Source organism: Prunus mume, linkage group LG2 (genome assembly GCF_029339155.1).
Source record: "Prunus mume cultivar Tortuosa linkage group LG2, ASM2933915v1, whole genome shotgun sequence".
NCBI lineage: Eukaryota > Viridiplantae > Streptophyta > Magnoliopsida > Rosales > Rosaceae > Prunus > Prunus mume.
Genome location: NC_142699.1, coordinates 39,912,979 through 39,985,067, shown reverse-complemented (window position 1 = coordinate 39,985,067; position 72,089 = coordinate 39,912,979). Strand labels below are relative to the sequence as shown.

General features: G+C 35.1%; 2 protein-coding genes, 1 long non-coding RNA gene and 2 pseudogenes across 3 annotated transcripts; 2 read left to right on the top strand and 3 right to left on the bottom strand.

Moving 5' to 3' along the window:
- The first annotated feature begins 32,352 nt into the window (after positions 1–32,352).
- Positions 32,353–33,083, top strand: LOC148920331 (uncharacterized; annotated as a pseudogene).
- A 4,330-nt stretch (positions 33,084–37,413) lies between these two features.
- On the top strand, positions 37,414–39,110 carry LOC148920330 (protein PUTATIVE RECOMBINATION INITIATION DEFECT 1-like; annotated as a pseudogene).
- An 881-nt stretch (positions 39,111–39,991) lies between these two features.
- LOC148920329 (uncharacterized) lies at positions 39,992–41,370 on the bottom strand. Its single transcript, XM_089046787.1, has one exon. The coding sequence runs from the start codon at positions 40,915–40,917 to the stop codon at positions 40,231–40,233; it is 687 nt and encodes a 228-aa protein (XP_088902913.1). The 5' UTR covers positions 40,918–41,370; the 3' UTR covers positions 39,992–40,230.
- Positions 41,371–53,158: 11,788 nt separating this feature from the next.
- LOC148920328 (uncharacterized) lies at positions 53,159–54,407 on the bottom strand. The gene is made up of 3 exons (XR_016123614.1): positions 54,293–54,407; positions 53,905–53,960; positions 53,159–53,462 (listed from the first exon to the last, which is right to left on the bottom strand). It is a non-coding gene; the product is annotated as an uncharacterized LOC148920328 (long non-coding RNA).
- Positions 54,408–54,455: 48 nt separating this feature from the next.
- LOC148920327 (uncharacterized) lies at positions 54,456–55,973 on the bottom strand. The gene is made up of 4 exons (XM_089047611.1): positions 55,782–55,973; positions 55,142–55,400; positions 54,989–55,056; positions 54,456–54,642 (listed from the first exon to the last, which is right to left on the bottom strand). Exons 1-4 carry the CDS (start codon positions 55,886–55,888, stop codon positions 54,456–54,458), a joined length of 621 nt encoding a protein of 206 aa, XP_088903737.1. The 5' UTR covers positions 55,889–55,973.
- Between the last annotated feature and the right edge of the window lie 16,116 nt (positions 55,974–72,089).

The following is a 72,089-nucleotide window of genomic DNA, read 5'->3' as shown; positions in this document are numbered from 1 at the left end:
TAATTTATTTGGAAAACTTTGTAACTTTATTAACGACAAAAAATATTTTAGTAGAAATAAGATGATTATTTCGAGGCTACTCATTCCGTCAGAATTGTTTGATTATTTCGAGAGCTTCTCATTTAAATCGGAATTGTTTGACTATTTTGGGGGGCTTCTCATTTCCATTGGATTTGTCTATGAACAAAATTGAGTTTTTAGTATTTCTTTGTATTTTATAATTCAAAATTTCTAGCTTTAAGGTGAAGAGAATGTCACAAGGAGTTCCTAAGAATTTTTGTGTATTTTTCTGATTTTTAATTTATTTATTATGAATTATAGAAGTTAAATCTAAAAGAAATAATATGAAATAGAATGGATTGACACAAGTCATTCTCTTAAAGGCACTCCATCGGTGTTTTTGACAAGAGGCCTATAATATGTCGACACTTGTCATTTCTTTACACTACAAAAAAAAGGGTCATTACCGACCAATTTTTTCCGAGGGCCTCGAAATTCCCTCGGTAAAAGTGTTTTTTCCGACCAAAAAATGTTGTCTGTCAAAAATACATCATGGGGCTGAAATTTATTTCCGACAAAAGAATTACCCTCGGAAAAAGTCTCTATGATCGTCAGAAATGTAATTTATTTGGCGGGAAAACTTTGCGCCAACTTTATTAACGACAAAAAATATTTTCGTAGGAAATAAGATGATTATTTCCGAGGGGCTACTCATTCCGTCGGAATTGTTTGATTATTTCCGAGGAGCTTCTCATTTCGTCGGAATTGTTTGACTATTTTTGGGGGGCTTCTCATTTCCATTGGATTTTGTCTATGAACAAAATTGAGTTTTTAGTATTTCTTTGTATTTTATAATTCAAAATTTCTAGCTTTAAGGTGAAGAGAATGTCACAAGGAGTTCCTAAGAATTTTTGTGTATTTTTCTGATTTTTAATTTATTTATTATGAATTATAGAAGTTAAATCTAAAAGAAATAATATGAAATAGAATGGATTGACACAAGTCATTCTCTTAAAGGCACTCCATCGGTGTTTTTGACAAGAGGCCTATAATATGTCGACACTTGTCATTTCTTTACTATTTATTGATTTTATCTTAAACAATTCATTAAAATTAAATAAAAGGCATAAAGATGCACCGAAAATTGCTACAAACTCTTTATAAATTAGCCTTTGATTATGAAGATCTAAACTCATGATTCCACATGTTTGAGTTAATGAGAATCATTGGATCTAATAAATAAAAGTGTTATGAGATAGAATGTTTTGATTTGTATATGAACAAAGTTGAGTTTTCGTGCTCCATTATTGTTTGTGGTTGGTCAAACTCAAATACAACATTAATATATTAGAACATCATTAAATCAATGGTACCAAGCCCAGAATCTTCCCCAATCTCCATGCAATCTAAGGTATTACCTCACCTTTATTTCTCAAGTTTTTGATCTTTATTCATTGGTTGTTTGTTTGCTAATTAATTGGCTCCAATTTTTAGTTCTACTGATTTGTGTTTTTTTTTTTTTTGGGGTTTGGTTGTACTTATTCGTGTTAGTGTTTGGAAAAAGAATTTCTAAATTTAACTAAGAGTGTTAAACGAGTGTTTGAGTTAAAAAGAATGTCTGGTTCCTCCATTGATTCCATATGTTTAAGTTAATCAAAATCATTGGATCTAATTAACAAGAGTGTTATATGATAGAATGTTTTGATTTGTCTATAAACAAAGTTGTGTTTTGTTATTACTTCGTATTTTTATAATTCAAAAATTAGATTTTTAGAGTTTTAAGGTGAAGAGGATGTCACAAGGAGATTTTTCAGTATATTTTTCTTATTTTAAAATTTATTTGTTATGAGGTTTGTTCGAGGAACACTAAATATCCTCGGTATTAAATTTTGTGCCTCTTTCCCCCAAATTTTTTTCGCGTACCGCCCAATTTTTCGCTTCAATCAAATATTGCGCCTAACACTGCAAAAAAAAAAAAAACTAAACTAAACTAAACACAAAACAAAACTCTAACTCGCTCTATCTCATCCTTTATCACCCAAACCTTCCCTTCTTCCCCATCTACAAACTCTCCAGTTCTCACCAATCTCACTTTGAGTTGAACCCACACCCACCATCGCTCCATTTTTGCCGTCGTTGCTCCAATCGAAGAAGCCATACGCTGTCGTCATCGTCGTCTCCTCTCAACATCTAGTTGCCGGCGCCTCTATCTCAATTTTAGGTAAGTTCCATCCCGTCTCATCTCATCTCAATTTGATACCCAGCCTCTGCCTCTAACTATCTCTCATCTCCATCCTCTTTCATCTCTCAATTGGTGTCACTGATTAAATCTCAGAGGCAAAGCAGTTCACTCTCTCTCTGGTAAGCGTCTCTTCCTTAGGATTTTTAGGCTTTCAGTTTTGAAATGAAATTGTGGGGTTTGAAGTGAATTGGTAAGCGTCCACTTTGTTGCTCTGAATTGAAATTAGGGCTTATAACTTACATTACAGTAAGTGCATACTTATAACAATTGCTGCTTCAATTTCTCACTTTCATAAATGCCAATGCAGACATCTATAGAGTAATATGGTTTGTTTATTTATTTATTTATTTATCATAATCAATCTCAATATTGTTGGAGCACAACATGCAGCACTTAACAGAGCAAGCTAAAAAATTTGCAGGCTATGTGATTACCATGTTATTTCTTCTTTGGTTCTTCCCTGTGTACTCGTTTATCATTATTTAATTAGTTATGTTTGGCAGGAGTTTTTGGCCAGAGTTAGAGAGCTTTAGCGATAAAGGATTAGAGCTTTAGCGATATTGGTGAGAATTTTAATTTTTATTCTTTATCAAACATATAATTATTTTTTTTTCTTATATCAATAGAGTCATTTGGTTTTTGGGGCCATATCTCTAGATTATCAAAACAACCCTTTTGCTGGCATTAGCTGGGAAGTTGGACCCAAGCTTGAAGGTCAGTCCTCAGCTTCACCGTGTGCTTTGAACCAATTTAATTATCATTAGCTTGACCTGTTATACTATAATATAAAAATATTTTCAAACAATTTTTCAATCTGGGTCTTTAATTAGACATGAGATCTGTTGAACAAGGTAGAGGAGAAATCACTTATAATGGATATATGCTGAATGAATTTGTGCCACAGAAGGCATCTGCATATATTATCCAAAATGATGTTCATATGGGAGAATTGACAGTCAAAGAAACTCTAGACTTTTCGGCAAGGTACCAAGGGGTTGGGGACGTGATATGTTTAGTAACTGCAGCCAAACCAAAACAAATCATATCATAATCCATTATCAAAGTAACTCTCTTCATTTTAATGTAACTTTGGAAATGAATTTGGTAGCATTTTAACAAAAGTTATGCATGTGCCATAGAACTTTGTGGGCTTGCTAGAAGAGAAAAGGAGGCTGGGATATTTTCAGAGCAGTAGACATTTTCATGAAGGTATATGTTAATGTATGGTTTTTACTATTTTCTTTTGGTTTCCCTTGACAACTTTGTAATAGGATGTGTAATGTAATTTATCAAGCTCAAGTCTAGATTAGGGAAAACTTTTATTGGTGCTCTTCTCTAATCTTTGCTCTATGGAAGCTCATGCAAGTTAACAAAGGTATTGTGCATTGCATATCATTACATTAAACAGTCTTCATAAAATGATGACTTGTCATCCGTTCTCATATGACTAGTCATCCTTGCTTCCAAATGGATAACAAACTGCTTTGTCCTATTCCTCTTTCTCTCTCTATCTGCCATCTGTGGTTTTCGACTAACGAATTTTTTTTGTAAAGTCACGTTTTGGTCATTTCAATTTGTCTCTTTGCGTGGAATTTTGGAAAGATTGTTTTGCTTTCTTTCTCTTCTTCCTCAAGAGAGAACCATATACTTTTCATCTATGAGTTTTCCAATTGATTTCTTTTTGAAAAACTGCTTTTGAAAACCCGAATCTGCATCTAGCTATTCAAATCATCTCTCATTTATATCTAGGTCGATTCAAGGATTTCTTCAAAGTATGGTTTCTTGAAGAAATTGGTCATTCTCCTTTGAATCCAAATATTGTTCTTGGTTCGTGTTGGAACTTGCAAGCTTGTGCCATGGGATGAGCAATGGAGAAGGAGCTGCCATTGCCATGAAGAACTGAGCTTCAAGTTTTGCTAAGTTGGAGAAGGAGATTGCACAAAGGAGGTATTGCTCATATTCCTAAATTGACCTAGGTGAATCTTGAGCTTGGTTGTATTTCCTTTGTAAGAATCTTTTCTACTTAGTGGATTGCCTGGTCGGTTGATGACTCAGTTTTCCCAATGGTGGGTTTCAGGTGAACAAAATCTGTTTTGCATATCTGTAATTTTAAGGTTTGTGTTCTTGATGGTTGACTAGTCATCTTTATCGCTTGATGTTTGCATGATTTTGATGATTTCACACACTTTCACATAGTTGTTGCTATACAGGGATGCCTAGATTGATGGGTCCTTCGAGTGCGTAGGTTGTCACTAGTAATCTTCTAGGTGCAGTACATTGTGGCATGATCTGTGTTCTCTTGATTGTGATTGTTCATGACTAGCAGTTGACTAGTCATACGTGTATTTGGTCAAGGTTTAAAGTGTGTGAAGATTGCTGAGTTGTTTTGTTTTGGTTGTGTAATTAAATCTACCATTTGTCACCTAAGTACCAATTTCAGTATATATTTATGCGATTTCACTAAACCCCGCCTCAATGCATTGATTTTTTAAGCTTATATATCTGAATTTCTGGTTTTTTTTTTTTTTTTTTTTTTTTCAGGCTACTTCAATGGGAGGAGTTGAGAGTAGTCTCATTACTGACTATACTCTCAGAGTAAGTAAATCCATCTCAAAATGAAATCACTCTTCTTTCTAATTTGTCACCAACTTTACTCACTGCTGGTTAGCCTCTTTGATTTCCTTGCACTTTGACCTGTGACAACCATTTTGTCTTTGAAAGTCTTTTTATTCTTAGAAACCACTGAAATGCTTTAGTTTTTAAATGTGAGAAATGAAGAACCTTCCTATTAGTTTGTTGATGTAATGTCTTTACAAGTTTACTTGAGACCTGACATTGGAGTTCTTATGTTTATAATCTTAGTTTAATCTCAGTGGAGTTTTTAGTTTTGTCTAAGCTGGAGTTTGCATGTTCTCAATGTGTTTCTGTTGGAATTCCCCAGAGGGCAGGATCTTCATGAATATCAAAGTTATTGATAAAATTAAATGCTATTGGGGCATTCAGGAAGACTGCAAGTTGAGAGACTTAGTGGTGAAAGATGGTATGGGGTAATCAGTAATGTAAGAATATGTTTCATTCAATATGAATCTAATATTTACTCTCGGGTTTTAGTCGCTTGAGTTTGTATCTATTTTTTTGTTATTTCATTACTCTATCATGTATTGTTTTCTTTCTTGATATATTTGATTTAACACATTGACTAAAAGTTTGTTTTGGTAACAAAACTAGCTCTATTCTTGTTTTTGTAGGATTAACAATGTTATTGTTAATGGGAAGCAAGCAGCCCATCATTAGTGATGATTCCAATGAAGCTATGAAGCATGCTTTCGAACTCTTTAATGTTTGATTGGAAGTAGGCTTTGGGACTAGTGATATAGGACATAGCTTAGGATTGTAATGAATATTTGTAATTTATTACATTTGTCTTTTGTTAATGATAATATATACTATTTTTCGAACAACAATTTCTCAATTGAAATGTTATTCATAGTTTTGGACCAAATTTGTGTACGTTTAATGCAAATAAATGTAGTTGGAAAAACATTTTCGACAAACTTCCATGTCGAGAAACCACAATTCCAACGAATTATATTTATCACAAATAGTAATTGAGGGTCGGAAATACTATTTTCAACAAATAGTCATTGGTCGAAAAAATAGCATGGCAAAAACAAAAGATCTCGATCAAAAATTATTTCCGACAGGTGTGCAAGTATTTGCGACCGCATTTATGGTTGGAAGTGAATTTGTATGATGGTTTAGAAAATTTATTTCCGATAGAAATATAAGCAATATCAACGAAATAATACATTATTTCCGACGGAATGGTCGAAAAAGAAGTATTTGCAACCAGCGTTTTAGCGACGACTTTCGATGAAGTTTTGCCGTTGAACAAAGGTATTTCCGACGGCAAAAGGCTTTTTGCTATGAAAAAATGCCCTCGCTAAAAGCATTCTGTTTTGTAGTGTTAACTTGGGTTTGACTTACAAAATTAACTCTAATTTTTTTTCATCTCCAAATTTAGCACTAGGCTGGAGCCTAGTCTAGCTCATACATAGATCCGTCCTTGACACCTTGCATCTCCCATCCAAAACTTTGACTAAAAAAAATTGACCAAGTACGCTAGAGTTACAAGTAGGGTTTGTATGGGAGTACTTCTGAGAGGGCTAAAAGCGTTTTCTAACAACCAAAAACACTTATAACTGTGTTTGATAGAACAATTTAAAAGCACAAATGGACCATAAAATAATTTTATAGAGAAGCATCTGGTAGGCGTATTTTCAGGAAGCATTTGGATTTTTAGCTAAAATTTTGATGATCTTCTAATAAAAGAGCGTATGAGAATAAGTTATCTATGTAGAAGCACTCCCAAATCGGTACTCAGAAAATAAAACCTAACTTGTTGTTTTCATGTTAAGTAACACTAGTCTTACTCTTTTTATATTAAAAAAAATTATTTCTAAATACTAGTAATAGTCTAAATTATTAATCTGCTTGTAATGACCTGGTCCTAAATAAATGGGTAAGTATTAATTTATTCAGATAAAAGATCATTTTACCAATATAATATTTTATTAGGTTTAAAGTTGACTTTTTGACTGGGAAGGAATTTTGGAATTTTGACTGTGTCGTTGCGTAGAGCACGACAAGATGAGTCCGTAGACACGTAATGGGCTCGAATCGGAATTGAAACGAAGAAGTTACTGAGCAAAACATCACCAATGGCACAACCGTAATTAGTTTGAAAACGAGTTGGATAAAAATCTGATTTTCCTTCTCTCTCTCATTCTCTCTCTCCTCGACTGGTTCGCTCGACACCCCGATATTGTTCACCGACGGCCATTTTTGGTCACGCCGCCGACACGAGCACCACCGCCACTGACCGTCGGGTTTGAACCGCCACCACCCAAGACCTTTCCCGACCATCCCGCGTCGACCACGCGAATCCGCCGAAAAGTAGTGAGAAGTCGTCGATTTTGATTGTTTTTCATCGGCTTCGTTCTCCGTCATCCGGCCACCGTTTTGAAGCAGTGAGGTATGCTTTCTACCTATTTTTCACGATCTAGCTGATGGTTGGGTAGGATTACATCAATTTTGAGCGTAGATAGCTTGATTTTCGAATTGGATTTTGGCCAATTTTGGGATCGTAATTACGTCCACTTCCGGTCAATTTTTGGGGTAGGTCCAAGAACAAAAGTGGTTCCAAATAGGGTGTTTTACCTAGGGTAGGAAGCTGGGTTTCCAGTTTTAAAGATTTCCGGTTGTCGAAATTTGATCAAGCCACCCACGCTCTGCCGGCACGTGTGGCGGCTCGTGGGCCACTTGCTGGCAGGTCTTTGAGTCCTAAAATTATCCTCATGTAGTCACGAGCACGACGGTATGCTCGGATATGAATTCAGATATCATGTGATTGCCGATCGGATATCGCATATTATGCGTTATCCGGGTTTGATAGGTTTGAACCGTTGGATCATCGTGAAGTTGATATATGATAATCTAGACATACTTAGGATCATGTAGGATTCGATGGATCATAAAACGGAGTCCCGGATACTCCGAAAATGCCAACTCTAGGGCTAGGTTTACAGTAACCGTACGATCGTGAGCGATTGGATGACCAAACTTGCAGGACGTGTATTCTAAACCTTGTAGAGCCTATAGGAACTTTCGGATCTGAATTTAGACGTTGTGGGCCCCTTGGGCCCGTTTGACCAAGTTTGGGTAGTTTGACCCTTGGTTGACCGTGAGTCTTCCGAGGTAGTTTTACCTTCCTAGGAGGATTATGATGACCCTAGTGACATGTCTTGAGCATTGTTGAGTTATGTTGATTATGTGGGACTAGGATATTAATTTATTGTTTTAAATTAGGGGATTATCGGATGCTATATTGTGGTTAAGGTTTATGCTATTTTGAAAATTATTATATATATATATATATTATAAAAATATAAAGATGTTTGATTACACTGTAAGTACCATCCTGTGACTGTGAGGTTTCACGTGGCGTAGGATTTTCCGACATTGAGACATACCCCATACATGGTGTTGGATGTTCCGGAGTATGGGGAGATTATGTAATATGAGATGATAGGTCACACGTGGCGTAGGATTTTCCAGCGTATTGAAATACCTCACACGTGGCGTTGGATGTTTCGGCGTATGGGGAGATTATGTGATTGTTAGATCCCACGTGGCGTAGGATTTTCCAGCGTGACGCAGACCCCATACGTGGCGTTGGATGTACCGGCGTATGGAGAGATTATGTGATTATTAGGTCTCGCACATGTCATGGGATTCTTTCGGCGTGTGATATATGCCCCATATGTGGTGTTGGATTTTCCGGCATATGGGGAGATTATGTGATTAACAGAGAGACGAATAAAGGTATTGTATGTGGTTGGAATCGGGATTTAGAAGAAGAACTGTGTGTGGCTTGATCCCTCAATAAGGGTACGTAGGCAGCCTAGGGTAGTGCCTAAGTGCAGCCGCGTACTAAATTTTACTTATGTGTTGTGATTGTGGTCCAGTTGGGTTTGAAAGCCATTTTGGATTGTTGTACGCTTCGGGCTGAGGCCTTAAACTAATTGTGTTGGTGTTAGAATGTTAGACGTCCCATGTTGGAAATTTGGGAAGTTAATTTATGTTATTTGTCGTGGGCATCCGTAAATGAGTTTGAGTTTATTTTATCTACATTGTTTAATGTGTTATTTTGAGTTAAGAACATTGTTGAAGGTTCTGTTTCCATTTATGTGAAGGCCGGAGGCCGTTATGTGAATTGCATGTTATTACATTGTGCATGCTGCCAATTGTGGATATTAAATTGTGCAACCTTGGCTAGCAGATTTGGGTGCCAGTGCCCATGTTACCCTTGATTTGGGCTAGCTTACCAATCATCGTGATTATCACGGAGGAGAACATGTTAACGGCGTTCTTGGAGGAACAGGTTTGGAAATAGCCAAAGTGGGCACTTCTTTTGTTCGTACACCTGATTTTACCTCTACCTTACCTAACACTCTTTTTTATCCTCATGCCTCTTCTAATATTTTGTCTATTAATCAGTTTTGTGTTTATCATAATTGTTATTTCACTTTTTATCCCAAATGGTTTCGTGTGCAGGATTTAGACACCGGGAAGATTCTTTTTCAGGGGCCGAGAAGAATGGCCTCTATTTGTTCCCCATTAGTTCATCAACCCACAACTCTAGTGCTCTAGTTGTCTTTCTTGGTGTTCGTGTTTAATAGTGCTCTTTGGCAACACAACTTGGTCATCCCTCATTGTTTATTCAACATTTGGTGTCACAAAATAAATTGCCACTCACTAACAAAGTTAATTCTTCGTTGTGTCATTCGTGTCCTTCAAGAAAAAGTCATAAATTTCCATTTAAATTGTCTTCTTCAGAGACTTCTGGTTCTTTAGACCTTGTACACTCACTACTACATTTTACACTTTGCGCGACGAAGAGAATTTCGTCGCAAAATACATTGTAATCGCACAAATTTTAGCGCGACGAAACTTCGTCGTTGATTCCATCGCGCAAAGATCGTGAAGAAAGACTTTCTGCGACGAACTTTTTCATTCGTTCGCTAAGAGACTTTGTGCGACGAAAAAATATTTGTCGCGCAAAGTTTTGCGCAACAAAAAAAATTAAAAAAAATATTTTGCTTTTTGACTTTTTGTTTTATTATTTTGGTTTTATATTAATGTAATTATATTAATTATTTCGAATTTTTGTGTAACAAAATATTAATTTAATTATATTAATTATTTGCCCGACGAAATACTTTGGTTTTTGACTTTTTGTTTTATTATTTCTTTAATATTAATTTAATTATATTAATTATTTCAAATTTTTACTTTTTCAATTTAATTTAATTGTATGATTTTTTTCAGTACTTTAATTTAAATTGATATTTATTTAATTATATTAATTTATTCAAATTTTTGCTTTTTAAATTTAATTTAATTACTTTAATTTAAATTGACATATTCAAAATAAAATTACATATGAAAAATAGTGATCAAATTATCCAATAAATATATATATATATATATATAATATTCAAAATGTACACATAAATTAACAAAGTACAATAAATAAATAAAAAGGGATAATCTCCCCTAAAATTGTTATACAACAAATCCAACCCAAACTCCAATCCCTCCCCTTTACTCAACCCCAAACCCCACACAAACTCAAACTAACTCCAATAACACATATTAATGAAAAAAAATTTAAAATTTGGAGAGAATCTACCTTTTGGCAAGATTGAGAGTGAGTGAGAATGAGAGAGAGAATTGAGTGTGAGATTGAGTGTGAGAGAATTAGAGAAGATAGTGATAGAGAGATGAGAAAGTGAGTGAGAGTGAGAGATAGTGAAAAGAGAGATGAGAGAGTGAGTGAGAGTGAGAGATAGTGAAGAGAGAGATGATGAGAGATTAAGTAAGAGGAGTGAGTGTGAGAGAAATAGTGGGATTTGGGGAGAGGGAAAGAGAGATGAGAGGTAAGAGTAGAGAAAGACATTGAGAAAATAGTGGAGTTATTTTCATTTTAAAAACGGTATCACTTTGCCCGACGAACGATGTTGTTGGTTGCGCAAAATTTTGCGTGAAAAAATTAGAGTATTGGTCACGAAAGTTTTGCGCGACGAAAAAATTGGTCGCACAAAGTTTTCCGCGACGAATACTAGAATATTGGTCGCAAAGTCAAAAAAAAAAATCCGCGTCCCATTTTGGTACCCAAATTTTAAGAGTTTTTTGCGACCAATTGTTGGTCGCTGAAACTTTTGAAGACGAAAAATTGGTTAAGTAATACGATATTTATAAAAATAATTGTTATGAATAATAAAAAATAAATTTTTTTTACGATTTAAAATATAAATAAGGTTAAAGCAACTTAATAAATGTATATACCAATTTCTTAAGTATTATACGTACAAAATAAATAAATTTAAAGCTACTTCAACGATCCAACCGTCAGACTTGTTTCTATATACTTTAAGATCGTATACCCAAAAATACAAAAAACAAACATTCGGAGACCCGAGTAACGGGACAAAAAATTTCAACGGTTTTAAATAAAAAATCATGATTTAACGGTTATTTTAACTCCGATTTTAATGATTTTTTTACAGCTACACTCCTTGACCTTATATGAATACAATGAACTAATTCGATCATCAATTTAAAATATTTACGCTAGTAGATATCACAAAATCTTATGTTATATTTAACAAAAGTATAAATAAACTCTTAATTGTTAGTGAATATATTGTTTTGATGGCATACGCATTCTATGAAACTAGTTTGAACGATCCAACCGTCAAACTTGTTTGTTTATACTTTCAGATCATATACACCAAAAATCGAAAAAAATAAACATTCAGATATCAAGTAACGGGACAAAACTTTTCGACGGTTATAAATGAAAATTCATGATTTTACGGTTAATTTAACTCCGATTTTGATGATTTTTTACCGCTACACTCCTTTACCCTATATGAATACAATGACTGAATTTGATCTTCAATTTAGAATATTTACACTTGAGATAAGGCAAAAAGCCAAAGCAAAAGGAAAGGGGAGAAGATAGAGCTCCCGAAGCCCACAAAAGCGTAGGGGGAGAGTGAGACTAATACTACAAAATCTTATGTTATATTTAACAAAAGTATAAATAAACTCTTAATTATTAGTGAATATATTGTTTTGATGACATACGCATTCTACGAAACTAGTTTGAACGATCTAACCGTCAAACTTGTTTGTTTATATTTTCAGATCATATACGCCAAAAATCGGAAAAAATAAACATTCAAAGATCAAGTAACGGGACAAAACTTTTCGACGGTTATAAATGAAAAATCATGATTTTACGTTTATTTTAACTCCGATTTTGATGATTTTTTACCGCTACACTCCTTTACCTTATATGAATACAATGACTGAATTTGATCTTCAATTTAGAATATTTACATTAGTGGATACCACAAAATCTTATGTTATATTTAACAAAAGTATAAATAAACTCTTAATTGAATATATTGTTTTGATGGCATACACATTCTACAAAACTAGTTTGAACGATCCAACCGTCAACTTGCTTGTTTATACTTCGAGATCATATATGCCAAAAATCGAAAAAAATAAACATTCAGAATCAAGTAATGGGACATAACTTTTCGACGGTTATAAATGAAAAATCACGATTTAACGGTTATTTTAACTCCCATTTTGATGATTTTTTATAGCTACACTCTTTGACCCTGTATGAATACAATGAACTAATTTGATCGTCAATTTAAAAAATATATTTTCTAACAAAAACCCAATCCAAACAACAATAATATATTTTTCTAACAAAGATTTTTAAATTTTTTTTTATAAGGACTTTGCGCGACGAAGTTTTGTTGTTTCGTTGCTCAAAGTAGCTTTGCGCTACAAAAAAATTTGTCGCGCAAAGTAGCTTGAGTGACTAATTGTTTTAAATCGTCATAAAGGCGCTTTTGCGCGATAATTTTTCGTCACACAAAGTCGCTGGCGATGAATTTTTTCACGTAAAGTTGGTCGCAAGCAAAGTCACTTTGAGCGACTTAATTATTTTCGTCGCGCAAAGTTAGTCAGCGCGAAGGTTTTTAGCGACGAAGTTTGAGTTTCGTCGCGCAAAGTGACTTTAAGCGACAAAGAATTTTCGTCGCGCAAAATTTGGTTGCGCAAGGGTTATTTTGTAGTAGTGACTCTGATGTTTGGATGTCGCCACTTTTATCTATTTTTGGTTTTCGTTATTTTGTGGATGATTTTTATTTTTCCTCTTAAATTGAAATCCAATGTCTTTTCTATTTTTGTTCAGTTTAAGCAACTTGTTGAGAATATGTTCACTACTAAGATCATTTCAAACTGATGGTGGGGGTGACTATATTAATAAGCAATTTCAAACCTTTTTTTGTCTCAACATGACATTTTTCATCATTTTTTGTGCCCTCATCATTCTAAACAAAATGGGCTTGCCAAACGCAAACATCGACGCATTGTTGAAATTGGGCTCACTATGTTAGCCCATGCTTCCATGCCTCTTTCTTATTAGGTTAAGGCTTTTGACATTGCTGTCTATCTCATTAATAGGTTGTCTTCTCGTATTTTGGGCTTGGTTTCTCCTTATTAGCATTTATTTCATCGTGCACCTGATTATGAATTTTTAAAAACATTTGGTTGTGTCTGTTTTCCTTATATTCAACCATACAAACAAAATAAACTTCAACTTAGGTCCACTAAGTGTGTTTTCCTTGGATATGCTTTGAATCAACATGGCTATTGGTGTTTAGATTTGTTCACTAGTTGTATGTTTTTATCCAGGCATGCTGTGTTTGATGAACTCTCCTTCCCCTTTAAAGATGTCTCTATGGATGTTACCTTTATTGAGATGAAATGTTCTTCTCTGATACACCCGAGCATGTCCTTCAGGGGGAGACTAGTAGTGAAGGACATAACTGGCTAGATTTACAAGGAGGAGTAGTATTGGATAGTTTGATACAAAGGGAAGAACCAACCGAACCTCTGCTGCTACACAGCTTACACTTGCTAGTTGAACTGCTATTTTATCTGATGTCACTCACTTGTCACTAAACTGATTGCCACCCATGAAGCTTCTCTAATAGTTCCCAATCAAGCTCCTGGATATTCCTGAGGTAAGTGCTTCAATTCATACTTTTGATAATTCTTATATTTTACCGCCTAGATGGAACCGTGGGGTTCAACCTGATCATTACTCACCAAAAGGCAAAGCGAGATATGCTATTGCCCATTATGTGTCTAATCACAGGTTATTTCCTGAGTGCAAAGCGTTTGTGACCAGAATGGATAATATTAAAATTCCAACCCATGTTGAGGAGGCATTTAATGATCCAAAGTAGGCTGAAGCCATGAATATTGAAATGGAGGCGTTGCAAAAAAATAATACATGAGACATTGTTAATCTACCAAAAGGAACGAAGCCCGTAGGATACAGATGGGTGTTTTCAGTTAAATATAATGCAAATGGTATTATGGAGAGGTACAAGGCAAGATTAGTAGCTAAAGGGTTCACTCGGACATATGGAGTTGATTATCATGATACTTTTGCACATGTGGCTAAGATGAATACTGTCAGAGTTTTGTTGTCCTTAGCAGTAAACTTGGATTGGACCCTGAGGCAATTTGATATAAAAAAATGCACTCTTACATGGTGAACTAGAAGAAGAAGTGGTTGAGGTGGTTACTTGCTGAAATTAGGTTTAGACTGAATGCTGCTACAAAGCTCCACTGTGATAATCAGTCTACATTTGAAATTGCTAACAATCCGATGCAACGTGATCGAACTAAGCATGTAGAAGTTGATCGGCATTTCATTAAGGAGAAGCTGGAGCATAAGTTAATTTCTATACCTTTTGTGCCTTCTTCAGAGCAGCTTGCAGATATGTTGACCCATGCCGATTTGAAGACTCACTTGACAAGTTAGGAATTACGGAAATCTATGCACCAACGTGAGGGGGAGTGTTGGCGTGAGTCAATGTTTCTATTAGGAATAGAATTTATATTTTATTATAATTATCTAATTTGAGTAGAATTAGGAGATTTTGTACATATTTCCTATTTGTAACCACTCTATATGTAGTATATATATTCCTCCTTGAGAGAAGAATAAATATATCAGTTTTAAACCATAATTATTTTGAGTGTCTATTCGTCAGCTGGATGTTCAAAATGGTTTTCTACATGGTTCTTTGACAAAGGAGGTGTATATGCGTCAGCCATCTGGTTTTATTGATCCTTATAAACCTGATTATGTTTGTCGCCTTAACAAATCCTTTTATGGCACTACTACAAAAAGTGAAAAAGACGACCAGAAAAACACGACGGTCTAAGTGAAAACCGTCGTTGTTTTTTAAAAGACGACGGTTTTATAAAACCGCCGTGTAATAACACATTAGACAACTAAAAAATGGAGTTTCAAATGGCTGTTCATAAAACACGACGTACTTAATTTAAAAACCGACGTCTTATTGAAATAGGTTTTTCAAGAGGTAAAATCGAAGCCAACAAATAACGGCGGAAGTTATGAACCGACGACGTAGAAAGTAAAGACGACGGTTTCAAAAAAAATCGTTTTTACCCGAAATTAACACGACCAAGTTTTCGTATAAGGCGCCGTATAATTACAAATAAATCCACGCGGTAAAATACAAAACACCGCCGTATTAAATTAATGTACAACTACGCAAAGGTAAATATAATCGACGTCTTTCTCGTATTTCTACGCGACATCTTTAATTCTTACCAAGTTGGGGTTTTCATATAACGACGTATTATAGAATTTAACGTCGTATTTGTCCACTTTATACGTCATACATTATATTTAAACCGTCGTCTGAATAAGAATTGTTTTTAACAATTTATTTCTTGGATTTTGTTATCCTCGTCGGTAGATCTACTTAACGACAAGAATTGAAATAACCACGACGGTTTATATAGAAAACCGCCGACATAATCGATTATTCGAGATCGCAAGGTTAGGAAATCTTACAAGATGGAACTCATTGCTCATCATAATCTTACGAAGACAATATTTTAGAGGTTAATGATGTATGTGTATTTGTGTCTTTGAGATACACAAACGCACATACACATTAACATCCAAAATTGCATCTGAAATTTGGACGACCTCAGATTTGCAATCAGAGAGACAATTTTGGAAGTGATCATGCGTGTGCGTTTGTGTATCTACACAACGCACACACACATTCACATCCAAACAATTGCCTCCTAAAACTTCACGACGGCAGCCACATGATTTAATCAGTGAGACAATTTATTGAAAATTGGTGATTTGCAATCGATTTCCAATCAGCCACAGATAACAAAACACGAAAAACAATTGCCTCCCAAGAGATGAGGTGGAGACAGAGAAAGGGGCAAGAAGAAGTTGAAACCCTAATCGAATACTAAAACTGAAAGAACCCGTGGAAAAAAACCCTATTTATAATTAAAAAACCAAATCCACGTCGGTTATATTACACATAACGACGTTTAACAAAAATAATCCTCGTCGGTAACAAATACATTACGCTCGTTTTCTTCTTACTTAAGATTTACAAGAAACAACGACGGTATAACAAAAACAGTCGTTGTTTTATATTTTTATTTGATTTAAATCAGTCACCTAGAAAAGAAACTTTATAAATTCTAGAACATTAATTTCCTCGGAAAAAACTATATGTATAAGGCATGTTTTTGAAAAATAAACTATAAGAAAAAGGAGAAAAAAATTATATTTATAATAAAAAAATAAAATCCACGTCGGTTATATTACACATAACGACGTGTAAAAACGAATCCACGTCGCGAAAAAAATAATACGTCGTTTTAGTTTAGTGTTATCCACGTCGGTATATTACAATAAAACGACGTATATTATAAACATATACGTCGTAAATTTAAAACAACCGTCGTGTTAAATATTTCTACCATGACGCGAGATATTGAGTTATCGACTTTTATTTAGGAGTTTACTACGGCGGTACCTACAACACTACTGTCATTATTATGTACCACGTCATAAGTTCAAATTAACGTCGTAGTTTGTCTATTAATACGTCGTCGTTATATGTAAACCGCCGTCTTATTACTATGAAACGGTTTGTATACATATACAACTTTTCGTCTACCGACTTATACATGCCTGTTTCAAACCCGAGAAAAATTTCTATCTCCCGGGAGAAAACTTTTCTTTTTTCCTTGTCGAGCACCGCTGAGTATCCTATCGTCTTCCTCTTGTCTTCGTCATCGCCTCTGAACTTAAACACCAAAATCCGAGAGAAAGCTTTCATTGCACGCATAAAGGTAAGCTTTCATTTCTCACTATTTTTGTTGCTATTTTGCATGCTCATACTGTTTTTGTTTTGAAAATCTTTTTACCTTTTTTCCGGTGAAAATCATTTTTATTCTTTCAAGTTTGATAAAATACACAGAAAGAGAGGGAAAGTTTCAACTTTGAACACAACTAATTCAACTAAATAAGACGACGGTAGCTTTGTATTTACGTGGTTAAATATGTAGACCACGACGGTTCGTCAGTCGTCCTAGCGTCGTCTTAAAATTGATCTAAGTTGTTTTTAAAATGATGGTCAAATTTTTATTTGCTTGTTTAGTTGCAGGTTTGATTTCTCTGAACCATGGTTTTCGTTTTTCCTAATTTGATAAAATACAGAGAGAAAGAAAGTAGGGTTTGGTATCTTATATAGACGACGGTATCTTATTATTGACGCCGTGTGAATGTTCATACCACGACGTTGTTTTAAGATACCGTCGTCTATAAAAAGATGCCAAAGCTTTTTTTCTTTGTATTTTATCAAATTAGGAAAAACAAAAACCATGTTTCAGAGAAATTAAACCTGCAATCAAACATGCAGAGAAAGAAAAATGTTTTTGGTTTCTTATAAATACGACGGTAGCTTATTATTCACATCGTGTGAATATCCATAACACGACGGTATATTAATATTTACGTCGTGTTAATATGAATATCACGACGTCGTGTAAATATCGCCGTAATAAGTTCTTATTACGTCTTATTTAATATTGTTTCACGTTGTTTAAACATTTATATTGTTTCTTCTTTAAACATTTATTACGTCTGATGTTATGTTATTACGTCGTGTAACATCTTATCATACGTCGTAGTTTATAAATAACCGTCGTTTGTGTTCTAATTTTTTCCGAAATATTTTCACTTGCAGTGTTTGTTTATTCTCAGAACCATGGTTTCTCAAGACCAAAGTAAGTACTCTGGCTCCAAAAAAAATGGAGGTAAGGAGCTTGGAATGGTAACTCCTCAAGACAAGCCCTTGAAGAAGATGAAGTTTGTTTCATCTGCTGAGACAGAACCAAGCAGCCCGACAACAATTTCTGAGGATTCAAAGTCAGGTCGAGGTATGAGCACAATGCCTCGTGTTGTGAAGAGAAAATTGCAGAAAATCAAGCCAGTTGTTGAGTACAATAAAAGGGGGAAAGGATGTGGCCCTGCACATACTGAGATGCAGTCCTACATTGGTGTGTTGGCACGCTCCAGAGTCCCACTTGTGGACAAGAAATGGGCTGAAATCCCCAATGATATAAAGGAGCAGATTTGGGAAGCCGTTGACATGGCTTTTGTGGTAGGTCAAGGGGGCAAGACCTCGGTGTTATCTTCTGCTGCCAAGAAATGGAAGGATTTCAAGTCTACACTGACGAGGCATTATATCCTTCCATACATCAAGGAGAGGGAGAAATTAAGCCAACTCAAGTATATAAATTCATAGAAAGCAGAATGGGATGCCTTTGTAGCTTCAAGGTTATCCAAAGAATTTGAGTCCGTGCATTCTCAACATTCACAGATTAGGAGAAACTTGAGTACAATCATCGATTGTCTCGAAAAGGATATGCTGGTTTGGAGGATCAATTGGAGGAAACCATGCAGGGTAGAAATTGATCGATCTACCTTATGGAAGAAAGCTAGACAGGACAAACATGGTAACATCCCAGATCCAAAGGTGGCAGAGAAAGCAAAATTAATTGTAAGCCTACACACTCTGTTTTAAAATTTTATTAAACTGTGTATATATAATTCTTATTACGTCTTATGTTATATTTTTTCGTCGTGTCAATGATTTTACTACGTCGAAATATTTTAAAAACCGTCGTGAAAGATCTAAAACTGGAATCACAACTTTGTTTTCTGTAATTATAGATAAGACGTCGGTGGTTAATTTTTTCGTCGTTTTAATGTTATTACTACGTCGAAATGTTTTCAAAAACGTCGTGAAAGATCTAAAACTGGAATCACAACTCTGTTTTCGTAATTAAAGCAAAAGACGTCGGTGGTTTATTTATTGCGTCGTTTTAAACATCTAACCACGTCGGTTTTAATTAACGTCGTTATAAATATATTATAACGTCGATTTCTATTTTGGTGCGTCGTGTGAAATTATATACTGCGTCGTTTGTTTATAAATAACCGTCGTGTGTTTTCTTGTGCTGACTTTTTTGTATGTCTTTGTTTTAGGATGAATTGCAAAAACAAGTGGCTGAAGGCAGTCCCGAGTGTAATGGCAAGAATGATGTCTTGACCTTGGCTTTGGGTCCCGAGCATCCAGGGAGAGTAAGAGGGGTAGGTGCTGGGATTTCCCCTAGGCAATTCTTCAATTTACCTAGACCACAGAGGGTAAAGTTTGCTGATCAATTGAAGGAAAGTGTAAGACTTGTCCTTCAAGAGGAGACTAAGAAGATGGAAGCTAGAACCAAACAATTAGTAGAGGCTGAGAGGGAACATTTACTAAGTCAGCTTTCCCACCTCATCCCCAATTTTGATCCAAGCATGCTTAAACCGAAAACTAGCCCCTCTCAAAACCAAGGTCTACAGCAAAGTCCCATAAATCCAATGTCTGATAAAGCAAGTTGTTCTGGGGCTGAAGGGAGATCCCAACATTTAGAGGATGATACTGCCAAAATGGGGAACAGTAGGAAGAAACGGTAACATAACTGAACTTTGAATTCTCTGTTTTTATTACATTAGACGTCTTATGAATAAACCGTCGTGCTTTAAAAACATACCACGACGATTTTATAAATAACCGTCGTGTTTATTTAAATATCACATTGTATTTAGTTTACTTGTTTTACACGCCACTAGACGTCGTACTTTGTGGTTTTTAGACGACGGTTTTAGTCCTTAACGACGTAATATACAATTACCACGACGTTTATTATTTACCATCGTTTAATAATTTTAAGACGTCCATAATTCTTACATACCGTCTTAGGTTATGCCTTACCACGACGTTTTGGTTTAATTTTTTTACTCTCTGTACAATCTGTCTTATATATATATATTTCTTTATTATTTAAAACAGAAATCTGGGGCTTTAGATAATCAAGATGAAGAGAAGAAAGGAGAAAACAAAGATGAAGGGAAGAAGGAAGAAAAAAAAGAGAAAAAAGATGAAGGCCAAAAGGAAGACACAAATGATGAAGAGAAGAAAGAAGAAAAACAAGAAGAAGAAAAGCATGACGAGGAGGTATATTCTCATAACTTTGCCTTTTTAATTTGTTTTTCACATTTCAGACGTCGATATTTTTCTTTAAACCGTCGTTTGTTTTCACATTAGATGTCGGAATTTATTTTCTACGACGTCGATAGTTATCTAAAACGACGGTATTTAATTATCGTCGTTTAAATTATAATAAGACGACGTTTTTTAATTTAAACCGTCGTTTTTAATGAATTACCACGTCATTTTATTTTGCTTTATTTCTTTAAACAGGGTAAGTCAAGTAGTTGATTATTCGAATGTGGAGGTGCCATCTTCCTTAGATCCCTTTGTCGTTATGTGGAAACGACACTAAAGCCTCAGGAGAAGATCATGACCTTCAACATTGAGAAGGAGGTGTTTGGTGCAGATCGAAGTACCTTCGTCTTGCATGAAGATATTACACAGTTTGCATGGAAGAAATTGGGGCTACTGTGGTTGCAGTATATATGAGGTTTGTCCTAATCAAATATCAAACATTATATCATAAGACGCCGGTTGTTTAATTATTACGTCGCTTTAAACCACTAACCACGCCGTTTTTTTACCGCCGTGATAAATTAGTTATCACGTCTGTTTCTATTTCATTTCGCCGTGTGAAATTGTATAATACGCCGCTTGTGTATAAATAACCGCTGTTTGTTTTATATATTTAGGTGCTTATATGATGTTTTGAGAGAAGCAAATATGTGCAGCATGGTTGGCTTTATCGACCTCGCTCAAGTTAGTGCCAACCGGGTCACTAAGCCGATGATCAATTGTAGCCATCGACTTCAAAACAGATGGTGAACAGATTTTCATGATGCCTTACAATCCAGGGTTAGTCTCCTTAAAAGGATTTTGTTTGTATGATTTTCACTAATTGACCACTTATAAAACGCTTAACTAATTCGTGTCGCTTGAAACATCTAACCACGTCGGTTATTTATTTATTGAGTCGCTTGAAACAACTAACCACGCCGGTAGTTAATTATCGTCGTGATAAATTTATAATGACGCTCGATGATTAAGTTATTACGTCGTGTGAAACTATATAATACGCCGGTTTTTATAAATAAACGCCGCTTTCTCCGTGCTGACTTTTATATTAACCGCCGCTTTTTATTTTATTTTTGTGCAGCCGTCATTGGGTCTTTTGATTGTGAGGGCAAAGAGGGAAACCGTCTATTTTCTGGATCCTGCCTGGAAATCGTGGTTGATGAGGAGGCAAAAACATCATGAGCAGTGCTTTAAAATTTATAATTCCCACATAGGCGCACTCAGGCCGTAAAGCACCAACTGAAAACTCGCCAGCACACCAAAGCAACCCAGTTGTCGAATGCGGGTATTATGTGATGCGCTTCATGAGGGACATCATCATGGATCCTTCCTTGGAGTTTGAGAAGAAGGTAAGAATAAAATTTTCAGAAACATTTTTTGTGGTTTTTTGTATTATCAACGACGGTCATTTAAAATTACCGTCGTTGAATCGATATACTACGTCGGTTATGAAAAAACGTCGTCTGTGTCTGAATTTCTTTTTATTTTGTAAAGCTTAATAATCATTGTTTATGGATTGCAGTTTGCCAAGGGAAAAGATCAAGCGCCATACCCCCAAGCAGCCATTGATGAAGTCAGGAAAGAATGGGCAGAGTTTGTTTGCCTTCATATGGATTAGAGGATTTTTGGAACACTTGATATTTTTATATGTACTAATTTTGTCTATAATATATAATGTCCAAATTTTGTCTATAATATACATCCTTTTTTTCCCTGAAAATTTGTTGAGGTTTTCATAATATAAAAGAAAAAACAAATTGCGTAACCGACGTGTAATAACTTTCCAACGACATAATTATGTAAAAAACCGACGTAAAATGATATTTAGACGTGATGGGACGTACATAAGACGTCGTTTTGATGACAATTTCGCCATGGTTTCGCTTTTAAACGACGTGCTTTTGAACAAGTAAGTCGTTTATTAGGGTTTAGGTTAATACCTTATAACGACGGTGATTAGGTCGTTGAATATGTATTTTACGTCTGATGGTGAAACATCCGCCATGGTTTCTCTTTTAAACGACGTCCTTTTTACATGTGAGTCGTTTATTATTATTTACAACGTCGTGGTTTGTTGTTGATATAAGAATATTTTATTATTTTTAATTCAAAATTTTAAAAATAAATTTAAAATAAATTCAAAAAATTCAACTTCAACTCCTATGAAGTCATTGATATATTTTCTTCCCCCTAAAACCCAAAAAAATGCAGTTTGTGTAATAAAAGATTAAAATGTCCAACCTAAATAAAATTGTTTTGATGAGTCATAGCATCACTTACATAGTTTGATGATTTAGGTCTAGGGTTTGGGGATTAGGTTGTTATTTATTAGGTTTATGGTTAAAGTATAATTTTGGGGTTTAGGGTTTATGTTTGTTATTTTAGGATGTAAAACCATAAACAATTTTATAAAATTAAATTTTACAAATATATAATTTAGGGTTTTAAAGTTTAGGGTATTACTTTTAACGACGGTGATTGAGTCGTGGAATATGGAGTTTACGTCGTATGGTGAAAAATCCGACGTCGTTTCTCTTTTAAACGACGTTTTGTTTACACGTGAGTCGTTTATTATTGTTTACAACGTCGGTAGTTAATTAACCCCGCCGTGGTTTGTTGTTGACATAAGAATTTTTATTATTTTTAATTCAAAATTTTAAAAATAAATTTAAAATAAATTCAAAAAATTCAACTTCAACTCCTATGAAGTCATTGATATATTTTCTTCCCCCTAAAACCCAAAAAAATGCAGTTTGTGTAATAAAAGATTAAAATGTCCAACCTAAATAAAATTGTTTTGATGAGTCATAGCATCACTTACATAGTTTGATGGTTTAGGGTCTAGGGTTTGGGGATTAGGTTGTTGTTTATTAGGTTTATGGTTAAAGTATAATTTTTGGGGTTTAGGGTTTATGTTTGTTATTTATTAGGATGTAAAACCATAAACAATTTTATAAAATTAAATTTTACAAATATATAATTTAGGGTTTTAAAGTTTAGGGTATTACTTTTAACGACGGTGATTGAGTCGTGGAATATGGAGTTTACGTCGTATGGTGAAAAATCCGACGTCGTTTCTCTTTTAAACGACGTTTTGTTTACACGTGAGTCGTTTATTATTGTTTACTACGTCGGTAGTTAATTAACCCCGCCGTGGTTTTTCATAGTTTTAACGCCTTTTTTGATTTTGCGTGGTACATAGTTTTACCACGACGTCCTTAATGTAATAAGCGTCATGTTTAATGTTAAATTTTAACGACGCGTGTTTTTTCGGTCGATGTTTTAAAAAGCGCGCTTTCTTAAAATATTCGCGGGACCTAAAATTTTCAGATTTGGCTCTTATTTTTATACTTCTAACCCGAACCCTAAAATTGTCAGATTTCGCGCAACATAACATTTCGCTCTCTCACTTCATCTCTAATTCAAAGTTGGGCCAGGCTGTGTCAAATCCAATTTGGTCATAATCTGTGAGCTCTGCCAACCTGTAAGTACAAACCCTCTCTTCCCCTTGTAAATTCATTGAATGATATATTACGTTGTTTTGTTAAAGGGTTTTAGGTATTTGTTTTGCGATCTGTTAATAATGTTGTTGGAGGTATGGGTTCATGGATTTTCTGTTTAATGTTTTCTTGATCACTCTCTGTTATGTTGAATTGGGAATGGATTTCATTTTGTCGGATCTTTTAATCACTCTGTTATGTTGAATTGGGAATGAATTTATTGTTTTCATGCTTAGTATATGTTGGTTTCTTGCTTGGTTTCATGTCTATGTTGTGTTCTTAATAGGGTTTTGGGATCTTGAAAATAAACCTGATATCGACGTGTTTTAGATACGACGCACGGTTTTACTTTAAACCGCGTTTTATATTTATACACGACGGTGTTATGTACCTCGTCAGAGTTATAATTAGACACGTAAAATCCGCCGCCTATATAATAGGTATAGTGTCGGAGATGGATAAGTCATGGATGCACTCGGATAGAAGATCAAGGCATATGAGTTAGGGTGGAAGCATTTTTGAACTTTTCTGTAGAAAATCTTCTAACTACCACACATATCCGCTGTCCATGTGTTAAATGTGTTAATTTGAAATTGTTTGGGGTTGGAATTATAAGGGATCACTTATACTTTAATGGAGTTGACCAAAGCTATAAGAATTGGACATTTCACTGAGAACCTTAAAGCAAATTTACTAATGCTAGTAGAAATGTTGAAGAAGATGATGACCATAGTAGGTACAGTTTTGTGTCCAAGAAATAGAGATGGATGATAATGATTTTGGTGATTTTGGATCTGATCCTTATGAGTTTGCCAATGTGATTGGGGATGGAGATCAACCATTGTACCCTGTTGTAGAAAGTACACGGTTATCGGCATTAGTGAAGTTGTATAATTTGAAGGCAAAATATGGGATGAGTGATGGCTGTTTTGCTGAATTATTGATACTTCAAGGCGATTTGCTTCAGAAGGAAATACAATACCGCCTCTATGTATGAGGCAAAAAGACTTTGTGTGCATTGAGGCTGAGTTATGAGAAAATGCACGCATGCCCCAATGATTGCATCTTGTATAGGAAGGAGTATGAGGATTTAACTCATTGTCCTAATTGTGGTATCTCAAGGTGGAAGGAAGGCAAAGATTCAATCTTGAAAGAGGGTGTGCCAGCGAAGGTGGTGTGGTATTTTCCTCCAATTCCAAGGTTTAAAAGGATGTTTCGATCACATGAGACCGCTAAGAGTTTGACTTGGCATGCTGCTAGAAAATCAATTGACGGTTATATGTCTCATCCAGCGGATTCCCCGTCTTGGAAACTTCTTGATGATAAATGGCCCGAGTTTGGTAATGAGCCGAGAAACTTGAGATTGGCTCTGTCATCTGATGGATTCAATCCCCACAGTTCTCTAAGTAGCGTATATAGTTGCTGGCCAGTTATCTTAGTTACATATAATCTCCCTCCATGGCTGTGCATGAAACGAAAGTTCATGATGTTGACCTTATTGATTTCCGGTCCTAAACAACCCGGAAATGATATAGACGTCTACTTGGAGCCTTTGATTGATGATTTAAAATCTTTGTGGGATGGGATTGGAGGAGTGTATGATGCACATAATGGAGAATACTTTACACTCAGAGCTGCATTAATGTGGACAATTAATGATTTCCCGCCTATGGAAACTTATCTGGTTGTGTTGTTAAAGGATATAAAGCTTGTCCAATATGCGGCGATGATACACCTAGTCACAGGTTGAAAAATGGCCACAAAATTTGTTACATTGGGCATAGAAAATGGTTACCGATCAATCATCCATATAGGAGGCAACGTGCAGCTTTTAATGGGAAACCTGAATATGGCACGCCCCGAGCCATTAACCGGAGAAGAAGTGCTGCATATGGTTGAAGATGGTGACAGAGTTTGTTGGAAGAAGAAATCAATATTCTTTGATCTCGAGTATTGGAAATACCTTCCTGTGAGGCATGTCCTAGATGTTATGCACATTGAGAAGAATGTTTGCGATAGTATCATTGGTACATTGCTGGAGATCCCTGGAAAAAATAAAGATGGGATTGTCGCTCGATTAGATTTATTGAACATGGGGTCAAAACTGATTTGCAACCCGAGTATGGAGAAAGACGTACTCGTTTGCCTCCCGGGCCTTGGAATTTGTCAAGAGCAGAGAAGAGAGAGGTTTGCAATTCTTTCTATGGTATGAAGGTCCCTGAAGGTTATTCTTCAAATATAAAAAATCTTGTATCTTTACAAGATTCAAGACTTCTTGGCCTTAAATCACATGATTGTCATACCTTAATGCAACAATTGCTCCCTGTGGCAATTCGTTCTGTTTTGGAGAAGCCTACAAGGTATGCAATAACTCGCTTGTGCTTCTTCTTCAATGCTATATGTGCAAAGACTGCTGATGTTTCCAAGCTAGATAAGTTGGAAGAAGATGTAGTAGTTACTTTGTGTTTGCTTGAGAAGTACTTTCCCCTTCATTCTTTGATATCATGGTTCATCTAGTAGTACATCTTGTGAGAGAAGTTGTCTGTGGGCCAGTATATTTTAGATGGATGTATCCGTTTGAAAGATATATGAAAGTGCTAAAGGGGTATGTTCGAATCGCATTTCGAAGGTTGCATTGTCGAGCCAGTATATAGTCAAGAAGTCGTAGAGTTTTGTACCGAGCATTTATCGATGTTAGTACAGTTGGAGTGCCTTCAAGCCAAAAGATGGGAGTTTCAAAGCCATTATCAGGTTGCACAAAGGAGCGTAGTTGATCGGGACTGCTGAACTAAGCACATCTATATGTCTTGGAGAATACGGAGGAAGTCCTACCTTATATCGAGTACGCATGAGTTTTATTCTTTAAGTTTCCATTTTAAATTATTTCTTATGTTTATCTTATATGTTTGGGACCGTAATACTTGAATTTTGTGTGTCATGTAGGCAACATATGATCCACATCCAGACCACTTATCCAAAATTTAGAAAGAGAACAAAGTGGCTGCAGGATAAGCACAATAGCACTTTCATTCAATGGCTACGCTTCAAGGTATATGTTATTGAATAACATATTGGACTTTTAATTTTCTTCTTTCTATGTTAGATTGAATTAAGTTATATGATTAATTTGCAGGTTCAAAGTGAACTTAATGAGGAAGACAATCATGGCGTATCAGAAAATTTAAAGTGGCTAGTACTGGTCCAAACATGGCAGTGCCATTATATAGGAGCTATCTCATTAAAGGTATTAAATTCAACATCAAGGCACAAGATGATGCGGACAACTCAAAATAGTGGAGTTTATTTACTTGCACATACTATGCAAGTTGTTAGTGTTATGATAAAAACCCAATTCTCTCAAATATGGGTTTCTATGGTGTCATTCAAGAAATTTGGGACCTTGACTACCAAAAGTTTACAATCCCAGCTTTAGGTGTGATTGGATTGATAATACTTCTGGTCTTGTAGTGATTTAACTTGGATTTACCCTTGTAGATTTGAGTAAAATTGGACATAGGAATGACCAATTTGTTTTGGCTTCTCAAGTCAAACAAGTATTTTTGTTGACGACCCGATGCATCGTGGTTGGTCGTAGTGTTATCAATGCCTAATAGAGAATATAATGATGTTATTGGTGATGATGTCTTAGGTGATGTGAGAATTGAGTGTGAGCCATTTACTAGGGGATGCCAAATGTTGACACATTTGATGAAGTGGTGGTTGAGTTAGGAGTCAAAATATTCGAGATGGGTGTGAAGATATACTGGGTTGAATGATGCTTTTAAGCAGTGTATGACATTAATTTTGTAATATATTGTAATGTGATTTCTTCACTTTCATTATACAGTTTTGGCCACAAAACAATCGTGAACAAAATTACTGTTCTGATTACAAAACACGACGGTTTTGATAAAAATGAAAAACAAACGCTCTGTTCTAATAAATAACGACGTTTTGGAGCATTCAACGACCGCAATATATTTACCGACGTCTTAAAGCAAAGTAACAATGAAGAACCACGACGCTATTGTGAAACAAGTAATCCAGATAACACGTCGGACAAGCATAAAGAACCGCCATGTAATTCAAAATAACACGACTCAATCCCATAATACCGACGCCTAAAAGATGAGAATTTTAACCGAACGCGTTACAAAGACGACGTCGTCATGAATTTACCACGTCGTAAGTTCTTTAATAAACGAAGTGGAAAAGGATGAATTCACGACGGTATTTGAAGTTCATTAAATTCACGACGTTAAGATGAATTAGACGACGTTAATTTTTTAATGAAGACGTATAAATTATAAACACGACGGTCTTTTTCATGGTACCGACGTTGTATATAGACGACAACGTTGTCCTTATAAATCTGTGTCGTAATTAATGACCCCATCATTTTTTCCACGTCGTTTATTTTCAAAATATGACGTATAAATTCTGTAATACGGCTCTCATTTATTTGGAACCGATTGTTTATTCATTTCAACGTCGTCTAAGTAAATACATACGTCGTAATTAATGACGACATCTATTTCCACGTCATAATTCATAAAAAATCGAAGTGGAAAATTTATTTTACGACGGTTGTGGGAAATGTTGTGACGTAGTAGGTGTCAATAACGTCGTCTATTATGATTGTAAAGACGTCGTATTTATATTTGTCATCTGTTTCCTTTTTAACGACGTTTTTTTTGTTGGAGTTGGTCGTCTATTCTCATCCTCGACTGTTTTTTATGTCTTTTTGCAGCACAAAGATGTCGGTTTTATTTTTGATGACGTTTTTTGTTTTAACAACGACGGTTATTCACCGTCGTGGTTTGGTTATTATAAAGATGTCGATGGATTCCACGACGATTTGAAAAGAATACACGACGGTGAATTCCCGTCGTGGTTTTCCTTTTGTAGTAGTGTGGCCTTAAACAGGCTCCTCATACATGGTTTCAATGTTTTTCTTCTCATTTGCTGACATTGGGTTTTGTTGCCTCCAAAGCGTATTCTTCTCTCTTTATATTTATTGATGCCTCAATTGTCATTTATCTGTTGATTTATGTTGATGACACTCTGGTTACTGGTAATAATGCTATTACAGGAAAGTTACTAATTATAGGGTTCTTGATTATGTAATTACTTGTAATTGATTGTAAAGTTATACACTTACCTTATGTATCCAACAACTAGGATAAATCCACTGCTCCTTGTAAAGTATATATATTTTGGATTTACTCAAGAAGAATAATATGATTGATTGCAAGCCTGTGTCTACACCTGCTCTCTTTGGTCAACGTCTTAGCCTTTTGGATGATGAACCTTTCTCGGATGTCTTAAGTACCATAGTGTTGTTGGGGCCCTTCAGTACCTCACCTTAACATGCCCAAGTATTGCTTTTGTTGTTAACCAGGTCTATCAGTTTATGCATAGTCCTACCACTCTTCATTGCATTGCTATCAAACGGATCCTCCATTGTTTAAAGTTCACTTAAGCCGATGGCCTTGTCTATCACCTGAGTCCTATGGCTTTGACCTCTTCTAATGCTGATTATGCTGGTGATCCTGGTGATCGTAAATCCATTTGTGGGTAGTGCATTTATTTGGGTTCCAATTTGGTTTATGGGAGCTCTAAGAAACATGCATGGTGTTTCTCGCTCAAGTAGGAGGTCGAATACCATCAACTTGCCTACACAGCTGGTGCTTTATCCTAATTTAGTTCTTTGTTTGTTGACTTTCGTCAACCTTTGTCTCCTCCTTAGCTTTGGAGTGATAATATTAGCTCCATTTCTCTTGCTTCTAATCCCTTTTTCCATGCTCGGAATCGTCATGTTGATGTGGACTATCATTATGTTCGTGAACAGGTTGTTGCTCAAGCCTTACATGTTGGTTTTGTGGCTTCTCTGGATCAAATTGCTGATGTCTTCACTAAGGAGTTGTCATTGCCTCGTTTCTCGTCCTCGATCTCCAAGCTTCACTTTATTCCTCGCTCGCTTTGCTTGCGGAGGGGAGGGGCAGGGCGGTGATAAGCCAAAGAAGCCACTGACTCTAATACAGGAAAGTGACTAATTATAGGGATCTTGATTATGCAATTACTTGTAATTGATTGTAGAGTTATATACTTACCTTACATATCCAGCAGGTAGGGTAAATCCACTGCTTCTTGTGAACAATATATATTACAATATAAATTTGCAAATATGTGTGTTGCAGCAACCTTTCATCCCTTGCTTTAGATTTCTTTCAAGACCAAGGGATGAAAATAGGGTGATGCATTTGGAGAAGAAGAAGAAGCAACTTGTGGTGCTTCTCTGGTGCTCCTCCTTCTTCAATTGTTTCTCCTGCTCAGTTTTTTAAAGAAGAACAGTGGCAACCAATGTCAGTTGATCATAAGGACACAAAGAATAAAAATTTATGTCTTTAAAATCTTCCATTGTCAAATACCCTATCTTCCCTTTGTCTCTTATGCTTCATCTCTTTCTCTTTTGCTCCTACTTGAGAGATTGAAAGAACCCAGTGAAGAAGAAGCCATGATCAACAAAACAAATTGGTAGAGAACCAAAAAGGGTTATCAGGGTTTACTCTGAAAGGGAAATCTTTGTTCTAGTTGATGAGATATTGAATGAAGTGAACTATGAAGTGACAGTGAAGAACAAAAACAAAGTAGCGAAAAGTGAGATGGGTTTGCTATCCTTATATAATCCCTCATACAACAGACTGAAATTAACTTTATTTTCTTGAATAAATCAAAATTTTGTTTTAATTTTTTTTATTAACAATAATTCCAACTTTTTTCCTCAAATCGAAGAGAACCCCTCAAATTTTGCAAAAAGTTTACAACCAGGGGCAAAATCCTAATCAAACAGTCTATTCCTAGAAGCAAAATCCTAATCAAACGAAGAAGATAACTCATATATAATAGAATCTTGACCTGTTTGGGTAATTTTCAATGTGTTGTTCAAGTCCAAGGTTAGAAGTGAGGTTGAAGGGGATGAAATAGGTCTGTATCTGTTAAAAATCAATGCTTTATTTGCGAGTGTTTTGTTGCGACGGATAGCTGAAGATAGAACCCTCTATATTTTGTTCAATGAAAGTCAAAGTGAACTTCTCTGATGTAGAGACTAAGGGGATGGAGGAAGAGAGAGGAGAGAGGAGAAGAGCGATGAGATAGGGGAAGAGAGAGAAGAGAAGAATTTGAGAAGAGGGGTGCTTGGTCTCGCAGAAAGAAGAGGCTCAGTCTCGCAAAGAAGAGAGAAGAGGCGTGCTTGGAAAACGCAGAGAAGATAGAAGAGGCGTGCTTAGAAAACTTGGGAACCAAAGCTAATTTCAGTCCAACTCCAACGGTAACTAAATCAGATGAATATCTTGATGGAGAGAGAGTATGAAAGTAAAATAATGTAAACGCGGCAAAATAGAAACTGTGTTCTTCAAGTCAATATGTAATTGACGCATTAAAAACACTAGTGGCAAAAATATCGGGATGCTATTATTAATGCCATATTGTTTCGAATATTTAAATATTTTCACTACAAGAAAGTAAATAAATAACCTACATGCTTGATTGATGGAGATTTTCAGTATTTTTGTTTTATTAGCGCTTTATTTTCAGTTGTAAATTAATATAAATTACAGTTTATCTAAACAAACTTTATCAAATTCTTGATTACATATGTACACCAAAAAATTCTTCAAGATCGTGACTGAAAATATAAATTCTAGACTAATTTCCCAAAATAGACAAAGCAAGAAATTCAAAACTAAAAGAAATCCTCAATCACCACGCTTATTTAATAGCTCGGACTTCAGCCTTCATCGAATTATTGAAAAATAATTGGTAAAGCGAAAAAGTGTTTACGGTTAAGAAGTTTCTTTTTCAAAGTTTAAACATGTATAATTTTTATATTTTTATATTTTAATTTTATATATAGTATCATAATGGGTATATATAAAAACTGGAATGAGCTTGGAGGCTCTAAAGCCTCCCCTGATTATATAGATATATTTATATATTTGTGAACTCTGTAGTAAGATAATATTTTCCTATATATACATGAAAATGAATTTCCTATAATTTTTTTAATTTTATAATTAGAAATAGTAATACTTGGTTTAGTAGTAAGAAATGGAAGTAGTAACACTCAAGTGAAATAGAAACCTGGCATGAAAAAAAGAAACAAAAAACTTGGGTATTTAATTCTTGTCCTATCAGGAGAATAAATCAAGAAAACAGAAAACTTGGGACCCAAGCTAATTTCAGCCCAAGGATATCGGGCGAGATAAGATAATTCTAAACGTGAGTTGGCAACTTAAGGGTTTGTTTGGTTGGTTTAATTTCTTATGTCTAATAAAAATTTAATAGTACATTATAATTAATTAGAATAAAATATTCGTTTTCCCAATGAGATTAGGAAACAGGAAACTACATATATATACGTATGTAGCGTGAGGCTTTTGTAAACACTAGCTACTGTGATTTAGGGTTTCCCAATTTTGCTATAATCTTTTCTCTTTCAGACAAGATGAAGTTTGTTTGCGATCAGGCTTTGAAGGAGCAGCAATGCGAGCGAGAGCCTCCTGTTGACGTTGACGTTGTCTATGACGACATCAAACTTGATGAGCGCCACTTGGCAATTCTCCAGAAGCCCAAGAAACCACCATCTCATGGCAAAGGCAAGGATTTGGAGACCTTCCGCTTTATGCTAAGCGCACCACCTCCATCTTCTTGTCAACAAAAGCCTACGGGGCCAAGAAAATCTGATGCTCATCATCGACGTCAAGACTGGGACGATGAAGACAAGTTGGAGAATAGCAAGCGAAAGCTTCACCAAGGCTACCAAGAGTTCCAAAACAGGAGAAATAAAATTCAACTTCTAGAGGTCAAGAACTTGCCTTTGCCATCTAAGCCTCAGCGAGGCCGGGTTTTGAGCAAGACCAGTTCGAGGAAGTGCCCAGAGCCTTCTGATTTTTTGGAGAGCCAACAAAACCCTAAGGGGCCCACAAAATCTACTCATCATCTTCATCACCGACGAGATTGGGATGATGAAGAGAAGTTGGAGAAGAGTAAGAAAAAGCTTCACCAAAGCTATCAAGAGTTGCAAAACAAGAGAAAGAAAATTCAAATTCTGGACATTAAGAACCTGCCTATGCCGCCAAAGCCGCAACGAGGTCGTGTTTTGAACAAGATCTAGTTGTTGCCAGTTCCAGGAAGTGCCGAGCCTTCTAATTTCTTGGAGAGCACGCGATCTTATTGTCTAGTTTATTCAGTTCATTCAAAATAGAAACTCTGTTCTTCAGTGGCTAAAATATCAAGATGCTATTATTAATTTTGAATATTTTAATATTTTAATATTTTCACAACCTAAAAAAAATTAAGGAGAGTATTGGTCAAATTTGGAGAAGAACAATAAACCAATCTAGGGAAGATTTCTAAAGATAGAAATTAATGAGCATGCATCCATTTCAGTTAACAAACAAACTTGTCACATCACTGATTTACATATAAATTTTAACAATATACTTTGTTACATTGAAAATCCAAGATGCTGCCCCAACAAATGAAATATATTAGCACAAATTGATTAGCTTCAATCATGCACATGATACTTCAGACCGAACAAAGAAGAGGCCAGAAGGGTCATCACTGGGCAAGCAATGCTGACTTCACAGAACACTTAGCACCTTCTACAACAGACAAGATGCCGGTATTGAAGTTTATATCTGTCTTGACATAGCCGGGGCAGACAGAATTGATGCGGAAGTTGGGGTATTTCTTGGCTAGAATCCTTGTATATGCATTTATTGCCGCTTTTGAGACTATATGCAGGAAAAACTGGCCAGCCCTTGCTTTCAATAAAACCCTCCTTGAGACTTTTAAGTGGGTCCATTGCACTCTAAGTTCGACGGCCAAGCTTCTAAGAATATGAGTTCAAGAGCAAGTTTATATGTAGAAATGTAAACAAACAATGTATTAGATCCTTCAAATCAATTTCAGATGAGCTTGTTGATAATTTAAAAGAGATGCAATCATATAGGAATGTTAGATTGAGAATGTTGCAGAATTGAATATGACTGCATCATACATGCAATCCTCATATTGAAAGTAGAAAGAACTTAAAGAGGATCTGTTGGTGGTTCCAAATATACTTTGTTGCATTAAAATAAAAGTTCAAGATGCTACCCAATCTTCAATCAAAGACCTGACACTACATTCTGAACAAAGAAGAAACTTGAAGGGCCATCATTGGGGCAGCAATGCTAACTTCACATTGCAGCACCAAACTCACAAAACATAAGACTAGCGCCATAGAAAGGCTTGAACGAGTTACCACATATTCTAGTCAGTAACATTGGAGATATGAAAGAAATAGCGCAAGTTACGATAAATAATGAATGGACTGGCCGCTAGAACATGTAGTAGGCCGTTCAGCCTATCTATGATGCTAGTTTTTGTTTTGTGAGTTTGGTGAGCTTTTTGGGTGCCAAATTTGTTGTTGCTGGTCTAACATTTCCCGGAAGGACAATCTTATAAATAGAATTTGAAATAGAAGCCATATTGAGCAGGGTGGTTAGTAGCATCATGGGATTTTTTATAGCCCAAGAACATTCAAATGAAATGATCAAAAAGCATCATGATTTCTACGCTTTGTTAGTTGGTTAGCATGCAGCCTATGTGCTGAGAAACTTTTGACTCAACAACCAATCCCCATCTGCACTGTTGTAGTCTCTATAATGCACCACGTGCTCATACTCAATTTATTCCAAAGTTCCAACCGAACACACCTGCTCAGAATTCCAACATTCTTATTGTTTATAGATATAATTCGTCAACACAAGAGATATGAAATGTAAACAAGACAGTAGTAAATACGTATTATTATAATGGAATTCGAGTACAAGAAGTTAGAAATCCTGCTTTAAAATATCGTACTCAAGTATCATTAGCAGATAAACAAAAAGTTCTTTTAGACAATTTTTAGAATATTAGAACTAATAATGACAGCATGAGAAGAAGGCATGAAAAACTTATTAAAGCCCTTGAACAAGAGTTTTTAGCATATAATTATGATTATAAAAGAGCAAAACAACATCTTTCTTTTTTGCAAGAAAAACATGAGGAGCAAAAGAAAGAGTATGATACAATAGTAAGAAATTTTAGAATTATTAATTTAAGATGTCAAAATTTAAGCATGATTTTACAAGAAAAAGAGGTTAATGAGCCCAACTTACTTGAGCATAATAGAGAATTTTCCCTTGAGTAAAAAACTAAAAATCCATATCTTCTTCAAACCCTAGCTAGAGAAAGGTAAAGATTTTTACCATAAGATATTAAGTCATATGATTATATTAGTATATGAGCAAAATACTTCTCTTTAGTTATACATTCAAGCTTTTCTTTTTAATTTAAAAAATAATACACAACTTGGTATAAAAATTATTACTAAAAGCTGTTCTCATTATACTATTTATTTAGCTAGAATTTACATGGTGGAATATAGAGAATTGCATTTAGAGCATAACCAAAAAACTATCACAATTACTCTAGCATTTTTAGCAAAGTATGGTTATTTAGGTAAACTTTATATTGAAAATAGTCATCATTTAGATTCATTTTCCTCAAAATTAAAAGAAGTTATATATATATATATATATATATATCCCTCTCTGGAAGAATGCAAAATTAGATTTCACCAAAGATACCCCAAGAATGATTTATGATAGTATTTCCCCAAATAGAACACAACATAGTATTATTATTTCCAATAATGAACTGCTTAGTCCAACATAACCCGTAAATACGGAGATCTTTACCAAGCAAGACGATCAAACATTGAAGCATAAGACAACAACAACTCATACTGAAATAACTTAGGAAAAGACGAATTACACAATATAGATAACATGATGGAAGCATAACTCCATTTGACGACCTCATGATAAAAGAAACATCATCAACTTCATTTGACGTGAAGGATCATCCCAGTAGATAAAGTATAAGTTCCATCCTTTTTGGCTCTATATGGCAATCAGGAAGCAAAACTCCCTTGACATCATATGAAAAGAAGAATCAGACTCCTTAGGCAATACAAAAATGAATAAAAGCATTATTGTACAAACACTATAATTTTGTCCTTCTTTATAAATACTTCCCTCATTTTGAACTGAATCAAAAGTCTCCTATTTTTCAACTCACAAATTAAACCGATGGGATTAGTTTGTTTGGCCGGTTGGAACAGTATTTACTATTTAGGCCCTTTTTTCCTAGTGTTACCCCGCTAGCGTGATAAAACCCGAAATTCTCTGGCGCCAAAATTCAAACACCTTCACATCACACGCTCGCAAAATGTAGTTGGAGGGACTCGCAGTCACAGCACCTCCAACGCTACCAAGCATCAGAAGATGACTATGCTTCAAATTCAGCAACGCGCTTGCTCTGCTTCTTTTCAATCCTCAATTTCCCACCGTCCACGTGTCCTACGCTCTCTCTCTCTCTCTCTCAGTCCATCTCCGACCCTCTTCTTCGTCTCGCCTCTCGTTCAGGGTCTCTCTTCCTTCTACGAAGACCTCATCTTACGACAAGTCGTTGATCTCATTTCCGCTCTCTGCGCTTCCGCTGATGCTTCGCTCTGAGCTGACTTCGTCGCTAGGGTTTCCGATCTCCTCTCGTCCGATCCGTTGGCCTTGAATCGCCGTCAGATTATATGGTATTTACATCCTCTGCATTTATCAATTCTCTACTTGTTTAGTTGTGAATTTCGGAATCGATTTTGAGATTTAGATTAAAATTTGCGGCAATGATTTGTTTTCTGTTTGCTTCTTGAGAAAATGTAGGAAAATGTTATGAATGTTTATGTTTTTAGGTAATCAAACAGTGCATGATTGGTTAAGGTTGAGCGAATTTGGTGTTTTTTTTTTTTTTTTTGTGAAATTATAAACCAATTGGTAATGCTTTATTTCCCATTTGATTCTTGAGAAAACTGTAAAATGAATTTTGTATTTTTCAGTAATCAAACAATGTATGATTTCGGTATAATTGAACTTGATTTTACTGTTTCTCATGGCTCGTTAATTAATCATTAGGTAGAAACCTAGATTGGACTTTTTGCAACCTATGATTGTTGGAACTATAGATAATCATAGACTGTTTGTGGAACAAGTACAGTATAATTGAAGGATTGTTAACTAAAACCTGAAATTGCCTTATTTATGTTTTAATACAAAGGAGGATGAGTTAGTGTTCATTTGAATAGTTCGTCCTGTTTCTTTAGATTTAGATTTCTCTACCTTATGCAGGTTCAGAGTTCCCAGTGAACACCAATCAAATGAAATTAAAAGTCATCAGATTTTAATATACAGCCCTGACAAGAATTGGAAACTCAAATTTTGGTATACCTGAAATTCTCTTATCCTTGTATTTTGGTTACATTTGTGAATTAGCATGTTAAATTTTTTGCCCTTGCATATCAAATTTTTTCATCATTGTGGAATGATTAAAAAAGGAAAATGAGAGAAGGACAATTTGTGAATTAGCATGACCTTGTTTATCTGCAAATTTTATGGCTAGGATTTGTAGTATACAGTGAAGTCTCAATAGATTAATATGCACATATGATCTATGCACCCACTGACTTCTATAACGAAAAGCTTTTCAACAATATCTTTAAAACTTACATCTTATTGACCTTAAAACATATATATCCCTGTTAATAATTTTGTCACCGATATGTACAGTAATGAGGCTGGTGTATCATTATGGTCTTTATAGGGATATCGCCATGGTTAGCCACCAAATTCCCTACATTCCAGAAGCTGAGAGAGTCCTGTTCGAGATTTTAAGTGAAAATGAATGGGATTTGTCCATTAGCATTGAAATGGTTGTTTCAACAAGAGAAAATCAACAGGCCATTGTCTTATCAGCTGCATAGATTTTGTGGAAGGAATATAGAAAATGGGTCTGACATCATCCTCCACGGAAAGAAGAGTGTCGTATGGTAAATGTTAATTCAATTGCAGAGTTAATAGCAGGAGCAATATATATATATATATATATATATATATTTTGTTCTTATCGATAGGAATTCTGTAGAAAAGAAGGCCAACAGCATGACATAATTTCTGAAGTGAATCTCATGGGAACTATTATTGACATATTTCCAACTGTTTCAGACCAGTGATGCTTGCGTGGTATTGGGAATGCTTACTACAATCTTTATTGCAAATCAACTTATACACAGTCCCCACAGATATCACATCCGTCTTAGTTTTAATTTTAAACTTTATGCTCAGTGCACCATGGAACTCTTTCTCATGATGGCTATTGGCTTGCAGTGACTATGACGGTGAGTAACTTAATTTTGCTGATTCCAGCTTTGCTTGCTCCTACAGGAATTTAATAAGAAAGCTTGTCTTCTTCTTTAGTTAATAGTTCTCACCACAGGAGCTGCAGACGGGTGTAATCATGAATGTCTCCTAGTAATTGGAATTTTTCCCACTTAATTTTTAACCATTCTGCAAATCAAGTGCTCATAGTAGCTTTAAAAGCCATTATTTTCAGGTTTTAGAAGGTGTGGAGAAGTCTTAATATTGGTGCTTCTTATAAATTACTGTTAAGAAGGTTAGTTCATCCTATTAAATTCAACCAACCATAAACAATTGCATTTTTCTTTTGAATCTACAGCCAGATAGGATGCAGCAAATTTCCTTTATTTGAATCTACTGCCATGACCTATGCAGACTAATGCATTATGGATCTCCTTTGGTCGCTTCACCATGCCTGTTGGAGTTGTTTACCAGAATATCTGATCAGAGGAATAGAACCAGGGAGGAATTGATATGCACCATGGAGTACCTAATGTCTGTAGTGGCTGTCCTAGAAGGCCTAATTATCTACAGTTCCTCATAGTGGCTATGAGTTGTGGCCTCTGCCTATCAATGATCTTGGGGTGGGGAATTTCCAATTTAAGGGACAAATGTGAGTTCCATGATTAGCATCAAAATTCATGTAAGAGTTCATGTAACAGTCACATTGTTAAAACTGCATAAGGTTCCTGAGTGGATGAGATCTGTATTTGATGATTCTTGCACCCAATTATTTGAGCATGCAAATTCCACTTTTATTTTGAGCTCTATTGAATTCTTAAAGACGGATCAAATTGCTAGTGTAAATCAGTTGCTCCATGTGACCATTTCTATGTCTTGCATTTTGTGTTCCCTTGGTTTTTGTTCTTGTCCAGTGGGCACGTTAACGGATTAAATTGAAGCTTTCCTTGCCTTTTCTTTTTTTGTTAGTACTCCAAACGTAACAATGAGTCAGTTTACTTTTGTCCAGTTGGTTTTAGAATGAACACTGACTGATAGGTTTCCTTAAATTTTCACCCTTTGTCATTCCAGTCATGCTTGAGGATTTAGAAGTCAAATAGCAAGGAAGTGCGATTAACAGAGAGATAATGCATCTATTTTATACATTGCAGGTGTGCAGAAAGCTAAAGTACATTGCCAACAGGAAAGATGGAAGGTGGTCACTATCCTGTACAATTCGGGAGAAGTTTGTGAGTATTTCATTCATGATGTCATCTGAGTCATCTCTATAATACTAGACAGGGATTCTGGAGGATTAGATTTTCAGGATAAGAGATTGTTAGAAGAAATAGAGCTTTTCTTTAATACTTTTACAGTAACAGATGACAGCTAAGAAAATCATAATAGTGGTTCACAGAGTGAAAGCACCTGCAGTTATTGCCTTTGTGATCATTGATTGCATGATCTTGATTCTTGATTCTTGTCAAGAAAGTTGAAAACTGAAAATGCATCGACTTTTTTTATAATCTTGATTCTTGTCAAGAAAGTTGACGCCCTTAATGGTTATCGTGTTAGACACTGTAACCTTGGTTTCCCGTCTAACCTAAATTGACTAAACTGTTTTGTTTGAAGTTACTATCATTTTCAACTGTTTATGCCTTAGAAAGAGCTGACTTTTTTAATAATCTTGTGAAGTAAGTTTGTGCCTTTAACGTTTATCGTGTTTAACGTCTAACCTATATTGACTAAACTGTTTTGTTTGAAGTTACTTTCAACTGTTTATAGGACACTGTCAAAGGGTAATCAAATTGAAATGATGGAGTCAAGTTATCCAAAATTCAAATCCGACAGACAGTTTATACTTTGAGCTTGGAAGTTAAGAGACAAAATATTCTTTCATTGCTATAATTTGGAAATATACAGATAGTGGAAATGCCTACAAGACAGTAGACTTACTCATTAGCACTTTGTACATGCTGCAGCCTCTTCCTATATGTAAAAATCTTAATTACTTGAAGCTATCTATCTATCTATCCATATACTCTTAGCTTAACAGTCTCCAATATCTCCACATGCTAGCAATTGGCGCCAGAAATTAACATCTCAAAGTCTCTCATCGTTTTGAAGTTATCATCGATGACAACATTTCTCTCCATCTCTTCGAGGGCAAGCCGAGCAGCTTCTCTATCTCGTTGCCGTTGCTCCTTGATGTATTCATTGGCTTTCTTCATCTCGGCAGCTTTAAACCTCTTGATCTCGTCGTCGGTGTTTTCAAGACCATTAGAGCCACTATAAAGAACATCTTGTTTGGCTTTAAGGATGGTACCTGCAAATCGGGCCTTCAGCATTGCAACCCGAGCAGCCCTTCTTGGTGACAGATTGATCTCATCGGATGTTGTGGCGTTGACAGGAGAGGCATGATGGAGTACTGTCACTGGCGATTTGCAGCTACTGAAATTATTAGAAGAAGCCTCAGAATTACTCACAGCGACACCATGATCAAAAACTGCCTTCAAGGGCGCCAACCCGCCATTATCTTCTTCATCAATATCTTTAGCCTTAGGCATCTGCCTCTGTCTCTTTACCCTCCTCTTCGTTTGCTGACCCAAAACCCTAACTGGATGGGGATGAGAATTGGAATCGGAATCGTAATCGGAAGAACGTGGACGCTTGAAAGAACGGCCGGGATTGGGTTTTGCAGAGACATTGTGGTTGCGATTGTTCAAAGAACTCAGATTAAGCTTCAAATCTTCAAGCGTCATTGTCACCAAACCAATTAAATCAACACTTCAACTATAAACGAAGAAAGAAATATTGAACAAGTAAGTTGCGTGATTTTCAGTTTCTGCCAAGTGGGTTTTGGCCAAGAGCGAAGCGTGTGATTGAGAATCAGAATGGGAATGTGAGTGAGAGAGAGAGAAAGAGAGAGAGAGCAAGATCAGGGTTGTATGGATTTGGGGATTTAGGGTTTACAACCAACGGCTATATTTCTTCTCAATTCATTCTCTTCACTTATCTTGCAAACCCAATTGCTTAGCTTTCACGTCGCTCGGTGGTTGTGGCCAAGAGCAAAGTGTGTGATTTTGAAGGGTGTTTTTTGTGTGATAGGAGAATCAGAATGGGAATGTAGAGAGACAGAGAGAGGGAGAGAGAGATTAGGGTTATATGGATTTGGGGATTTAGGGTTTACAACCCACAGCTATATTTTTTCTCAATTTAATCTCTTCTTCACTTCTCTCGCAAACCAGTAGCTTAGCTTTCACGTCGCTAGGTGCTCAACTATCTACTCTGCCCACTGCCCACCCTGAAGTTAATCGCGTTTCGTCTGTATATTTACACTTTTGCCCTCTCGTCTTTGCAACGATTATGTTTCAAACTTCCCGCTCGCATTTCAGTGCCAATTTGCTTGCACTGAGCTTAATTTATAATTTTACCCTTTCTTAAAAATAAAAAATAGTTTCACCAAAAAATTAAAAAATTAAAAAATTAAAATTGTTGCTACTTTTTTTACTTAACATCCCCCTTTTTTTTTGGGAGTTTCACTAAAACACCCAAAATGGAGGTTGAAATTATAAAAAAACCCAAGCACTATTTAAACATATAAACACACCCAAAACCCATCATTACACACACTCAAAACCCATTTATAAACACACCCAAAAAGTTGACTTTGGGGTTGATTTTAGGTGTATTTCTATGTTTAAATAGTGTTTGGATTTTTATAAATACATGTCTAGTATTGGGTTTATTTATAAATTTGTATTTTTTTTTCCCTTTATGGGGTGCGTCAAATTTTATTTTTATTTTTTAAAAGAAAGTTCAAATTAAATAGTCACTTTTTTTAATATAGTAAAATGTTATGAGGGTACATGACTTGGTTATGTATTCAGAATGGGAATAAAACAGAATTGTAGTACGAAGGAATTGAAGCAATGATGAATTAGTTTTGAAGGAATTGGAGCAAGGATGAATCATGATATGAAGGAATCAGAGTCTGGTAGTCCCTTATCATATTTAGTAAGTGTCTCAAACTGGTATAAGAAAAAAGTTTATTTTCACTGCACTACAATATCAATTATACAAATTTATAAATAAATCCAATCCTAAACATGTATTTATAAAAAAACTCAAACACTATTTAAACATAGAAACACATCCAAAATCAACCCCAAAGAAACATACTTTGCGGTTTGCGGTAACCGCAAGTTTTGAAAATCAAATAGTGCAACCGTAATCGCAAATGCGGTTCGGTTTACCGTGATTGCGGTTTCATTGCAGTAAATTGTCGGTTGGTTTTTGCGGTTTTTCGGTTTTTCGGTTTAAAATGCCACCCCTAGTCTTAAGGTCGACCACCTACTACGTTAATAATTAAAATCTCCTTAAGTATTTTTCATGTTATTAGACCAACATTTAAAATATTTAATCACAAGAACGTGCAACTGATACTTATTTATGTGTTTGTGCTCGGAAGCTTCACAATCATTCTGTGCTGTGCATGTGAAAGCTCTAGATTAAAATATCCATAAAAAAAACCTCTATAAATTAATGGTTATGCTAAGCCAAAATTAGGGCATTAATTCCATCTCTAGCAGTAACAAACTTTGATTAGATCACTATAAAAGAAACTAGCGATGGCATGGAAAGGCTACACAACTTGTTCATCCTCACAGCATTAATTATCTTTTGTTTCTTTTCAAGTCCAGCTATTGTAACTACTGGTTCTGCAACCAACTACAATCCTCCCTATACCCGTAAGGCGTTATTTGACTGCCTTGTGTATTTTAATTAAGGAAGGTTCAAGAATTCAACATGGTGGTGAATTCCCGTGAGGCTCATATATTTATAATAATTTGCTTAATTTTGTATAGCTTCTGCTGCTCTGGGAGGAGATACAAGGTTACATGCCTAACTGCAGCATACAGTAAGGGTCGGAAACCATGCAAAGCCAATAATGTGGTGTATGTGACCGTCGTCGACCTCTGCCTCGGCTGTCAAGCCCAACAACTTGACTTGTCTAGAGAAGCATTCGCATCCATCGCCGGTTTAGGAGCAGGAAGGATTAAGATATACTTTCAGCCAGTGTTAGAGAGAATGGTCATGTTTTCGTACCTCTATTTCTTTTTCTTTGTCTTTCATAATGTAGAATAATAGGTGGATCCCTCAAGCCTAGTATAATGAATTCCAATATGTATTGATGACATATCAGCGGTAATGTTGATTTGCCGTGACATAAAAAATTATTTAAGAATCAATATGAATCTTGTTAACGGGATCTAGCCGAGTGCAAAAGCACATTGACTTGCAAATAAGAAATCTTAGATTTGAACTCCAATGACATCTTAGTTGCGTGTGTGTGAGAAATCTCCATCCTGTTTAGTTTATACCATCACTTATTTGGATATATAATAATAATAATAAACTATTCCTTATAAAAAAAATAAAAAAATAATCAATATAAATCCCAATTTGCACAATTCAATTGCTTACGAAGACATCAAATGAAGGGCATAATGGGTGGAAAAGAACGAAAAAAATTGACCAATAAACGGTGGTGCGCTCATTAAGCACAATAACTCCAAAACATCTAATAACAGCCTTAAATAAAATAGTGAAAAGATTAATCTTCCAAAACACTTGATGTAACTTCCTTTTAAGGGTTACATATATCATTCAGTAGGCAACGATGACCCAACAAGTGTGGTATTTCCCCGTGTTCTTATTTGGTAAGTAAAATGTGGATTTTAGGTAGTATTTCTATGTTTAAAAGTGTTTATTTTTTTATTAACTTTCAACCATGGGGTGCGCCCACAATGTTAAGGGTACATCATCCAGAATTGTAGCCATTGAACAATGATGTAGTTTTGAAATATTGAATCATGCTATGAAGGACCGCCCGAATCTCTCCACTGGCAAACGGACTGCGCCTAAAAAATTCGACATCACAAGCTTGGGGCGATTTTGTGGGCCAATTCACTCGCATAGGCTAAAGACCAGACTTCGATCAGAGATACCAAAACTACTAAGTAGTCTCCATATCTGCTTGAATTTCATGAACATTCCCAAATAAAAACTTACCTTGCTGTTTCAGTTAAATTACAGTAAAAACAACAAGAGTTTATATTTGGTGTGGTGAACCAAGACATGGTGTTTTATCAAGCAATAAAAAATAAAAATAAAAATATCCTTGCTTTTAAAAAACGTTTACAATTCTAAAGGCCTCGCGTATCTCGTCGGGTCGTAGTATATCTAAGAAATTCAAATACAATAGATCAGAAGTGCAACAGAAAGGAAAAGAGGAAGGAGTCTAGATTAAAATATCCTACGAAGACTCTATAAATTAAGTTTCTAAGCCAAAATTAGAGCACACCTAGCAGTCCTTTGATTAGATCACTAGAAAAGAAACTAGCGATGGCATGGAAAGGCTACACAACTTGTTCATCCTCACAGCATTAATTATCAAGTCAGCACTGGTTCTGCAACCTACTACAATCCTCCCTATAGAAGGCGTTAATTGTGAGTGGATGAAAATTAAGTTCAAGTTCAATTAAATCATATATTTATAAAATTAATAGCTTCTGCCTGCTCTGGGAGGAGAGACAGCCGCCAATGGTTGCCTCACCTTAACCGCCGAGCTATTTGTGCGAGGAGAAAAACCTGATGCAGTAACGAATCCAATAAAATGCATCAAGCCCAACAAATAAAAGCATTCGCATACATCGCCGGTTTAAGCAGGAAGGATTAAGTACTTTATAAACATGTTTTCGTATATTTCTTTTTCTTTGTCTTTCTAAAAATAATACCGGATACTAAATCCGAAATCCATGAGTCACACGGTAATGTTGATTTGCCGTCACAAAACTTGTTAACCACCACTCAAAACTTAAGAGCCCCGAGTTGCGTGTGTGTGAGATCTCCCTTCTGTTTTGTTTATAAACATATAATAATAATAATAAACTATTCTTTATAAAAAAAATAAAAAAATAATCAATATAAATCCCAATTTGCACAATTCAATTGCTTACGAAGACATCAAATGAAGGGCATAATGGGTGGAAAAGAATGAAAAAAATTGACCAATAAACGGTGGTGCGCTCATTAAGCACAATAACTCTAAAACATCTAATAACAGCCTTAAATAAAATAGTGAAAAGATTAATCTTCCAAAACACTTGATGTAACTTCCTTTTAAGGGTTACATATATCATTCCGTGTTCTTATTTGGTAAGTAAATGTGGGGTAGAAAAATAATTAACTTTCAACCAGCTCACAAAAACATCATCCAAGCCAAACGTAGAAATATCCCAGATAAATAGCTCGCAACTATAAGAGTGGCAAATGCACAAGAGCCAACAAAATATCGAATTTACAAATCAAAATGGGATAGCCAAGAGCTTCACCAGGCCAGGTCAAGCAAGGGGACATTCTTCATCTAAAAGCCTGTGGGCGTTCGAGCTAAGTTATTTAATAAATTTGTAATTTTCTTCTTCGACTCTTTTCCCTTCTTTTTTTTTTTTTTTTTACTTGGAAAGAGAAGGTAACTGGCCGTTGGGAACGACCCGATTGAAATATAAGGATGGCTCGGATGAATTAAGTAAATAAAATTTTAATTAGCGTCATTAAATTAGAATGTAATAAATTATGTTTCACTTCCAAAAAGATTGTATAATTCTGGTACATCATCAAAATCTCACGTTGAAACGAGAGTAGGTAGTATCATAAGTAGGGAATCTTAGCCTAGCCCTGGCATGCAAGGAATAAGCAATTAAGCTGGCTATGGAAACTAGTGATAGGGTTTGATGTGTTCCAAGAAGGTGGCATTATTCCAACAAACAGGAGTTCTACACATCCTCCCATCCTGGGCCATCTCATTTGATAACTATTTGACTCCACAAAAGGCAAGGAGAATGGGACGTGACTATATGTTAAACGTGACTATGAAGGTATTATGTTCATGTAAGAGTAATATGGATTAGTGCCATGATGGTGAAGATCGGCCATGGGATTGCTTGGCATCGTGACCAAGCAAGTCAAGCACTATTTCTCCTTGTGTCTTAATAATTCTGATGAGGAACACAATAAAAGATTTAAAATAAATAAATTAATTAAGGTGTTGTTAAACAAACTCTAAAATTAGTACACCCTATGATCTTCTAAGTACACCCTAATATTTAGATTAAAATACAAAATTAACTGAGTATACCCTATTTAACTACCAAAATTACCCATGGTATACACCCTAATATGTAGTGTTGTTATTCCCATGTACATCACAGGACATATTCTTCGACTAGCTCCAAATGGTAAAAACTCAAAATGCTGCCCTTTATAATCAATGGAGCTGCCATCGAACCTTTCTGGGATGAATTCTTCTGGGTCCTTCCAAGACTCAAGGTCTCGTGCAATTGCCTAGCCATTGACAAAGACAAGTGTTTTGGGGTCAATATCATAACCTTATATTTTGAAATGAGCCATGTTTTCTCTTGGAATAATAATTGGAGCTGGAGGATGCAATCTGGTATCTTTGACTATCATCTTGACGTATTGAAGCTCATTTGTATCTCGTTCACTGATATTTCCTTTGTTTCCAACGCATCTTCTAATTTCTTCTTGGGCTTTCTTCATCAGTTTCGGTTTCCTAGCTAGCTCTGCCATCGCCCACATCATTTTAGTTGTACTGGTATCTGTTCCACCTAAAAATAAATTATGATTGACGAAAGTACCATGAGATTTGTTTGCATCAATGGATGACTAAATAAAGATGACACAAATAATTGGAGTTAATACTAAGGTTTTTGGATGTAGGATTTTTCACTGACATTTGTGCACTTAATAAAATTACATTTGTTTCACAATTCAATCTTTCTGGTCATTTTATATTAGGGTAAAATAGTAATTTAATAAATAGTTTGGTGGTGTGGTAGGGTATACTTAGTTAATTTTAAGGTTCGTTTAACAACACCCAAAAATTAACATTGTGGGACTCTGTGTACACCACCTTTAACCAATGTCTAAAGAGAGTAGAAACATACACCACAAAAACTTCAAACCGAAGGATGGTTCACCTCGTCATTCGACTCAATATCTGATTCACGTGCCTTTTCTTGGAAAAAAAATGTCAATGCAATAGTCAAGCACTGTTTCTCCTTGTATCTCAATATTTCTAATGAGGAACACAATAAAAGAAAAAATTAATTAACATTGTGGAGCTCTATACACCATCATTAATCAATGTCCACAAAGAGTAGAAACACACATCATAAAAATTTCAACGAAAGGGATGCTAATCCTTGTTCTAAGAATCATTTCATTTGACTCTTCATCCACTTCACGTGCCTTTTCTTGGAAAAGTTTTCCCTGCAGAATGCAATAGAATTCATAAACTCATTTAAAAAGCAAAGGAAATACTAATAGGGTTTGATATCATGAGCAAGTGAGAACCTCATCAAATTCAATGTGGTGCGCGTTTCATTTTTGGTAGAGGGCTTTCATATTTCTCTGCCACTTGTGCTGATCCACTTTAACTAAGCCATGCCTCCTTGAAAAAGGAATCCGCTTCCCAAATTTTAGGTCTTCACCTCTAATCATGTACCCGTTAAAATCAGCAGGGTTTCTGTTAAATGAGCAGATTGAAGATTTGGAAATGTTTAGAGGCTTCATGGTCCCATTACCATTGTTAGCTTCCAATTTGTGTAGAATTGGATACATGTATATAATTCTGGTACATCATCAAAACCAAAGGGTTATCAAAACCCGAGGATTATATATCAAAACCATGAGCAAAATATACTAAACATGTTAAAATTCTAATAGGGCATTTAGATCTGCAAATCAAATAACATCGATTGAATAACCAAACCAGTTCTGGTTACCATAACGAATAAATTTCCTTCAAATTTAGTGGATGTTTTTACGGCATAGGATGATTTGTTAAAAAGAGACTTCAGATTCTAGGAGAAGAAAACTAAATCTAGAAAAATTTAATAATAAACGGGTGAAATTGGAACATATTTATCAAAAGGAGCTCCCAATTTTCCAGATCCGGATCTAAAGAATCATGATTATGAAACCCTAACCGCACAAGGTTATTGATGACATATATACATAATTAAAAATGGAACTGTACCTCTGGTAAATCAACGATGCGATTTTGAAGCCTGGATCAGACTCTACAGTTCTAGCATCACCTTCCTCTTCATCTTGGCCTTCAGAAAACTCAGATGCCTTCACCATTGATCTCTCTCTCTCTCTCTCTCTCTCTCTCTCTCACACACACACAGAGGAACCCCAAACCTAATAAAATATGAATTAGAACTGGAGACGGCAGAAGGGTTTTTTTGTTGACACATTCCAACTGACTGCTCTTTAGGTTATTTTTATAGATGAAATAAAACCATGGGCTGTTTTGTGTCTAGGAGGGTGGTTTGAAAATACATGGGCTTCTTACTCTTTTTAATTAGTAGGTGAAAAATACTATGGGATGTTTTCTGGCAGGTGAATTTTTTTGAACTACAGACCTCCTGGCTCCATCCTCGTGTCTTCATCTTTGTCTTTATACTTATAATGTGGTTCATTTATAAACAAATTAAAATTCCCTCAATTTTCAAAAATTTGTGTTTAGAAATGTTTGGAGTGGAACTGATAAACTATAGAATTTTAGAAATTTTGTTAACAATGGTTATACATAACTCGATAGTTTTCATGTTTTATTATAATGGTACGAAGAACTACAGAAACGATAACTGATGGTACGTAGTAACCATGCATGGAAGTAGTGGTGGTGGTGATAATGATTTGTAGCATTAATGACACTAGTCGATTATGGCATGCATTTAAACCCTAACTTTTCAAGTAACCAATAACAACCAAATATGCGCCAACGGGTTCATAGCCAGTGGTAAGAGTATTTACCTGCATGTTAGTGGTCTCAGGTTCAAACCCTAATAACCCCTCGCCATCCCCCATCCAAAACTTGGATTGAAAAAAAAATTAACAACCAAATACGCTAGAGTTACACTTAGGGTTTGTGTAGGGGGGATTTTGGGAGGGCTAAAAGTGCTTTTGGACAACCAGAAACACTTATAACCGTGTTTCATAGAACAATTTAGAAGCGCGCGCTAATGGATCATAAAAGCACTCTATGGAGAAGCACATTGTAGGCGCATTTTCAAGAAGCACTTGGATTTTCAGCTAAATTTTCGATGATCTTCTAATAAAGCTCGTATGAGAATAAGTTCTTTCTGTAGAAGCACTCCCAAATTGGTCCTTAGAAAATAAAACCTAACTTGTTATTTTCATGTTAAGTAACACCAGTCTGACTTTTTATTATAAAAATAAAATTTATTTCTAAATACAAGTAATAGTCTAAATTATTAATATACTCTAGGGGAATTCAAACTTGAATGCAAAGGGGCACTACCTTGGCACCTAACCCATGTCTGCAATACTGTATTGACAAAAAAAATTCTAGGAAAATCAACCGGAGACAACCCGAAGTATCATCTATAACAAAGATGGAACCTATGAAAATGAGTAGCTCCAAGAATCAAAGTGGGTGGCATACTATATAGTCTATGTCAACAACAAAGTTCTTAAAACGTTTAAGCATGCTGCATATATAATGCCAATCCTAGCAATGAAAATTAGAAAATGAATATTTGGATCATTATGTTGAATTCAAAACAAAATATTATACAAAGCCGTTGTAAATATTCTCTATATATTTATAATGAACTTCTTACAAAGAATGTATAATTATTACAAAAGTAAAATACATGAAGATAGATATTGACAACTAGCAGTAGTAAAATCAGCTAAAAGAATCGGGAAGGAAAAAGAGAACATGAATTGTGACCAAGAGAGAAGCTATTATAAGATATGTTATATACTTCTACGAAATTACAACCTAAGCATCTTATGTTTTTTTTAGAATCTTTCATATTGAGAGGATCAACAACATACTAAACTCACGCACACACTACACGAATGCTAGGACTAGAATCCAAAACCTTTACTGGAGGAGCAATTGCTCCAAACTACGCTAGTGGCCCTTTGCTCGATGCATACTATGTTTAAGGGTTGTGAAGATGGGCCATTTGAGCAAATTTATTGTTACATGTGTGGTTCAAATTCATAGTGCAACCAAAAATTTAAAATAAAGCATGGATTTGTCAATATGAGTTTGGAAGATGACAGTATACCCACCAAGATAAATTATTTTTTCTTATTCATGCTAACTTTTGTATTATATCTTAGGTAATTTCTTGTAATATTAGGTTTTCTAGTATAGTCCTATAATTACTCTCTGCAATAGTGAGATTAGGATTGTAACCCTACGTGTATATATATTCCTCATTGTGTGATGAATAACACACAACAATATTAGCCAAATAATATTAAATTCTTCATCTTGGCACGAGAGCCAGGTTCATAAACAAAAAAGGGAAAACCCTTAAGCGAATCCATCATGCCACTGTTGCACAACCCATTGCAATATTGATCCTGGCATTTGATTTGAACAATTGGAATTGCTAGTAACCTTCTCTCTAACCTTCTCTTTTGGACTTTCTCCCTTTTCCTCATGACATGTGTCATTTCCCTTACACTTAAAACATTGTCATCAATCATCACACAAGCTAATTTTTCTTTTCCAAATTAACCCTTATTAAATATATATATATATATATGTACATATTTTTTTTTTACAACAAGCCAATATTTTAACAACTTTCTTTCCACCTTATTAAAAAATTAAATAAGAAAAAAGACAGGTTTTTATATATAAAAAAAACTGTTTGATTTTTGGTTTTTCTAAAGAACACATATGTCGCGCTAATAAAACCTTCAGTCCTTGCATAGCTTTATTTCCACCATATAAAAAAATTAAATAAGAAAAAACGTAGGTTTTTTTTTATAAATATATATATATAAAAGTATACTTTTCGTTTTTCCAAAGGATACCGACTGTAATAATAAATTGTTGTCCTAGCATAGCATGGACTTCTTTTGTAACTAAGAAAAAAATTTATCATTGAATTAAAAATAAATAAATAAACCTTTTACAAAAATAAATAAATAAACTGGCGTTTTAAAAAATATATATATATTTTTAATAAGATGGTAAGAAAGTTGTTAAAAAAAAAAAAAAATTCAATACATTTAATAAGTATAAACTTGGAAAACAAAATTTAGCTTGTGTAATGAATTTACAACATTGTTTTAAGTGTATTGACATTGTTTTAAGCGTATAAAAAGTGACACATGTCATGAGTAAAAGGAAGAAGGTTAGAAAGAAGGTTGCTAGCATTTTTGAACAAAATGTAAGGAAAATGGGAATCACAAAATGTGACTATAAATGTATTGTGTTAAACATAACTATGACAGTATTATGTTCATGTAAGAGTAATATGGATTAGTACCATGACGGTGAAGATTGGCCATGGGATAATAACATTATATTGCTTGGCACCGTGTCCAAGCAAGTCAAACACTATTTCTCCTTGTGTCTTAAAATTTATGATGAGTACACCCTATGATCTAAATATACCCTAATATTTAGATCAAAACATAAAATTAACTAAGTATACCTTATTTAACTACCAAAAATACCCATGGTACGCCCTATTTTCTTCCATATCGATATCTTCCTCCTTTCATCCCATTAAGCAATTTCCAATCAAACCAGTAGAGAAGATTTGCAAGTCCAAGCTGTAGTGTTGTTATTCCCATGTACATCCGAGGACAAATTCTTCGACCAGCTCCAAATAGTAAAAACTCAAAATTCTGCCCTTTATAATCAATGGAACTGCCATCAAACCTTTCTGGGATAAATTCTTCTGAGTCCTTCCAAGACTCAAGGTCTCGTGCAATTGCCCAGCTATTTACAAAGACAAGTGTTTTTGGGTCAATATCAGAACCTTGGATTTTGAAATGAGACATGGTTTCTCTTGGAATAATCATTGGAGCTTGAGGATGCAATCGAGTCTCTTTGATTATCATCTTGACGTATTGAAGCTCATCTGTATCTCGTTCACTGATTTTTCCTTTGTGTTTCCAATGCATCTTCTAACTTCTTCTTGGGCTTTCTTCATCAGTTTCTGTTTCCTAGCTAATTCTGCCATCGCCCATGTCATTGTAGTTGCACTGGTATCTATTCCACCTAAAAATAAATTATGATTCACGAAAGTACCATGAGATTTGTATGCATCAATGAATTACTAAATAACGATAATCAAATAGTTGGGGTTAATACTAAGGATTTTGGATGTAGGATTTTTTGTTCACATTTCATTAGGGTTGAATATGGTGAGTAAAGTTTACATAATAAAATTACATTTGTTTCACAATTCAATATATATTTTTTGGTCATTTTATATTTTGAGTAAAATTGTAATTCAATAAATAGTTTGATGGTGTAGTAGGGTGTACTCAGTTAATTTTAAAGTTCATTTAACAACACCCTAAAATTAACATTGTGGGACTCCATGACTCACCTCGTCTTAAGAGTCATTTCATTTGAATCCTTAACTGCTTTACGTGCCTTTTCTTGGAAAAAAAAGTACATGCAATAGTCAAGCACTATTTCTCCTTGTGTCTCAACATTTCTAACGAGGAACACAATAAAAGAAAGAAATTAATTAACATTGTGGAACTCTATACACCACCATTAATCAATGTCCACAAAGAGTAGAAACACTCACCATAAAAATTTCAACGAAAAGGATGCTAACCTTATTCCTAGAATCATTTCATTTGACTCCTTATCTACTTCACTTGTCTTTTCTTGGAAAACATTTCCATGCAAGTTGAGCACTATTTCTCCTTGTGTCTCAACATTTCTGATCAAGAACACAATAAAATAGAAAAATTAACATTTTGAAAGTCTATACACCACCATTAATCAATGTCCCCAAAGAGTAGAAACACACACCATAAAAATTTCAACGAAAAGGATGCTAACCTTGTTCTAAGAATCATTTCATTTGACTCTTCATCCACTTCACGTGCCTTTTCTTGGAAAAAATTTCCCTGCAGAATACAATAGAATTCATAAACTCGTTTAAACAAGGAAAGGAAATACTAATAAGCGTAGATATCATGAGCAAGTGAGAACCTCCTCAAATTCAATGTGGTATATACGTTTCCTTTTTGGTAGAGGGCTTTCATATTTCTCTGCCACTTGTGCTGATCCACTTTAACTAAGCCATGCCTCCTTGAAAAAGGAATCCGCTTCCCAAATTTTTCTTCATCTCTAACCATGTACCCGATTCTTACTTCCAATTTGTGTAGCATTGGATACATATATATAATTCTGGTACATCATCAAAACCAGAAGATTATACATCAAAACCATGAGAAAATATACTCAGACTAGACAGTTTTGAAACAAAGAATTTCCGAACCATGAGCAAATATGCTAGACATGTTAAAATTGTAATAGGACTCTTAGATCTACAAATCAAATATCATCGATTGAATCACCAGACCAGTTCTGGTTACAATAACGAATAAATTTCCTTTAAATTTAATGCATGTTTTTATGGCATAGGATGATTTGTTAAAAAGAGACTTCAGATTCTAGAAGAAGAAAACTAAATCTATAAAAATTTAATAATAAAAGGGTGAAATTGTAAGATGTTTATCAAAAGGAGCTCCCAATTTTCCAGATCTGGATCTAAACAATCATGATTATGAAACCCTAAAAGCACAAGGTTACTGATAACATATATACATAATTAAAAATGGAGCTGTACCTCTGGTAATTCTGCCATCACCCATGTCATTGTAGTTGCACTAGTATCTATTCCACCTAAAAATAAATTATGATTCACGAAAATACCATGAGATTTGTATGCATCAATGAATTACTAAATAACGATGATCAAATAGTTGGAGTTAATACTAAGGATTTCGGATGTAGGATTTTTTGTTCACATTTCATTAGGGTTGGATATGGTGAGTAAAGTATACATAATAAAATTACATTTGTTTCACAATTCAATATATATTTTTTGGTCATTTTATATTTGGGTAAAATTGTAATTCAATAAATAGTTTGATGGTGTGGTAAGGGTACTCAGTTAATTTTAAGGTTCGTTTAACAACACCCTAAAATTAACAATGTGGGACTCCGTGACTCACCTCATCTTAAGAGTCATTTCATTTGAATATTCCTTATCTGCTTCACGTGCCTTTTCTTAGAAAAAAATGTCCATGCAATAGTCAAGCACTATTTCTCCTTGTGTCTCAACATTTCTAACGAGGAACACAATAAAAGAAAAAAATTAATTAACATTGTGGAACTCTATACACCACCATTAATCAATGTCCACAAAGAGGAGAAACGTACACACCATAAAAATTTCAACGAAAAGGATGCTAACCTTGTTCTAAGAATCATTTCATTTGACTCATTATCTACTTCACTTGCCTTTTCTTGGAAAACTTTTCCATGCAAGTTGAGCACTATTTCTCCTTGTGTCTCAACATTTCTGATCAAGAACACAATAAAATAGAAAAATTAACATTTTGAAAGTCTACACCACCATTAATAATGTCCCCAAAGAGTAGAAACACACACCATAAAAATTTCAACGAAAAGGATGCTAACCTTGTTCTAAGAATCATTTCATTTGACTCATTATCTACTTCACTTGTCTTTTCTTGGAAAACTTTTCCATGCAAGTTGAGCACTATTTCTCCTTGTGTCTCAACATTTCTGATCAAGAACACAATAAAATAGAAAAATTAACATTTTGAAAGTCTACACCACCATTAATAATGTCCCCAAAGAGTAGAAACACACACCATAAAAATTTCAACGAAGAGGATGCTAACCTTGTTCTAAGAATCATTTCATTTGACTCTTCATCCACTTCACGTGCCTTTTCTTGGAAAAAATTTCCCTGCAGAATACAATAGAATTCATAAACTCGTTTAAACAAGGAAAGGAAATACTAATAAGCGTAGATATCATGAGCAAGTGCGAACCTCCTCAAATTCAATGTGGTATACGTTTCCTTTTTGGTAAAGGGCTTTCATATTTCTCTGCCACTTGTGCTGATCCACTTTAACTAAGCCATGCCTCCTTGAAAAAGGAATCTGCTTCCCAAATTGTAGGTCTTCACCTCTAATCATGTACCCGTTTCCTACTCCCGGCATGTTAAAATCAGCAGGGTTTCTGTTAAGTGTGGTCCCATTACGATTGTTAGCTTCCAATTTGTGTAGCATTGGATACATATATATAATTCTGGTACATCATGAAAACTAAAGGGTTATCAAAACCATGAGCAAATATACTCAAACTATAGGGTTTTGAAACATGTTAAAATTCTAATAGGACTTTTAGATCTGCAAATCAAATAACATCGATTAAATCACCAAACCAGTTCTGGTTACAATAACGAATAAATTTCCTTTAAATTTAGTGGATGTTTTTACGGCATAGGATGATTTGTTAAAAGAGACTTCAGATTCTAGAAAAAGAAAACTAAATCTAGAAAAATTTAATAATAAACGAGTGAAATTGGAACATATTTATCAAAAGGTGCTCCCAATTTTCCAGATCTGGATCTAAACAATCATGATTGACACCCTAACAGCACAAGGTTATTTAAAAATAGAATTCTACCTCTGGTAAATCATCGATGCGATTTTGAAGCCTGGATCAGACTCTCCAGTTCTAGTATCATCTTTCTCTTCCTCTTGGCCTTCAGAAAACTCAGATGCCTTCACCATTTATCTCTCTCTCTCTCTCTCTCTCTCTCACAGAGGAACCCCCAAACCTAAGAAAATATGAATTAGAACTAGAGACGGCAGAAGGGTTTTTTTGCTGACACATACCACCTGACTGCTCTTTAGGTTATTTTTATAGATGAAATGAAACCATGGGCTGTTTTGTGTCTAGGATGGTGGTTTTGAAAATACCATGGGCTTTTTACTCTTTTTAGTCTGTTGAAAATGTCTTTGGCCGGTAAAAATATTTGAACTACAGGCCTCCTAACTCCATTCTCGTGTCTTCATCTTTATCTTTATACTTATAATCTGGTTCATTTATGAACAAATTAAAATTCCCTCAATTTCCGAAAATTTGTGTTTAGAAATGTTTGGAGTGGAACCGATAAACTACAGCTAGAATAGAAATGTTGTTAACAATGGTTATACATAATTCGATAGTTTTCATGTACTATATATTTTAACGGTACGTAGAACCACAAAAACAATAAAGGGTGGTACGTAGTAACCATGCATGAAAATGGTGGTGATGGCGGTAGTGATTTGTTGCACTAATGACACTAGTCAATTATGGAATGCATTTATACCCTAACTTTTTCAGGTAACCAATAACAACCAAATATGCACTAACAGGTTTTTAGCTTAGTGCTAAGAGGATTTGCTTGCATGTTAGTGGTCTCAGGTTCGAACCCTAATGAGGGGCGGACCCAGTAAATTTCATAATGGTGGGTTAAATTCTTTTTTATGGAGAATCCATTGTATTACATTATTTTTTTCTTCTTAAAAACAGGTTTACATGGTTAATTGGCTCTAGGCTATAGGTTTTCATTTTTTTTTATATGCAAATGAAATGAGTGGTTGCAACTATTCTTCAATTAAAAAAATTTAAATTTTATGGGAGTACAAATAGAAGTATAAAGTGCAGTCATATAGATCTACAATTGCACAATCACAAGCCAACCATTCAACAAAACCAAGAGTCAACTAGACTATATAGAAGCAGAGATCAAGTGAATAGATTAAACTAGAAAAAGGAAAAATCATCAATAAAATCCAAACCATAAAAAACTAACAATAACAATTGAAATTAGAAATTAAACAAAAAGTAAGATAGAAACTTACAAATATTAAAGAAACCATTGCATATAAGTTAATACATTTTTTAAGAGGAGGAGACCTACTACTTTTAAGCTCTCAAGTTCAAATATAAAGTTATAGCTTACATGGATAGGTAATAGAAAAACATGACGTTCGATGTGAGTGGGTGCCTCTAGAGATGAAATCTTATCGTTGGGATAGGCTAATGTCAACAAAGAGGGGTGCACTATTTTTAATTACACGACAAAAAAAAGGGTCATTACCGACCAATTTTTTCCGAGGGCCTCGAAATTCCCTTGGTAAAAGTGTTTTTTCCGACCAAAAAATGTTGTCTGTCAAAAATACATCATGGGGCTGAAATTTATTTCCGACAAAAGAATTACCCTCGGAAAAAGTCTCTAAGATCGTCAGAAATGTAATTTATTTGGCGGGAAAACTTTGCGCCAACTTTATTAACGACAAAAAATATTTTCGTAGGAAATAAGATGATTATTTCCGAGGGGCTACTCATTCCGTCGGAATTGTTTGATTATTTCCGAGGAGCTTCTCATTTCGTCGGAATTGTTTGACTATTTTTGGGGGGCTTCTCATTTCCATTGGATTTTGTCTATGAACAAAATTGAGTTTTTAGTATTTCTTTGTATTTTATAATTCAAAATTTCTAGCTTTAAGGTGAAGAGAATGTCACAAGGAGTTCCTAAGAATTTTTGTGTATTTTTCTGATTTTTAATTTATTTATTATGAATTATAGAAGTTAAATCTAAAAGAAATAATATGAAATAGAATGGATTGACACAAGTCATTCTCTTAAAGGCACTCCATCGGTGTTTTTGACAAGAGGCCTATAATATGTCTACACTTGTCATTTCTTTACTATTTATTGCTTTTATCTTAAACAATTCATTAAAATTAAATAAAAGGCATAAAGATGCACCGAAAATTGCTACAAACTCTTTATAAATTAGCCTTTGATTATGAAGATCTAAAATCATGATTCCACATGTTTGAGTTAATGAGAATCATTGGATCTAATAAATAAAAGTGTTATGAGATAGAATGTTTTGATTTGTATATGAACAAAGTTGAGTTTTCGTGCTCCATTATTGTTTGTGGTTGGTCAAACTCAAATACAACATTAATATATTAGAACATCATTAAATCAATGGTACCAAGCCAGAATCTTCCCCAATCTCCATGCAATCTAAGGTATTACCTCACCTTTATTTCTCAAGTTTTTGATCTTTATTCATTGGTTGTTTGTTTGCTAATTAATTGGCTCCAATTTTTAGTTCTACTGATTTGTGTTTTTTTTTTTTGGGGTTTGGTTGTACTTATTCGTGTTAGTGTTTGGAAAAAGAATTTCTAAATTTAACTAAGAGTGTTAAACGAGTGTTTGAGTTAAAAAGAATGTCTGGTTCCTCCATTGATTCCATATGTTTAAGTTAATCAAAATCATTGGATCTAATTAACAAGAGTGTTATATCATAGAATGTGTTGATTTGTCTATAAACAAAGTTGTGTTTTGTTATTACTTCGTATTTTTATAATTCAAAAATTAGATTTTTAGAGTTTTAAGGTGAAGAGGATGTCACAAGGAGACTTTTCAGTATATTTTTCTTATTTTAAAATTTATTTGTTATGAGGTTTGTTCGAGGAACACTAAATATCCTCGGTATTAAATTTTGTGCCTCTTTCCCCCAAATTTTTTTCGCGTACCGCCCAATTTTTCGCTTCAATCAAATATTGCGCCTAACACTGCAAAAAAAAAAAAAACTAAACTAAACTAAACACAAAACAAAACTCTAACTCGCTCTATCTCATCCTTTATGACCCAAACCTTCCCTTCCTCCCCATCTACAAACTCTCCAGTTCTCACTAATCTCACTTTGAGTTGAACCCACACCCACCATCGCTCCATTTTTGCCGTCGTTGCTCCAATCGAAGAAGCCATACGCTGTCGTCATCGTCGTCTCCTCTCAACATCTAGTTGCCGGCGCCTCTATCTCAATTTTAGGTAAGTTCCATCCCGTCTCATCTCATCTCGATTTGATACCCAGCCTCTGCCTCTAACTATCTCTCATCTCCATCCTCTTTCATCTCTCAATTGGTGTCACCGATTAAATCTTAGAGGCAAAGCAGTTCACTCTCTCTCTGGTAAGCGTCTCTTCCTTAGGATTTTTGGGCTTTCAGTTTTGAAATGAAATTGTGGGGTTTGAAGTGAATTGGTAAGCGTCCACTTTGTTGCTTTGAATTGAAATTAGGGCTTATAACTTACATTACAGTAAGTGCATACTTATAACAATTGCTGCTTCCATTTCTCACTTTCATAAATGCCAATGCAGACATCTATAGAGTAATATGGTTTGTTTATTTATTTATTTATTTATCATAATCAATCTCAATATTGTTGGAGCACAACATGCAGCACTTAACCAGAGCAAGCTAAAAAATTTGCAGGCTCTGTGATTACCATGTTATTTCTTCTTTGGTTCTTCCCTGTGTACTCGTTTATCATTATTTAATTAGTTGTGTTTGGCAGGAGTTTTTGGCCAGAGTTAGAGAGCTTTAGCGATAAAGGATTAGAGCTTCAGCGATATTGGTGAGAATTTTAATTTTTATTCTTTATCAAACATATAATTATTTTTTTTTCTTATATCAATAGAGTCATTTGGTTTTTGGGGCCATATCTCGAGATTATCAAAACAACCCTTTTGCTGGCATTAGCTGGGAAGTTGGACCCAACCTTGAAGGTCAGTCCTCAGCTTCACCGTGTGCTTTGAACCAATTTAATTATCATTAGCTTCACCTGTTATACTATAATATAAAAATATTTTCAAACAATTTTTCAATCTGGGTCTTTAATTAGACATGAGATCTGTTGAACAAGGTAGAGGAGAAATCACTTATAATGGATATATGCTGAATGAATTTGTGCCACAGAAGGCATCTGCATATATTATCCAAAATGATGTTCATATGGGAGAATTGACAGTCAAAGAAACTCTAGACTTTTCGGCAAGGTACCAAGGGGTTGGGACGTGATATGGTTAGTAACTGCAGCCAAACCAAAACAAATCATATCATAATCCATTATCAAAGTAACTCTCTTCATTTTAATGTAACTTTGGAAATGAATTTGGTAGCATTTTAACAAAAGTTATGCATGTGCCATAGAACTTTGTGGGCTTGCTAGAAGAGAAAAGGAGGCTGGGATATTTTCAGAGCCAGAAGTAGACATTTTCATGAAGGTATATATTTATGCGATTTCACTAAACCCCGCCTCAATGCATTGATTTTTTAAGCTTATATATCTGAATTTCTGGTTTTTTTTTTTTTTTTTCAGGCTACTTCAATGGGAGGAGTTGAGAGTAGTCTCATTACTTACTACACTCTCAGAGTAAGTAAATCCCATCTCAAAATGAAATCACTCTTCTTTCTAATTTGTCACCAACTTTACTCACTGCTGGTTAGCCTCTTTGATTTCCTTGCACTTTGACCTATAACAACCATTTTGTCTTTGAAAGTCTTTTTTATTCTTAGAAACCACTGAAATGCTTTAGTTTTTAAATGTGAGAAATGAAGAACCTTCCTATTAGTTTGCTGATGTAATGTCTTTACAGGTTTACTTGAGACCTGACATTGGAGTTCTTATGTTTATAATCTTAGTTTAATCTCAGTGGAGTTTTTAGTTTTGTCTGAGCTGGAGTTTGCATGTTCTCAATGTGTTTCTGTTGGAATTCCCCAGAGGGCAGGATCTTCATGAATATCAAAGTTATTGATAAAATTAAATGCTACTGGGGCATTCAGGAAGACTGCAAGTTGAGAGACTTAGTGATGACAGATGGTATGGGGTAATCAGTAATGTAACAATATGTTTCAGTTCAATATGAATCTAATATTTACTCTCAGGTTTTAGTCGCCTTGAGTTTGTATCTATTTTTTTGTTATTTCATTACTCTGTCATGTATTGTTTTCTTTCTTGATATATTTGATTTAACACATTGACTAAAAGTTTGTTTTGGTAACAAAACTAGCTCTGTTCTTGTTTTTGTAGGATTAACAATGTTATTGTTAATGGGAAGCAGAAGCAGCCCATCATTAGTGATGATTCCAATGAAGCTATGAAGCATGCTTTCGAACTCTTTAATGTTTGATTGGAAGTAGGCTTTGGGACTAGTGATATAGGACATAGCTTAGGATTGTAATGAATATTTGTAATTTATTACATTTGTCTTTTGTTAATGATAATATATACTATTTTTCGAACAACAATTTCTCAATTGAAATGTTATTCATAGTTTTGGACCAAATTTGTGTACGTTTAATGCAAATAAATGTAGTTGGAAAAACATTTTCGACAAACTTCCATGTCGAGAAACCACAATTCCAACGAATTATATTTATCACAAATAGTAATTGAGGGTCGGAAATACTATTTTCAACAAATAGTCATTGGTCGAAAAAATAGCATGGCAAAAACAAAAGATCTCGATCAAAAATTATTTCCGACAGGTGTGCAAGTATTTGCGACCGCATTTATGGTTGGAAGTGAATTTGTATGATTGTTTAGAAAATTTATTTCCAATAGAAATATAAGCAATATCAACGAAATATGGGTGTCGGAAATACATTATTTCCGAGAATGGTCGGAAAAGAAGTATTTGCAACCAGCGTTTTAGCGATGACTTTCGACGAAGTTTTGCCATCGAAAAAAGGTATTTCCGACGGCAAAAGGCTTTTTGCTATGAAAAAATGCCCTCACTAAAAGCATTCTGTTTTGTAGTGTTAACTTGGGTTTGACTTACAAAATTAACTCTAATTTTTTTTCATCTCCAAATTTAGCACTAGGCTGGAGCCTAGTCTAGCTCATACATAGATCCGTCCTTGACACCTTGCATCTCCCATCCAAAACTTTGACTAAAAAAAATTGACCAAGTACGCTAGAGTTACAAGTAGGGTTTGTATGGGAGTACTTCTGAGAGGGCTAAAAGCGTTTTCTAACAACCAAAAACACTTATAACTGTGTTTGATAGAACAATTTAAAAGCACAAATGGATCATAAAATAATTTTATAGAGAAGCATCTGGTAGGCGTATTTTCAGGAAGCATTTGGATTTTTAGCTAAAATTTTCGATGATCTTCTAATAAAAGAGCGTATGAGAATAAGTTATCTATGTAGAAGCACTCCCAAATCGGTACTCAGAAAATAAAACCTAACTTGTTGTTTTCATGTTAAGTAACACTAGTCTTACTCTTTTTATATTAAAAAAAATTATTTCTAAATACTAGTAATAGTCTAAATTATTAATCTGCTTGTAATGACCTGGTCCTAAATAAATGGGTAAGTATTAATTTATTCAGATAAAAGATCATTTTACCAATATAATATTTTATTAGGTTTAAAGTTGATTTTTTGACTGAGAAGGAATTTTGGAATTTCGACTGTGTTGTTGCGTAGAGCACGGCAAGATGAGTCCGTAGACACGTAATGGGCTCGAATCGGAATTGAAACGAAGAAGTTACGAGCAAAACATCACCAATGGCACAACCGTAATTAGTTTGAAAACGAGTTGGATAAAAATCTGATTTTCCTTCTCTCTCTCATTCTCTCTCTCCTCTAACTGGTTCGCTCGACACCCCGGTATTGTTCACCGACGGCCATTTTTGGTCACCGCCACGACACGAGCACCACCGCCACTGACCGTCGGGTTCGAACCGCCGCCACCCAAGCCTTTCCGACCATCCCGACGTCACCACCGCGAATCCGCCGAAAAGTAGTGAGAAGTCGTCGATTTTGATTGTTTTTCACCGGCTTCGTTCTCCGTCATCCGCCACCGTTTTGAACCAGTGAGGTATGCTTTCTACCTATTTTTCACGATCTAGCTGATGGTTGGGTAGGATTACATCAATTTTGAGCGTAGATAGCTTGATTTTCGAATTGGATTTTGGCCAATTTTGGGATCGTAATTCCGTCCACTTCCGGTCAGTTTTTGGGGTAGGTCCAAGAACAAAAGTGGTTCCAAATAGGGTGTTTTACCTAGGGTAGGAAGCCGGGTTTCCAATTTTGAAGATTTCCGGTTGTCGAAATTTGATCAAGCCACCCACGCTCTACCGGCACGTGTGGCGGCTCGTGGGCCATTTGCTGGTAGGTCTTTGAGTCCTAAAATTATCCTCATGTAGTCACGAGCACGACGGTATGCTCGGATATGAATTCAGATATCATGTGATTGCCGATCGGATATCGCATATTATGCGTTATCCCGGTTTGATAGGTTTGAACCGTTGGATCGTCGTGAAGTTGATATATGATAATCTAGACATACTTAGGATCATGTAGGATTCGATGGATCGTAAAACGGAGTCCCGGATACTCCGAAAATGCCAACTCTAGGGCTAGGTTTACAGTAACGTACGATCGTGAGCGAGCCGGATGACCAAACTTGCAGGACGTGTATTCTAAACCTTGTAGAGCCTATAGGAACTTTCGGATATGAATTTAGACGTTGTGGGCCCCTTGGGCCCGTTTGACCAAGTTTGGGTAGTTTGACCCTTGGTTGACCGTGAGTCTTCCGAGGTAGTTTTACCTTCCTAGGAGGATTATGATGACCCTAGTGACATGTCTTGAGCATTGTTGAGTTATGTTGATTATGTGGGAATAGGATATTAATTTATTGTTTTAAATTAGGGGATTATCGGATGTTATATTGTGGTTAAGGTTTATGCTATTTTGAAAATTATTATATATATATATTATAAAAATATAAAGATATTTGATTACATGTAAGTACCATCCTGTGACTGTGAGGTTTCACGTGGCGTAGGATTTTCCGGCATTGAGACATACCCCATACATGGCGTTGGATGTTCCGGAGTATGGGGAGATTATGTAATATGAGATGATAGGTCACACATGGCGTAGGATTTTCCAGCGTATTGAAAGACCTCACACATGGCGTTGGATGTTTCGGCGTATGAGGAGATTATGTGATTGTTAGATCCCACGTGGCGTAGGATTTTCCGGCGTGAGCACTACACGTGGCGTTGGATGTTCTGGCGTATGGGGAGATTATGTAATATGAGATGATAGGTCACACGTGGACGTAGGATTTTACGGCGTGTTGACAGACCCCATACATGGCATTAGATGTACCGGCGTATGGAGAGATTATGTGATTATTAGGTCTCGCACATGTCATGGGATTCTTTCGGCGTGTGATATATGCCCCATATGTGGTGTTGGATTTTCCGGCATATGGGGAGATTATGTGATTAACAGAGAGATGAATAAAGGTATTGTATATGGTTGGAATCGGATTTAGAAGAAGAACTGTGTGTGGCTTGATCCCTCAAGAAGGGTACGTAGGCAGCCTAGGGTAGTGCCTAAGTGCAGCCACGTACTAAATTTTACTTATGTGTTGTGATTGTGGTCCAGTTGGGTTTGAAAGCCATTTTGGATTGTTGTACGCTTCGGGCTGAGGCCTTAAACTAATTGTGTTGGTGTTAGGATGTTAGACGTCCCATGTTGGAAATTTGGAATGTTAATTTATGTTATTTGTCGTGGGCATCCTTAAATGAGTTTGAGTTTATTTTATCTACATTGTTTAATGTGTTATTTTGAGTTAAGAACATTGCTGAAGGTTCTGTTTCCATTTATGTGAAGGCCGGAGGCCGTTATGTGAATTGCATGTTATTACATTGTGCATGCTGCCAATTGTGGATATTAAATTGTGCAACCTTGGCTAGCAGATTTGGGTGCCAGTGCCCATGTTACCCTTGATTTGGGCTAGCTTACCAATCATCGTGATTATCACGGAGGAGAACATGTTAACGGCGTTCTTGGAGGAACAGGTTTGGAAATAGCCAAAGTAGGCACTTCTTTTGTTCGTACACCTGATTTTACCTCTACCTTACCTAACACTCTTTTTTATCCTTATGCCTCTTCTAATATTTTGTCTATTAATCAGTTTTGTGTTTATCATAATTGTTATTTCACTTTTTATCCCAAATGGTTTCGTGTGCAGGATTTAGACACTGGGAAGATTCTTTTTCAGGGGCCGAGAAGAATGGCCTCTATTTGTTCCCCATTAGTTCATCAACCCACAACTCTAGTGCTCTAGTTGTCTTTCTTGGTGTTCGTGTTTAATAGTGCTCTTTGGCAACACAACTTGGTCATCCCTCATTGTTTATTCAACATTTGGTGTCACAAAATAAATTGCCACTCACTAACAAAGTTAATTCTTAGTTGTGTCATTCGTGTCCTTCAAGAAAAAGTCATAAATTTCCATTTAAATTGTCTTCTTCAGAGACTTCTGGTTCTTTAGACCTTGTACACTCACTACTACAATTTACACTTTGCGCGACGAAGAGAATTTCGTCGCGCAAAATACATTGTAGTCGCACAAATTTTAGCGCGACGAAACTTCGTCTCGCAGATTCCATCGCGCAAAGATCGTGAAGAAAGACTTTGCGCGACGAACTTGTTTCATCTCGTCGCGCTAAGAGACTTTGTGACGATTTAAAATATTTGTCGCGCAAAGTTTTGCGCAAAAAAATTATAAAAAATTTTAAAAAAAATATTTTGGTTTTTGACTTTTTGTTTTATTATTTTGGTTTTATATTAATGTAATTATATTAATTATTTCGAATTTTTGTGTAACAAAATATTAATTTAATTATATTAATTATTTGCCTGACGAAATACTTTGGTTTTTGACTTTTTGTTTTATTATTTCTTTAATATTAATTTAATTATATTAATTATTTCAAATTTTTACTTTTTCAATTTAATTTAATTGTATGATTTTTTTCATTACTTTAATTTAAATTGATATTTATTTAATTATATTGATTTATTCAAATTTTTACTTTTTAAATTTAATTTAATTACTTTAATTTAAATTGACATATTCAAAATAAAATTACATATGAAAAATAGTGATCAAATTATCCAATAAATATATATATATATATAATATTCAAAATGTACACATAAATTAACAAAGTACAATAAATAAATAAAAGGGATAATCTCCCCTAAAATTGTTATACAACAAATCCAATCCAAACTCCAATCCCTCCCCTTTACTCAACCCCAAACCCCACACAAACTCAAAACTAACTCCAATAACACATATTAATGAAAAAAAATTTAAAATTTGGAGAGAATCTACCTTTTGGCAAGATTGAGAGTGAGTGAGAATGAGAGAGAGAATTGAGTGTGAGATTGAGTGTGAGAGAATTAGAGAAGATAGTGATAGAGAGATGAGAAAGTGAGTGAGAGTGAGAGATAGTGAAAAGAGAGATGAGAGAGTGAGTGAGAGTGAGAGATAGTGAAGAGAGAGATGATGAGAGATTAAGTAAGAGGAGTGAGTGTGAGAGAAATAGTGGGATTTGGGGAGAGGGAAAGAGAGAGGAGAGGTAAGAGTAGAGAAAGACATTGAGAAAATAGTGGAGTTATTTTCATTTTAAAAACGGTATCACTTGCGCGACGAACGATGTTGTTGGTTGCGCAAAATTTTGAGCGACGAAAAAATTAGAGTATTGGTCACACAAAGTTTTGCGCGAAAAAAATTGGTCGCACAAAGTTTTGTGCGACGAATACTAGAATATTGGTCGCAAAGTCAAAAAAAATCCACGTCCCATTTTTGGTACCTACAAATTTTGAAATTTTTGCGATAAAAATACATATTGGTCGCAAAGTCTAAAAAATTATATAAAAAATTCTCGCGTCCATTTTGGCACTCACAAATTTTTTTGCGACGGAAAATATATATTGGTCGCAAAGTTTTGAGCGACACAAAATATTGGTCGTGCAAAAAAAAAAAAATTATCGCGTCCCATTTTTGGTCCCCCTAAATTTCAAATTTTTGCTCTACTAAAAATACATATTGGTAAAGTCTAAAAAATTATATAAAATTCACGTCCCATTTTTTGTACTACAAATTTTTTTTGCGACGGAAAATATATATTAGTCGAGCAAAGTTTTGAGTGACACAAAATATTGGTCACAAGAAAGTCTAAATTTTTATAAAAAAATCCTCGTCCCATTTTTAGTACCGCCCAAATTTTAAGAGTTTTGCGCGACGAATTGTTGGTTGCACAAACTTTTGAGAGACGAAAAATTGGTTCGTAGTACGATATTTATAAAAATAATTGTTATGAATAATAAAAAATAAAATTATTTTTTTTACGATTTAAAATATAAATAAGGTTAAAGCAACTTAATAAATGTATATACCAATTTCTTAAGTATTATACGTACAAAATAAATAAATTTAAAGCTACTTCAACGATCCAACCGTCAGACTTGTTTCTATATACTTCAAGATCGTATACCCCAAAAATCGCAAAAAACAAACATTCGGAGACCCAGTAACGGGACAAAAAATTTCAACGGTTCTAAATGAAAAATCATGATTTAACGGTTATTTTAACTCCGATTTTAATGATTTTTTTACAGCTACACTCCTTGACCTTATATGAATACAATGAACTAATTCGATCATCAATTTAAAATATTTACGCTAGTAGATACCACAAAATCTTATGTTATATTTAACAAAAGTATAAATAAACTCTTAATTGTTAGTAAATATATTGTTTTGATGGCATACGCATTCTATGAAACTAGTTTGAATGATCCAACCGTCAAACTTGTTTGTTTATACTTTCAGATCATATACACCAAAAATCGAAAAAAATAAACATTCAGATATCAAGTAACGGGACAAAACTTTTCGACGGTTATAAATGAAAATTCATGATTTTACGGTTATTTTAACTCCGATTTTGATGATTTTTTACCGCTACACTCCTTTACCCTATATGAATACAATGACTGAATTTGATCTTCAATTTAGAATATTTACACTAGTGGATACCACAAAATCTTATGTTATATTTAACAAAAGTATAAATAAACTCTTAATTGTTAGTGAATATATTGTTTTGATGGCATACGCATTCTACGAAACTAGTTTGAAAGATCTAACCGTCAAACTTGTTTGTTTATATTTTCAGATCATATACGCCAAAAATCGGAAAAAATAAACATTCAAAGATCAAGTAACGGGACAAAACTTTTTGACGGTTATAAATGAAAAATCATGATTTTACGGTTATTTTAACTCCGATTTTGATGATTTTTTACGCTACACTCTTTTACCTTATATGAATACAATGACTGAATTTGATCTTCAATTTAGAATATTTACATTAGTGGATACCACAAAATCTTATGTTATATTTAACAAAAGTATAAATAAACTCTTAATTGAATATATTGTTTTGATGGCATACACATTCTACAAAACTAGTTTGAACGATCCAACCGTCAACTTGTTTGTTTATACTTCGAGATCATATATGCCAAAAATTGAAAAAAATAAACATTCAGAGATCAAGTAATGGGACATAACTTTTCGACGGTTATAAATGAAAAATCACAATTTAACGGTTATTTTAACTCCGATTTTGATGATTTTTTATAGCTACACTCTTTGACCCTGTATGGATACAATGAACTAATTTGATCGTCAATTTAAAAAATATATTTTCTAACAAAAACCCAATCCAAACAACAATAATATATTTTTCTAACAAAGATTTTTAAATTTTTTTTATAAGGACTTTGCGCGACGAAGTTGTTGTTGTTTCGTTGCTCAAAGTAGCTTTGCGCTACAAAAAAATTTGTCGCGCAAAGTAGCTTGAGTGACTAATTGTTTTTCGTCGCGCAAAGGCGCTTTTGCGCGACAATTTTTTGCGTCACACAAAGTCGCTTTGGCGACGAATTTTTTCCGTCGCGAAATTTGGTCGCACAAGACGTTGCGCGACAACGTATTATCGTCGCGTAAAGTTGGTCGCGAAAGTCACTTTGAGCGACAATTATTTTTCGCCGCGCAAAGTTAGTCGCGAAGGTTTTAGCGACGAAGTTTGAGTTTCGTCGCGCAAAGTGACTTTAAGTGACGAAGAATTTTTCGTCGCGCAAAATTTGGTCGCGCAAGGGTTATTTTGTAGTAGTGACTCTGATGTTTGGATGTCGCCACTTTTATCTATTTCTGGTTTTCGTTATTTTGTGGATGATTTTTATTTTTCCTCTTAAATTGAAATCCAATGTCTTTTCTATTTTTGTTCAGTTTAAGCAACTTGTTGAGAATATGTTCACTACTAAGATCATTTCAAACTGATGGTGATATTAATAAGCAATTTCAAACCTTTTTTGTCTCAACATGGCATTTTTCATCATTTTTTGTGCCCTCATCATTCTAAACAAAATGGGCTTGCCAAACGCAAACATCGACACATTGTTGAAATTGGGCTCACTATGTTAGCCCATGCTTCCATGCCTCTTTCTTATTAGGTTAAGGCTTTTGACATTGCTGTCTATCTCATTAATAGGTTGTCTTCTCGTATTTTGGGCTTGGTTTCTCCTTATTAGCATTTATTTCATCGTGCACCTGATTATGAATTTTTAAAAACATTTGGTTGTGTCTGTTTTCCTTATATTCAACCATACAAACAAAATAAACTTCAACTTAGGTCCACTAAGTGTGTTTTCCTTGGATATGCTTTGAATCAACATGGCTATTGGTGTTTAGATTTGTTCACTAGTTGTATGTTTTTATCCAGGCATGCTGTGTTTGATGAACTCTCCTTCCCCTTTAAAGATGTCTCTATGGATGTTACCTTTATTGAGGATGAAATGTTCTTCTCTGATACACCCGAGTATGTCCTTCAGGGGGAGACTAGTAGTGAAGGACATAACTGGCTAGATTTACAAGGAGGAGTAGTATTGGATAGTTTGATACAAAGGGAAGAACCAACCGAACCTATCAACTCGCTACACCGCTTAACTCGCTATTTTATCTTATGTCACTACAGTCACTAAACTGATTGCCACCCATGAAGCTTCTCTAATAGTTCCCGATCAAGCTCCCCTGGATATTCCTGAGGTAAGTGCTTCAATTCATACTTTTGATAATTCTTATATTTTACCACCTAGATGGAACCGTGGGGCTCCACCTGATCATTACTCACCAAAAGGCAAAGCGAGATATGCTATTGCCCATTATGTGTCTGATCACAGGTTATTTCCTGAGTGCAAAGCGTTTGTGACCAGAATGGATAATATTAAAATTCCAACCCATGTTGAGGAGGCATTTAATGATCCAAAGTAGGCTGAAGCCATGAATATTGAAATGGAGGCGTTGCAAAAAAAAAATACATGGGACATTGTTAATCTACCAAAAGGAACGAAGCCCGTAGGATACAGATGGGTGTTTTCAGTTAAATATAATGCAATTGGTATTATGGAGAGGTACAATGCAATATTAGTAGCTAAAGGGTTCACTCGGACATATGGAGTTGATTATCATGATACTTTTGCACATGTGGCTAAGATGAATACTGTCAGAGTTTTGTTGTCCTTAGCAGTAAACTTGGATTGGACCCTGAGGCAATTTGATATAAAAAATGTATTCTTACATGGTGAACTAGAAGAAGAAGTGTACATCAGTCTTCCACTAGGGTATAGGGTTACCGGTGAAACAGGGAACGTGTGCAAATTGAAAAAGGCGTTATACGGGTTAAAGCAGTCTCCTCGGGCATGGTTTGGCAGATTTACCACAGCTATGAAGAAGTTTGGTTACCGACAGGCCAATAATGATCATACTCTATTCATTAAACATAGGGTTGGGAAGGTGACTTCGCTGATTATTTATGTTGATGATATGATTATGACTGGTGATGATACTATAGAAATCGAGGAACTGCAGAAACATTTAGCATCTGAATTTGAGATGAAAGATTTGGGCAATCTGAAATATTTTCTAGGAGTGGAAGTCACTCGATCTAAACATGGCTTATTTCTTTCACAAAGGAAGTATGTCATGGACCTGCTAGCAGATACAGGAATGCTTGATTATAAACCAACTGATACACCTATTGTTGAGAATCATAAACTTGGTGTTTATGTGGATCAGGTCCCAACTAACAGAGAAAGATACCAAAGGTTGGTTGGGAGATTGATTTATTTATCATTGACACACCCTGATATTGCCTATGCTGTAAGCGTTGCTAGCCAATTTATGCATTCACCTAGTGAGGATCATATGGCTATTGTGATGCATATTCTGAGTTACTTAAAGTCTGCTCCTGGGAGAGGTTTATTATTTGAGAAAAATGGTCACTTGGATCTAGAAGGTTACACTGACGCAGATTATGCAGAGAATATTATAGATAGACGTTCTACATCAGGTTACTTCACCTTTGTTGGTGGTAACCTAGTTACGTGGCATAGCAAGAAGCAAAATGTTGTGTCTCGGTCCTCTGCAGAGTTTGAGTACAGAGGGATTGCCCAAGGGTTTTGTGAAATACTGTGGTTGAGGTGGTTACTTGCTGAAATTAGGTTTAGACTGAATGCTGCTACAAAGCTCCACTGTGATAATCAGTCTACATTTGAAATTGCTAACAATCCGATGCAACGTGATCGAACTAAGCATGTAGAAGTTGATCGGCATTTCATTAAGGAGAAGCTGGAGCATAAGTTAATTTCTATACCTTTCGTGCCTTCTTCAGAGCAGCTTGCACTACTACGCTTCACTATTTGCGCGACGAAATATTGCGCGATTTAAGAACAACTCGTCACAAGAACAATACTTGCGCGACGAAAATAAATATTCGCCGCGCAATCCACTGAAAATTTGCGCCACCAAACTTTTTCGTCGCGCAAAATGTATATGCGCAACAAAACAATTTTCATCGCGCAACAGAGTTAAAAAGCGGGGAATGTTTTTAGCGCGAAACATTTGCGCGACGAGAAATATCGTCGCAGAATAATGCGCGACGAACACATTCTCCGTCGCGCAAATAGGAATCCTCGATTTAGCGCGACGGAAAGACGCTTCGTCGCGTAAGAGAAGAAGAGATATTTTATTTTTGGCGCCAAAATGACCTAGGTGTGATATTTTTTTGCGCCACGACTTATTTTTCGTCGCAGAAGTTCAACGCTTACGCGATTTAATATCTTGTTTTGCGCGACGGAATTTTGTTTTTGCGCGATAATGTTGCGCAACGAAAGTTTGCGCGACGGAAAGTACCAGCGTCGCGC

Bases quoted from the DNA above. Each gene is read 5' to 3' on its own strand.
- LOC148920329 (XM_089046787.1), bottom strand. From the start codon at position 40,917: ATGACGCTTGAAGATTTGAAGCTTAATCTGAGTTCTTTGAACAATCGC.
- LOC148920327 (XM_089047611.1), bottom strand. From the start codon at position 55,888: ATGGTGAAGGCATCTGAGTTTTCTGAAGGCCAAGAGGAAGAGAAAGAT. The intron at 55,401-55,781 runs GTAGAATTCTAT...ATGATGTACCAG, and splicing joins GCATCGATGATTTACCAGAG to AATTATATATATGTATCCAA. The intron at 55,057-55,141 runs GTTCGCACTTGC...TGTATTCTGCAG, and splicing joins ACCACATTGAATTTGAGGAG to GGAAATTTTTTCCAAGAAAA.